Genomic DNA, 71932 nt, shown 5'->3' on the forward strand with positions numbered 1-71932 from the left:
ATATTTGTAAAGCGCACTACATACCCGTGAGGGTCTCAAGGGGCTGGGGGGGATGAAGGGTGGGGGGGCTGCTACTGATCGAAGAGCCAGGTCTTGAGGAGTCTTCGTAAGGCCAGTATGTCTTGGGTCTGCCCTAGGTTGGTGGGAAGGGTGTTCCAGGTCTTGGCAGGGAGGTGGGAGAAGGATCTGTCGCCGGTGGTTGTTCTTTGGATGCGGGGGACTGTGGCGAGGGCGAGGCCGGCGGAGCGGATCTGGCGGGTGGGGGTGTAGAAGCTGAGTCGCCTATTGAGGTATGTTGGGCCGGTGTTGTGGAGAGCTTTGTGTGCGTGGGTGAGGAGCTTGAAGGTTATCCTCTTGTTGATGGGGAGCCAGTGCAGGTCTCTCAGGTGGGGTGTGATGTGGCTGCGGCGGGGGATGTCAAGGATTAGACGTGCCGAGGCGTTCTGGATGCGTTGCAGCCGTCTCAGGATCTTGGCCGACGTTCCTGCGTAGAGGGCGTTTCCGTAGTCCAGCCTGCTGCTGATGAGGGCCTGGGTGACTGTTCGTCTATTTTCGGTGGGGATCCACTTGAAGATCCTGCGTAGCATTCAGAGGGTGTTGAAGCAGGATGCGTAGACGGCGTTATGTTATGTTATGTTAATAACTTTTATTCGGCGCACAGCTGCCCCAGCGAAGGGGCGTCCTGGCGCCTGATCAAGTACCACAACACAACAGGTCAAGAATGCAAGGAAAGAAGATCAATTAGCAGAGGCAAACAGGTGGGTTTTAATAGCACGTCTAAAAAGAGTCAGGCTATTAAGGGCGCGAATATGGACAGGAAGAGAATTCCATAGTCCTGCCGCCAAAACACGAAAGGAGCGTCCTCCCATCCTACTCAGTCTGAACCTAGGCTTAATCGCCAGATGGTGGGATTCAGACCTGAGAGACCGTGTAGGGGCATAGGGAGAGATCAGGCCCGTAAGGGCAGGAGGAGAAGAGGACTTCAAGATCTTGAATGTCAAGCAAAGGGCCTTAAATTTAATCCTCTGTCTGACCGGAAGCCAATGAAGGGAGGTCAGAACAGAAGAAACAGAACACCATCTCGGAAGGCCAACAATGGCCCGTGCAGCCGCATTCTGCACCCTCTGCAGCCTAGTAGCCTCAGCTTGATTAACTCCAAGCAGCAGAGCACTCCCGTAATCCAGCCGGGAAAGGATAGAGGCCTGAACCACCAGTTGCCGAGTAGGAGGATTGAAGAATTTGAGGACAGGTCTCAGTCCTCGCAGAATACCAAAACAGGTAGCTGCAGTCTTCTTTGTATGGCTGGTAAAAGAAAGGTTGGAGTCCAGCCAAACCCCCAAGTTCTTAACTTCGGCAGCTGGAATGGGGGACACCCCCAATTCGGGAGGCCACCACTGATCTCCCCAAAGTTCCGCCTGCTTCCCTAAAACCAGGACCTCGGTTTTCTTAGCATTTAGCTGTAAGCAATTGCTGCGCATCCAATTTGCCACAGCTATAAGTCCTGCACGGAATCTGGGCGCAGTCACCTCAGGGTCCCCACTAAGTGTCACCGCCAGCTGCGTATCGTCGGCATACGATGTCATAGTAAGGCCACATTGCCTGACGACAGCAGCCAGCGGTTTCACATAAAGGTTGAACAATGTGGGGCTCAAAGCAGAGCCATGAGGGACTCCCAGTTCCAGGGAGTGGAAAGAGGACTGGCCAGGTGGAATAGCCACTTTAAAAAACCGGTCCGAGAGGAAAGAGCGGAACCATTGAAGAGCCTTCCCCTCAATACCCCCTTCCTCCAGACGCCTCATCAAAATGTCATGAGACACCGTGTCAAACGCGGCGCTCAGGTCTAACAATAAGAGCGCCGCTGTCTGCCCCGCATCCAGCACTGAGCGCAAATGCTCGATCATAAAGAGCAAAGCGGTTTCAGTGCTGTGCTGTGCGCGAAAACCATTTTGACTCTCGTCAAGAATATGATTGCGAGAGAGGTGAGCAGACAAGATGGAATTCACGTGTGCCTCAGTGACCTTGGCAGTCCAAGGCAGGAGGGAGATGGGCCGGTAATTCTCCGGAAGCAAGGGGTCCAGGTTGGACTTCTTCAAAATGGGGCTGACCACTGCCTGCTTCCAGGAGGAGGGAACCACACCCTCACTGAGGGAGAGATTGATCAGGTCCAGTATAGGCTCACGGCAAAAAGGCGGGAGAAGTGTAATAAACTCCGGCTGGGTCTAGGGGAGAGCCAGATTTAATTTTGCGGCTCAGAGTATCAAATACCTCAGCAGACATGGCAGGCAGAGAGGACAGAGTTTCGAGAACCGAAACCTTCACATCACTAGGAGCAACCCCGGGCACAGATGGTATAAATCCTCGATAGATTGCCTGCACCTTCTCCACGAAAAAGGATGCCAAGCTTTCACAGTGAGAGTCTGTGCAGATTTCTAGCGAGGTGGCCCGTTTCCCCATCAGGTCTTTAAGTACCTTGAAAATTAATTTGGACGGGTTAGGGCTGTTGGAGAACTCAGATGCATAATAAGCAGCCCGGGTTTGACAGATAGCTCTGTGGTAGATCTTGAGCTGGGCAAAGTACAGCGATTTTAACGTGGAATCAAAGGATTTCCTCCAGGCCCTCTCAGCTTGCCGGCAAGTTCTCTTAAGCTCGGCAAGGGTCTCATTATACCAGGGGCTGCGGGTCTTAGTGTGACATTTAGACCAACGCAGAGGTACAAGAGAATCGAGGGCAGTAAGGACCCAGTTACAAAACTGTTCATAACCCTGTTCCACATTCTGCAGTTTGCCAAGGGGCTGTACCTCCAGAATCTTGACAAACTCCTCCAGCTTGAGTTTACGCCAGTTTCTTTTAAGGATCTGTTTATCTGCAGGTTTAAGTAGTGGGTTATCTAAGGGACACGACACTTTAACCAGCAGATGGTCAGTCCATCCTACCACCATCGGGTCAGATGTACTAGCTCGAACTAAGGTGGTAAAGAAAGGGTCGAGTATATGACCACCTATATGGGTGGGGGAGGTAACAAGTTGGTTAAGTTGCATCGCTTCAAGGTCCGCTAGCAAAGAGCTGATGGGTAGAGATGATATCTGATCAAAATGTATATTAAGATCACCTACTATATTGAAGTTAGCACATCTAGGAGCCAACGAACTGACCACATCAGCAAGGGCGGCCTTGAAGGTAGTGTCGTTCCCAGGTGGACGATAGATAAGCAGGCCACTAAGAGTAAATTGATGACTAACAGTCACCTTAAAAGAGGCGCTCTCACTCATTGGAAGGTCAAGAGCTTTCCACTCAGACGGAAAGCAAGATTTAATCGCCATGGCTATACCACCTCCCCTGGACGAGCGATTCAAAGTGAACACCGTATAGGTAGAAGGGAAAGCCAAATTTATGATGGCAGTATTGGCGTCCTGCAGCCAAGTTTCGGTAAGAAATATGATATCAGGGGAGTCTGTGTCTATCATGTCCCGGAGGGACTGATGGTGCTTGACCAAGGATCTAACATTCAAGCTCCATATACTGAGTACTCGCTCGGTGCAGTCCGTACGAGTACCTCGAGCAGTCTTTTCAACTGGGCGAACCCCAATGGGGGGGGCCAAGGAGAAACAGCCACACGCACAGTCATAAGGTCCCGAAAGAGGATGCAATGGGACATAGTTGCATGCTAAAAGACTGTCTCTTATAGATAAGAGAGCGGCGCGATTGTACCTGAGGGGCGCTGTATTACACATGATGGCATGTAAGCTGGAAGCCAGAGTCCGTAGCCCGCACCCGCTACCTCGACGCGGACGAGCGCAGACGGGCAGGACTCTGGCACGACTCCGGCTAAGCGACGGCGTCCCCCTGCGCGTTCCCGCTGCGCGGAAGAGGACGACTTTAACTAGGCGTCTCCCTGAGCAACTCGAGCGTTGGGACGCTCCAAGATGGCGCCCACGCAAGATTACACTTACCCCAAACTAAGATGGCGCCCACGGTAGCCAAATGGCGGTGCGTATTCCTGAATTAAATGTGAGTAAGGGGACAGAAGCCCAGCCCAAGCGGTAGGTAAAATCAGGGGATAAAGAAAGTAACAAAACCAAATTACGATAAAGGCAGGTTAAAATAGCACACTCCGCTGGCAGCGCGACCTGCGCTGGTGCAGCATTGATCAGAACGCGAGAAACAGCGAGTCCGCCTTAAATAGGCGTCTCCCTGAGCAACTCGAGCGTCGGGACGCCCCAAGATGGCGCCCACGCAAGATTACACTTACCCCAAACTAAGATGGCGCCCACGGTATCCAGCCCCGGGACCCGGACCCGCCAAATGGCGGTGCGTATTCGTTGATCTGCTTAGTCATGGAGAGGGTGGAGTCAAAGATGATCCCTAGGTTGCGTGTGTGGTCGGTGGGTGTCGGGGTCGTTCCTAGTGTTCTTGGCCACCAGGAGTCGTCCTAAGCTGAAGGGGTAGAGCCTAGGATGAGGACCTCCGTCTTGTCTGTGTTCAGTTTCAGTCGGCTGATCTTCATCCAATCGGCGACGGCCTTCATTCCTTCGTGGAGGTTGGTTTTGGCAGTGGGAGAGGATAAGCTGGGTGTCGTCGGCGTAGGAGATGATGTTGAGGTTGTGCTGTCGGGCAACGTGGGCGAGGGGTGCCATGTAGATGTTAAACAGCGTTGGGATGAGGGATGAGCACTGGGGTACGACGTAGATGACCTCGGTGGCATCGGAGCAGAAGGGGGGGAGGCAGACGCTCTGGGTTCTGCCGAAGAGGAAGGAGGTGGTCCAGTTCAGGGCCTTCTCTTGTATCCCGGCGTCGTGTAGACTGGTTCGTAGGGTGCGGTGGCAGACCGCGTCGAAGGCAGCTGATAGGTTCAGGAAGATGAGGGACGCTGTTTCTCCGTTGTCTAGCAGGGTCCTGATGTCATCGGTGGCAGCGATGAGGGCGGTTTCGGTGCTATGGTTGCTGTGTAACCCGGACTGGGACGGGTCTAGGATGCTGTTCTCGTCGAGGTAGCGGGTCAGTTGCTTGTTGAGTTTTTTCGATGACCTTCGCCGGGAACGGGAGCAGGGAGATGGGCCGGAAGTTCTTGAGGTCCTTGGGGTCCGCCTTGGGCTTCTTGAGTAAGGCGTTGATCTCAGCGTGTTTCCAGCTTTCCGGGAAGGTTGCTGTCTTGAAGGAGATATTGATTACTTTCCGGAGATGGGGTGCGATGGATGTGCTGGCTTTGTTGAAGATGTGGTGTCGGCATGGGTCTAACGGTGATCTGAAGTGGATGGTGTTCATGAACTTGCTGGTGTCCTCGTCGTTGATGCAGGTCCAGGAGAGCAGGCGGTTGGTGCGGGTGGTGGTCGTGGTGGCGGATGTCTCAGTGGTAGTTGGGGCGATCGTAAAGTTGAAGCTGTAGTGGATGTCTGCTATCTTGCGGTGGAAGAAGGTGGCCAGTGAGTCGCACAGGTCCTGCGAAGGTGGGATGTCGTTGGTGTTGGAACTGGGGTTGGAGAGTTCCTTCACAATGTTGAAGAGCTCTTTGCTGTTGTGTGCGTTGTTGTCTAGGCGGACTTTGAAGAAGGCCCTCTTGGCGGCTCTGAGGAGGTGATGGTGTCTGCGGGTGGCGTTCATGTGGGCGACGTAGCTGTCCGGTGTTCGTTCGCGGAGCCAGTACTTCTCCAGTTTTCGGCATGTTCGTTTGGAGGCCTGGAGGTCTTCGGTGAACCAGGTGGCTTTCTTGCTGGTGTGGCTGTTAGAGGGTGTCTTGAGCGGGGCGAGGGTGTTGGCGCAGTCGTCAATCCACTGTCTTAGGTTGTGGGCGGCGATGTCGGATCGGTGGGGTCGGCGGGTGGTTTCTGGGCAAGGGTGGTGGTTTGCTGGTCTTCGGTGACTTTGCCCCAGTTGCGGCGAGGCATCTGTTGGGTAAGCATGGGCGGAAAATCCGTTACGCTCGCGGATTTTTCGGATTTTCGGTAAATCCGCAATCCGCGAACTCTCGCGGATGTGGCGAAAATACGCAAATCCGCGCGAAGCAGATTTTTTGCTTGTGTTCGCACTGCTCGCGGTCCGCGGCGCGGGCAGCAACAATCTCGCACGACGCCGTGCCTCGCGAATAGGGCGAAATTACCGAAAAACGAGTTTTGCAAAAGCAAAACCAACGAGCAGGTGCAAAAGTTCGAGCTCATCATTTGTAACCATTTACCTGTAGTGCTTCCTGAAGGGGCCCTCCAGAATCCGGTTGCCTACTTGCAACTATTGTGTGACCCTGCTCTGACAGTCACAGAATAGTTACAAGTATGCCATTGCATCCTGTTATTGCAACAAAAAGGAAAGGGAGCAGACAAGCAGGTGCCAGCCTTCATTAATGTCAGTTGGGGCAGGGCAGGTGTTGTTGTTTGCAAAACTTAAAGCACTTAGCAGGTGTGCTTGGCTTTGCCACAATAATGTACACTCACTGGTCAATCAGAGGGTGCTGTGATGACACCGAGGGTGGCATGGGTGTGCCAGCCAGAGGGTGGCATGGGTGAACCAGAGTGCCAGTGTTGACAGAGGATGGCAGTGCTTTGCTTTGCCCCAATAATGTACACTGGTCAATCAGAGGGTGCTGTGATGACACCGAGGATGGCATGGGTGTGCCAGCCAGAGGGTGGCATGGGTGAACCAGAGTGCCAGTGTTGACAGAGGATGGCAGTGCTTTGCTTTGCCCCAATAATGTACACTGGTGAACCAGAGGGTGCTGTGATGACACAGAGGGTGACATGGGTGAGCCAGAGGATGGCATGGGTGACCAAAGAGAGTGCCAGTGGTGACAGAGGGTGGCAGTGATGAAGAAAGCCTTGCAAACAGGCTGGGCACGTAGAAACAACAAGTTCGCAAAACTGGCGACCCGACAAGTAAGTTAGCAATTTGCGAAATTGCACAAAACCCTCGCGAACTAGCAGAAACCCGTGCGAACACACACCCCCCAAAAAAATACGCAAATCCGCGAGGATTCGCGGATTTTGCAGATTTTCGCAATCCGCAAATCCGCAAATTCGCGGATTGCGAATCCGCAAAATCCGCCCATGCTTACTGTTGGGTGCGGTGGTGCGTGGTGGGCTTCCTGAAGGTGAAATGGATGCAGTGATGTTCGGTCCAGTGGGGTTCGGTGGTATGGTTGAAGGAGATGTGAGTGCTTGCGGACAAGATGGGGTCAAGCGTGTGGCCGGCGGCGTGGGTGGGTGTTGTCACAAGCTGTCTGAGTCCGAGGTTGGCAAGGTTGTCGATCAGGGTGGTGCAGTTGGTGTCGTCGTTGTTCTTGAGATGGAAGTTCAGGTCCCCGAGGAGGATGTAGTCCATGGAGGCGAGAGGGTGTGTGCTGATGAAGTCAGCGATAGAGTCGCTGAACTGTGGTCAGGGTCCGGGGGGTCTGTAGATGAGGGTTCATCTGAGGGTGGTGTTGGGGTCGGTGTGCATTTGGAAGTGCAGGTGTTCGGCGGTGCTGAGGGAGTCGACGGTGTTGGTCGAGAATCTGAGAGTGTTCCTGTGGACAATAGTGATTCCTCCTCCTACTCCGTTGGTGCGGTCCCTGCGGGTGATCTTGTAGCCTTCTGGGATGGCTACGGCGATGTCGGGTGTTGAGGAGGGGTTCAGCCAGGTCTCCGTCCGGAAGGCGATGTCTGGGGTTATTGAGTCGAGGAGGTCCCAGAGTTCAACGGCGTGTTTGCGAGCGGAAAGGGTGTTGAGGAGGATGCAACTGAGGTAGTTGCGCTCTTCCCTGGGTGGAGGTTTGGCTGGGCGGATGCTGGTGAAGCTGCAGTTTCAGCGGGTGAAGTGTCTTTGGGTGCGCTTTGGGAAGGCCTGGTAGCAGGCGTGTTCTCCTCCGGAGTTGAGTGCGTGGAGAGTGCTGGCATCGTAGCGGAGTCGGACGTCGTGGCGTATGCGGGGGCCAGGGGGTCTGGCACTGGGCGCTGTCCAGGTGTGGACGGGCGCAGACGGGCTTGCGGTGCATGATCGTTCAGGGACTTGTGTGCTATGCAGAGAGCCTTGAAGTTTATTCTCTGCTGTACTGGGAGCCAGTGAAGAGAACGGAGGGCTGATCTTGCTGAGCAACGGTTTGGGGTGTCGGTGAGCAACCTTGCTGCACAATTCTGTATGACCTGTAGCTTTGAAATAGCCTCCTTAGGGGCACCTAGATAGAGGGCATTGCCATAATCCAATCTGGACAGAATCAAGGCTGGGTAACTAGTCTTTTTGCAAGTGGGGGTGGGAGAGGGAGGAGTTTGCGAATAATTCTTAGAAGGCCATAGCATGAGGCGGCCGTCTTTCTCGCCTGGGTTTTGAAGGTGAGGTTCTGGTCCAACCTAATTCCCAGGCTTTTTATCTCTGTTTTGGGTGTCAGCAATGATCCCATGGAAGATGGCCATAACGTTTTTGGAAAGGGGTTCAATGCGTCGCCCAGTATCAACAGTTCTGTCTTCTTCCCATTGAGTTTCAGGTGGGAGAGGCTCATCCACTTTACTACTTCCTCCAGGCAAGGGAGGAGACCCTTAGCTTGTTGGCTAGGGTGGCTCAGTGATACGACCAGTTGAGTGTCGTCAGCGTAGGTCACCATGTGGATCCCAAATGGTGACACTATTTCTTCCAGTGGGGCCATATAGGCATTAAAAAGTGTGGGGCTCAGTGAAGAGCACTGTGGGACGCCGCACCCTAGTGGCATGGGTCGTGAGATGTAATTGTCCTCGAAGACCTGGAAAGATCTCCCTTCTAGGAAGGACTGCAGCCATGCTAGAGCTTTTCCAGTCACTCCTGCCCTCCTGAGGCGGTGAATCAGGACATGGTGGTTAACCGTGTCAAATGCCGCACTCAGGTCGAGGAGGATAATTGCGGCTGTTCCTCCTACGTCCAGAATTTTTCTTGTTTCCTCCACCACTGATAGTGGGGCGGAAGCCTGTTTGAGAGGGGTGGAGGGCACAATTAGTTTCAAGAAAGGCAGATAGAGCGCGGTTAGCGTGTTTCTCCGCTATCTTACTAATACCCGGCAGGAGTGAAATGGGTCGGTAGTTGCCTAGATCAGTAGGATCCAGGTTAGTTTTTTGTGAAACTTGAAACAGGCTTCGATATTGGCATACGTCCTTCACAGTTACAGGCAGTTTGTGTGAAAGGAGCTGCACCAAATGAGACCTTTGTCAGATGTTGACCAACAAGACAGGTAGACATTGTAAAGGATAGGTAATTGTATGACCCTAGGTAATTGTATGAGGCTTGTGCCTGGCTGAGGACACTAGTCGCATCTCCAGATAGAGGAGTAGTTGAGGGGCAGGCTGCAGATCTGTCTCTAAGGGTTTTGGGTGGTGATTTCACAAATTACATTTAGAATCCTGCTCTGTAATAACCTTTCTTTGTGCTGCTTGCATCATACTTTCCATTTGGAGGCTACAAAGCCCTCCACTTCTGGAATTATGGGCATGCTTCTCTCTTTCATATGCAATAGATTGCCTGGAAGCCTACCATTTTGGGGAACCTCTGGAACTGGAGAAGTTCCCTAAAACCATGGAACATAGAATCCTGCAGCTTGGTGTCCGTTTTTGTGGGGCATGACAGGCTGCATGGATTGGTGGGGTTTTACTGATTTATGGCAGAGGGCAACCTGTTGACATCTACTGCACTACCTTCACAGAGCAGTAGACTTCAGCGGGTCATCCACAGTACTGGAAAAGAAAATGTTTCTGGTAAAAACACCAGAAACATTTTCTTGTCCAAAATCAAAGGCACTGAGGGAAATCCTTCCTTCGAGTGCCAAGATTGTTTTGCTGTATTGTCTTTTTTTTATTTTTAGTCCTCATTTTCCACTATGATTTCAAGAGTTAACGCCAATGGAGAGCGACACGCTGCCTCAGGAAACCTGGTAGGGACCGCTAGATGACCTACGTGACTCCCAACAGCAAAGTCAATTTCTCCAAGCCCAAAACTCAGAAAAAACCATAACAGTGCAAAAATGACTGCCATCGTAGCCCGGCCTCAAGAAATCGGACCCGAATACTCTTGGTACACCAGACGGGGCAGGGAAGTTAAAAACCATAGCAGTATATTTCCTTGTTGGTCCCATTTTAACAAGTTCCAAAAAGCTCTTTTCTCCCAGTTTCCAGACCTAACCAAGTCCAATTTTGAGACCTGCAACAGAGAGGCACGCCAGTCCAAGAGTGAAAGTGGTATAGGATCCTTCCATTTTTTACAAATCTCTCTTCTAGCGAGTAAAATGGAATAAAAGAGAAGATTTTTAGCTGGGCTTCGGGTCTGGCCCGTGACCCCCAAAATAACAAGAGGGAGGGTGATTGAAACTTTAAAACCCAGAGGCTGTAAGCAGGGCCCCAATATCGTCCCAAAATGAGGACAAAAGAGGACACTCATAAAACATATGGACATCAGAGGCAGCTGTCAAACCACATCTGGCGCATGCAACTGGGGAGTCTTTTGAAAATTTAGATAGTCTTAGAGGAGAATAGTAGGCTCTGTGAAGGGTGAAAATGTGGTTCCTCCGGAGCCAAGCGGGCTTAACAATATCCCACAGCACCTTACATGAAGCAACCCACAGATTTTCTGGGTTATGGCCCACCAAGGATGAACCCCATATCTTCTCTGGCAGGAGGAAATCACCATCCCCTTCATTGAGCATTAAATTATACCATAAAGAAATCTCCTTTCTAACCGGTGGTTTATCAAGAAGTAAGGATTCAAGCTGACTACCCCCTCCTAGAGGGAGGCTGCTCCTAAGTGAGGTGTGTGAATGAGCCCAACTAACAATCTGGAGATATTTAAACATAGAAAGATTTGACCCAGCTTTATCCTTTAGAGATTCCCATGGTAACAAAATGCCTTCCATAAACAAGTCCCCCCAAACTTCCAATCCTGCAACTCTCAAGGGTGCAGCCAGACCATCCGCCAGCTACGCCGGGGCTCCAGGGGAATCCCATAATGGTGACCTGCTGGAAAAAGACCCCAATTTTAAGAAGCCCCTGAGTATAGCCCATGTTTTCGCCAGCCCCTGAAATACCTTCAGCTTTACTTTCTTAAAAAATTTGGGGTCACCAAATTTAAACAGGAAACCTGTCTGTGCTAAATTCGCCCCCCTCAGCGATGCTGAAACCATACAACCGATACACTGTTCTGTAGGCATCTTTAATAACATTCGGGCATGAGATAGTTGAAATGCCCATGCATATAGTTGTAGGTCTGGAGCTGCTAGGCCGCCCTTTTCCCTGCGCCGCCTAAGTTTTTTCCAGGCAATTCTTGGCATATGTTTATCCCAAATAAAAAAACTAATATCACTTTGTAATTTTGATAAAAGTGATGGTTCAAAATAAAGAGGGATGGAATTAAACAAGAAAGAAACCTTAGGTAGAATAGTCATTTTAATCAGATTTATTCTTCCCAAAATAGACAAAGGAAGCTGTGCCCATGAACTCATTAGTCTACGACAATCCTTTGCTACATTAGAAAAGTTAGTGGAAGCAATTTTATTTATATCTTTAACAATATTAAGTCAGAGATACCGAAGATTTAGGCTAGGCTGGACCCCTGTCCCAAGATCGTTATCATTCCAAACCATCATCTCCGTTTTAGAGGCATTAACCTCATACCCAGATACCTTCCCGAAGTCCAAAGCTGACTTAATGACAGCAGGGAGGGCTGTACATAATTCTGAGGAGTAAATTAAGATATCGTCAGCGTACAGGGCCACCCTCTTCGCCCAACCCCTATATGTGAAAGACTTGATGTTGCTATCTTCCCTCAATCGTTGGGCGAAAGGTTCAATATATAAGTCGAATAGGAGAAGGGATAGAGGGCAGCCCTGATGAGTTCCCATAGTGATGGTAAATGGATCTGACAGTTCTCCATTCACCAGCAGGCAAGCCGTAGGATTATGGTATAATAAGCTAACTGCTCGACGGAAACCATCCTCGATATTAAACTCAGCCAAGACCCTCGACAGGTATGACCAATTCACCCTGTCGAAGGCCTTGGTAGCGTCGAGCGTCAAAACTGCCAATGGGAGAACGTCTGTTGTTGCCATATTAATAGCCCCTATCAGATCATAAGACAGTTCATACAGCTGCCGACCCTTGATAAACCCTTTTTGATCTTGATGTATGATGTCAGTTGCTACTCCCCCTAGTCTTTTTGCCAAGATAGTCGCAAAGATTTTATAATCAACATTTAAGATCGATATTAGTCTATATGACCCACAGCACGAGGCTGGTTTCCCTGGCTTTAATAACAAAATTATAGATGCACTATCCCAAGAAGTAGGGGGTAGTAAGCCTTCCTGAAAGATCTGATTGAATAATGTGGTGAGAAAGGGGACAATTGCCGGTTCCAAGGCTCTGTAGATTTCGGCTGGGAGACAGTCAGGTCCAGCTGCCTTCCCCTTCTTGCTACTTAAGATAGCCGCTCTGACCTCCTCTTCCGAGATGATATTATCAAGAGAAGTATGTTGTTCGAGGTCAATGAGGGGAGGGTAATCGCACTCAGCCAATCCTCAATACTTTTGCTGTATTGTCAATCATAGTGTGTGAGCTGATGTCACAGCAAAACAAAACTTAAAGCAGACTTCGCTAATGGAATCTGAGGGATCCATACCTTTGCTACCTCACAGCGGAGCTACTCTTTTTTTTTTAAAACAATGTGTGGCTGGGCTATTAGCCACGAAAAGAAAGGCCCCTAACACTACAAGGAAACATTAAGAGTTTGTAAATTGTCCCATTTTTATGATGTGGGTAGCTGTAGTATTTAGGCTAGGTCTCAGTCAGCACCAAGGAAAACCTGCCAGGACCAGACATTTCTGAAAACAAGGCACCTACAGTAGTCTGGAGTAGAGTGGCTCACAAGGATCCCGAAAGCTTTTCTTACCTAGAAGGCCCTACAGACACCAAACTTTGGCTAAATCACTGAATATTCCCATATTTCTTTGCCGAAAAATTCCAAAATCTCATAAGATCCATAACTTTCCTATCACTCATTGTTCCCAAACTTCTTCCGATAAAAACAGTACCACAAATGTTTGAAATGTATTATGCAATTTGTATATTAATTCCATAGGACCCCATAGCAGTAATTTATTTGCTGTAAGCACAAGTTAGATAAAGATAAAGCAGAATTTCAAAGGAGTCAATACATGTCAAAAAGCAGATTTATACTACATAGATCTGGGATTACAATATATGTAAAACACTTAACATTTTAGTCGATGTCGTGCAGGAGAATGATAATACAAATGCTTTCGTATTTCTCTACACCAGGCACATTAACGTACCAACTATCTGACTCCTGCAAACAAAAAATGATCTCTAGGGTGGATATATTATCTCACCATGCTATCTTTCACGACAGGTCAGTTCCCCTTAGAGAGGCAGTACCCTGGAGCAATGTCAGTCAAATGTAAGTTGTACCTGACTTGTAATGACTCTGCTCCAACCCAATAGGCTAAGGAAAGCACTATGCCATATTGAAATCTAGAGATTTCCTGATTGGACAATGCTTCTGAATGGCTGGAAGGACCAAACTGGCCGTAGCGGGCACCGGGTATTTCCAGGGGGGCCGGAAGGGTGGGGGACAGTTTTTGACCTGTGGGGGCCGGTTTTGTTACTAGAGGCCGGTTTTGCAATATCGGCCTGCTCTAACAAAAGTGGCAGCGGTGCTTGACACTAGCACCCGCATCCCTCCCTCCACTCCCCAGTTTTCAGTAGCACAAACATGTCCGTCCGGTCCGTCCCCACAGGACGGTCGGAGCAGATTTTGCTTGGCTGGTTTGTGTAGGCAGTGACAACCACTTATGTATCTGGAATTGGAAAGCTAATGAAAGTTGTTGTCTTAAGAACAACATGACTCAATGTCCTGCACAGTAGTGCAATCTTTTGATACATCAAATTTGATTGATTTTCTTACCTAGATAAACAACCCCAGACACAATTAGATGTTACATAAGACTGCTCAGCAGACTCTGCCATGACAAGCAAAAAATTCAACCCACAGAAACCCCACCATTTGCCCCACATCTTGTGTTTGTGAGAGCATCCCCTTTTCGCATGTATGGGGTCCTCCATCATAGCACATTGTGGCACAGGACACTAGGTCCTTACTTGGGGTGGTCAAAAGTCCCACGAATACATGCACTACAGTCCGTCTCCCAGAGCCATAAAAGGCCCAGTGGAGCCCACCCCATGACTGAAATTTAACAAAACAGAAAGGGGGGCCATACGCTCCCACTCCCTGAGCCATTAATGGCCCCGGGGGCCCTATCTTCCAAAGCAAATTCACCTGTTATGTCCCAGGGAGCCCACCTCCAGGACATAGCAGTGTCCCTACACCGGTGCGGGCAGGAAAACCTGTATTTCCTCTTGCTTGGTGGGAGCATTTTTTTATTTTCTGCCAAGCGGGAGAAAACACCAAGTTTACTCCCAGCAGGAGGGAGCTTTGAAAATGCTCCTGCCCACTGTTAGTAGACTTTTGATCAGTTTCCCTCCCCACACTGACCGCACACGGAAACAAAGCAAAATATTACTCCAGCCTGGAGGGAGCAGCATTAGGAGCGGGAGCAATGCCGGTTCCCAGTGCATACGGGTAGCTGATGAAGCCACGGGGGCCTTGGGGCTCCTCACACAGCCCCTATCAACTATATGTAGGGTGCCCTGGTTCGGTACCAGAGCACCCACCTTTAACAGTGCAGGGCCCTGGGGTTCCCAGGACCGATAACAGCTGAGGGAGGGGAGCAGTGTGGCCCCCTCCCCTTTAGTTTAAGAAATGGCCCAGGGGAATCGGGTCCCCAGGGCTTAAAAAGGCTTGGGGAGGGGGCTGCGTGGGCCCCCTCCCCTTTAATAAAAAAACAAATGACCCTGGGGGATGGGCTCCCCAGGGCCTAACAACTGCTTGGGGAGGGGTGCCCCTGAATGAATCAATGAACGGATTCGATATTGCCCACAGTTCTTCAGACTAGAGTGTCCTGGCGCTGAGGGTGGATAAGTGGCAGATCACTGAAGCATAAACTAATTCTTGAAAAGCCAGGTTTTGAGATGTTGCCTGAAAGTTGGCAGGTCTGCGGTGGCTTTCAGCGTTGCAGGTCAACTGTTCCATGCTTGTGCACTCTGGAACCCAAAGGATCTGCCCCCCATATGAGCTAAGTATATTTTGGGGTTGCGGGCAAGATCAGCAGTAAAGAATCTTAAGGTCATTGTTGGAATGTAGCGGTTAACATGCTTCTTGAGGTAGTTAGCGCCTATGCTGTGGAGTGCTTTAAAAAATATCACCATGGCTTTGAACTTGATCCTTTCCTTTATTCGCAGCCAGTGCAAGGACTTAAGAATGGGAGTCATATGAGATCTGAGCTTCGGTCTAAGGAACGCCCTAGCCGCTGCGTTTTGCACCACTTGCAGGCGCTGAATAAGGTAGTCAGGCCTAGGTGCAAGCTGTTAGCGTAGTCCAATTTTGACGTCACCAAGGCTTGACCCACAATCTTCCTACTGTCCAGTGACAGCAATAGAAGGAATTTGTTTAGCATTCGAAGTATGCCAAAACAGCAGCCAATCAGTGTTTGAACCTGTGGACCCATGGAGAGGGCGTTGTCAATGACAATGCCCATGTACTCCAGTTACATACTGCCGGGTTGGCCAGAAAAGACAATCTCTGATTTATCCGGAGTGCATTTCAACTGATTTATTTTGAGCCAGTTGAACACCTTTGTGGAACAAGATCTAATGCTATCTTCATTAAAATTGACTCTTTTTTCACACGTTAAAATCAGTTGTGTCATCAGTGTAGGAGATAATCTCAACGCCATCTTCCTCTACCAAAGGTGCTAGAGGTGACATATTTATATTAAAGAGGGAGGGGCTAAGAATAGAAGCCTGTGGTACTCCTACATTCGTATTTGGCATGGGAGATGTAAAAAGGGGTATCCAAACGTCTCCAGCACATTGGTCCAAAGACGCCGTCAGTGGTAGGCAGCTGTACCAGCATTAGGTATTGATTCACGTACAAAAAGGTTAAAATTTGTGAAATTTATTTATTTTAAAAAACCCTTTACTGACTACGAACAAGAGGAACTTTTACCTCGAGCTACAGTCTAAACCCACAAGAACTTTCTTAATTATCCCTATATAGAAGAAGAAAATAGATGTGCCTGATACTTTGGAGATACAGGCACTTATCACATGGAAGTAAATACTGCAATTTTGAGTATATGAGATAAAAATATGTATCTAGCTTGGACACCTAAATAACAGGTGACATAAATCTTTTCAACTTTTACAGTACCCTGTCACATTAGAATTTCCTCGGGACAAATAGACTGAAGACACCCCTACCTCAAGAACAATGTATTTTTATTGGCCCTGATGAAGGTGGCATATATGTTTATGTCTGCACCGAAACGTACGTTGGCCACTTACAGATAACGGAAAATTCAGCTGAGAAAGATTCCTATAAAGAAGGACCACAAATGTTTTAAAAGAAATTCTGGTTCTGACATCTGTGCATAACATCTAAATAATATCCACTGTTTTGGGGCTCCAGTTGATTTTCAGATCTTTTTATGATATTTTGTGTATGGTATGCAAGAAATAGCATGTATGAAGAGTATGATTGGTGAGATTGATTTGGATGAATGTATATAGCAGGTCTTTTTTAGCTTTACTTTCGCATATTAGAATGTTTAGGTGGGGTCATTAGTTAGTATGTTGTATTGTGTTTTGACTGTAAAACTATTCTTTTTTTTCTCTAAAAATATTGAATGATCATATTTATGTATTTCTATATGTGTAAAAAATTTCTTAGAAAAATACTTCCAAAAAATGGCTTTTTGAAATGAAATATAAACTAAAAGAAATAAATGATAAACAAAGCCTATATTTTGTCTGTTGCATATACTCATATAGCTTTGCTGTGTCCTTGCAAGAAAATGTTTTGAGTTATGCCTACCTGTTGAAATTAGATAGGTCAGTCCAGAGGTTTCTATTTGACATGTTTTCCAGGTTTCTCCCCCTCCTCTAGACCTAAAAGAAATATTTATATTGGGGGTACCCTTAGCTACTATAAAGGTATCCAAATGTCCTGCAATCTACCTTTCAAAAAAGAAGTCATCCAGGCCAAAGGGGTCCTACCCATACCCACGTTCCGCATTCTGTCAAGAAGTCTCTCATGTAGGATCGTATTGAATGCCACCGACAGGTCGAGTAGTATGAGAACTGCCCTACCTCCTCTCCCCCTTTAACATATATTTAAGGCCATGGGGAATGGGGGATGGGGTCCACACGACCTAAAGATGATTGAGGAGGAGGGCAGTGTTGCCCCCTCCCCTTTAATTAAATGAGTGGCCCGATGGATGGGGTCCCCTGGGCTTCACAAGGCTCAGGAAGTGGGCCATGCAGCTCCCTCCCTTTTGAAAATACCCTGGAGGTTGGGGTCCCCAGAGACCAATGGGGTTCTGGGAGGGGGCCAGGTGCTCCCACTCCACTTTAAAATATACATGGCCCTGGAGGCGGGATCCCCAGGGCCATGATAGGTTCAGGGAGGGGGCCACACAGCCCTCCTTCCCTTTAAAAATAAAAGGTCTGGGGGCAGCTGGGCCAGGCCTGTGTGGCCATATCCCAGTGCATGGCCAAAGGTTGTGTTCAATGTGGAGTTGGCTGCCTTTTGGGGGGAGAGGATTGGCTTCAAGCCCTGTGGCCAATCCCCCACCATGCACGACTGAAGGCCCCACACAATTGTGAATTTGGCTGTGTTTACGGGGGCTGGCCATAGGCCAGGCCTTGTGGCCATTCTCCTACTGCGCATGGCCTAAAACAATGTGCAACATGGGTTTGGCTGCATGTGGGAGGTTAGCCACAGGGTCTGGGCACAGGCAAGACCTTGCAGCCAACCCCCTGCCATGCACAGCCAAAGGCCGTTCATGCGGGGGTCAATTCAAGTATGGTAATTAAATATTACTTTACAATAACAAAACCTAGAAATTCATTGAAAAAAACAACAGTTAAACTTACGTTATAGTTAGGTGTGATAAAAAGATCTATTTTTGTTTAAAGAAAAAAACTTTACAAACTCTCTCAAAAAAACTAAAGTTAAAGTAGCATAGTTAGATGCATTTGTCAGTGACAACATTAACGTTTTGAACAAAAAAACACTGAAATTCACTCGTTATAGTTAGTTTAGCTATTACTTGTACCCCCGCAATGCACTGCTTATGACCTCACATATGACATCATTCATGACATGTTCTATGACTTCATTTATAACATGACTTCAACTCGTCCTTATCCCTGAGGATGGAAACTTTTTCAGTGGATTCTATCGGCTTCACCCTGCAACTCACCTATTTTAAACTTTTTTTATTTTCTGCAAAATGTTTCTGCACAGCACATCTAGGTTTACACTGTAGTCTTCTGTGGCTATACCACATTTCTCAAGTGAAGACAGCCTTAGCTGAATGTCAGATATTTTACACTGAATGAAAATATATTACAATAAACATATAGAGGGGCTGTGTAGTGGCCAACTGCTTAATTTGTAAAAATATAAGTTCCAGGGCTCCTGTCAGGAGGCCACTGTAGCTTGCACCACCCATTGCCCCTTCCAGCACTGTCAATGACAGTACCAATACAACTATTATCCTCACACTCTTACATGTGACAATTCAGACTATTCCTAGCCATCAAAAGCTACATGAATGGCTTGAGTAGCAAGTAATAGTCATTTCTTTATCCATTAATCAATGCCGCCAATCATTCACATATTCATCGATCCATGCACTCACTTATCTATTCATTTATCCACAATGTCACTCACTTTTTTTACATTTACTCACTCAACAATACTCACAACTAAACAATAAATAAGCAGAATCAATTTAATAAGTAATGCCAAACATATTCTCTTTGCCACTTCTTGTCCTATATGGATTTTGAGAATTCTGATGCATGTGAAAAGTAAAAATTCAATTCGTAATAATTAAGTCAGTGCCGTTATGGTTTTGTACCATATCTCTCATCACAAAAGTAATGAAAGGTTTCTGCCCTGTCTCATAAAAACTGTACTCAGTCCGGGCACATGTTAATTTGTATTTACAGAGCCACAAATTCAATATTATTTCAAAGCAATGCCGCGAGTAGAAGCCATTTCACTTACTTTACTACTCGATAATGCATTGCTTCAAATCACTGTACAAATGTCCTACAGTTTGGGAAATTGCTTTACTCGCTTCTGTTTTAAATGAACTACAGTGCAAATCGATAATATTAATGGTATTTGTGTATTTGATGTGTATCTGACATGATTTCAAGCCTTCGCGCCTCCTTTATTCTTTTAGCTGCCTCGCCAGGATCTCTTTGTGTTAGGAATGTGTAGGTAACGTGAAACTTTAGTCTTAAGTGTTTGATTATTTTGCCCTACAATGAATACTTGGCTTTTTTTATATATAGCTTTTGGAGATTTTATTGTTTCAAGTCTTTTTTAGTTTTACAGAAATCTGATACATTTTGACCGTCACCCAAGGATATGTTTGTGGTCAGTCTAGACCTTGGCGTTTTGGTTCTGAAATTCTCATCTAACACTCCCAGACAATGTGTACTTGCTGTTGTATTGCTTATACCTTCTTGCGGCACCTGAATTATGTCCCTACTGTAATGTTGTGGGAGGGTCAACCCACGCAGCTAGGTCAGGGGCATCTACCTCCGACCATGCGGCCAGATGGTTTGGCCCAGTACAAAGAGTGGAAATAATAGAAGAAGGCAGGCACAAAACAAGTCGCTGGTGTCAGACTGGTTATTGTGTCCAGCACCTCTTGCAGAAGTGCCAGTGACATCAAACCTGCTAGATGACAGACTTCTCTTCATTTTGCTTGTGGCATCACCTTTGATTCCAAAAACAGGGGGGCGGGAGTTAGTGGGGTGCAGCAGGCATTTGTGACTGGTGTTTGCACCCCTGTAGCCTTTCTCTAGTAAAGGAGGGGCTGCAGAAAGTGTTGTAGGGCTGTCTATAGTACCCATTACACCAGCGCACATTTCATATCTTTCCCTATCAAGGTGACCTTCTCATATTCATGAGAGTGAGGTTCCATGAAATGAGAGAACACCTTTGCTTTATACCCAATATTATGGATGTCGGCACACTGAGTCATCTTTCACTGCTACTTTCTCTCTAGCACAGAGCACAGGGCTTTTTTCACAATGGACCTGGAAAAACCTTTGGCTATCCTTCTTTCCCAATACCCTCTCTTTCCACCCACCATTCACCCACTTTTCCAAGTTCTGTTATTTCCATCCTTAACATCCCACAATTGTCCCATTATAGTCCCTCCTTACCTGCTTTTCTCCCACGTCCTGGTATGGTGAGGTCCTACTTTTGCACTAGCTGAAAACAAAGGCTGTGGGATACCAATATATGCACTATAGCACATGCCTCTGGCGTTCACCTCATCCCAAGGAGTGTATGCTTTGGTCTGCTTCAATCTTCTGGTAAATAATAGCCCTTCATATTTCATGAACAACAAAATATTTGGTTTGCAACTTTTCTGGGGTGATTCTCTGACTTTGAGTGTAATCTGGGTAAAGAGTGGTTGGCATAAAGAACTATTAGTCAAAACGCGTATGAACAGGGCAAAACTTTGCGAGAGAGGACATGGACACGCGACACGGAAAAAAACACTAGGGAAAATGTGTGGTGGCACTAGATATTGAAACAAGCATTTGCAATGCAATAGGTCTCGCATTTTACGCGAGTTTAAGCTACTGGCATTGTAAATAACAATACATGTTATTTATATTTCAAAAACCAAAACATAAATAAAAGGCATTGTCATTTACAATGCCAATAGCTCAAACTCGCATAAATGCGAGACCTGTTGCATTGCAAATGCTTGTTTAAAACTGCCGGTGGTCGGCAACAGCAAGACCCGGCCCACTGATAGCCATGGGTACCCAGATTATCCAATCACCAAGTGAAACGTGCATTTAACCACCAGCTTGTGAAGCGTACTACGTGTCACTGAAGAGGGCTCCATTGATAACACACATTCAAGTTCCAAGCATGAAATAAACCGAAGCATACCAAGCATTCAAAATGCAATAGGTCCCGCATAAGGAAAGTTTGAGCTACTGGTATAGTAAATAACAATTTTTTTATTTGTGTTGGTTTTGAAAATAGCGAAATTAATAGCTTTGTCATTTACAATGCCAATAGTTATAACTTTCGCAAATGTGACACCTATAGCATTTGTAATGCAATATGTGTTGTATTTACGTGACTTACATATATTGCTATTACAAATAACAATGGCTTTTAATTTTTTTAAATAATTAATACTTAAATAAAAGTTATTGTAATTTATAATGGCAATAGCTTAAACTTTTGTAAATAACTTTTGTGAAGATTATGTTCAGTGTATTTTATTGTGACGAAAATCCAAGAACAGAAGTGAAATATTAACATCTTTTTGTGACATTTGTAATAAAGCTTGAAACATTGAGAGAAAATATTTGAACCAGTGATGTTGTGGTGCTGGTGAGTGATGCTGTGGTTGAGCTGAGTGATGCTGTGGTTGTGCTGAGTGATGCTGTGGTTGCGTTGAGTGATGCTGTGGTTTCGCTGAGTGATGCTGTGGTTGCGCTGAGTGATCCTCGCTGGGTGACGCTGTGGTGGCGCTGAGTGATGCTGTGGTAGTGCTGAGGGATGCATTCTTGGCCCTGAATGATGCTGGGGTGCTGCTGAGTGATGCTGTGGTGGTGCTGAGTGATGCTGTGGTGGTGCTGAGTGATGCATTCTTGGCCCTAAGTGATGATGTGGCGTTGCTGAGTGATACTGTGGGGGTTCTAAGTGATACTGTGGTGGTGCTGAGTGATGCTGTGGTAGTGGTGAGTGTTGCGGTGGTGGTGCTGAGTGATGCTGTGGTGTGCTGAGTGATGCTGTGGTGGTGCTGAGTGATGCTGTGGTGGCCCTGAGTGATGCTGTGGTGGCCCTGAGCGATATTGTTGTGTGCTTAGTAATGCTGTGGTGGTGCTGAGTGATGCTGTGGTGGTGCTGAGTGGTGCTGTGGTGGTGCTGAGTGATGCTATGGTGGCGCTGAGTGATGCTGCGATGGCGCTGAGTGATGCTGTGGTGGCGCTGAGTGATGCTGTGGTGGTGCTGAGTGATGCTGTGGTGGTGCTGTGGTGGTTCTGAATGATGCTGTGGTGGTGCTGAGTCATGCTGTGGTGGTGCTGTGTTATCCTGTGGTGGTGTTGAGTGATGCATTCTTGGTCCTGAGTGATGATGTGGTGGTGCTGAGTGATACTGTGGTGGTGCTGAGTGATGCTGTGGTGCTGCTGAGTGATGCTATGGTAGTGCTGAGTGATGCTGTAGTAGTGCTGAGTGATCCTGTGGTGGTGCTGAGTGATGCTGTGGTGGCGCTGAGTGATGCATTATTGGCCCTGAGTGATGATGTGGTGTTGCTGAGTGATGCTGTGGTGGTGCTGAGTGATGCATTCTTGGTCCTGAGTGATGATGTGGTGGTGCTGAGTGATACTGTGGTGGTGCTGAGTGATGCTGTGGTTGCGTTGAGTGATGCTGTGGTTTCGCTGAGTGATGCTGTGGTTGCGCTGAGTGATCCTCGCTGGGTGACGCTGTGGTGGCGCTGAGTGATGCTGTGGTAGTGCTGAGGGATGCATTCTTGGCCCTGAATGATGCTGGGGTGCTGCTGAGTGATGCTGTGGTGGTGCTGAGTGATGCTGTGGTGGTGCAGAGTGATGCATTCTTGGCCCTAAGTGATGATGTGGCGTTGCTGAGTGATACTGTGGGGGTTCTAAGTGATACTGTGGTGGTGCTGAGTGATGCTGTGGTAGTGGTGAGTGTTGCGGTGGTGGTGCTGAGTGATGCTGTGGTGTGCTGAGTGATGCTGTGGTGGTGCTGAGTGATGCTGTGGTGGCCCTGAGTGATGCTGTGGTGGCCCTGAGCGATATTGTTGTGTGCTTAGTAATGCTGTGGTGGTGCTGAGTGATGCTGTGGTGGTGCTGAGTGGTGCTGTGGTGGTGCTGAGTGATGCTATGGTGGCGCTGAGTGATGCTGTGATGGCGCTGAGTGATGCTGTGGTGGCGCTGAGTGATGCTGTGGTGGTGCTGAGTGATGCTGTGGTGGTGCTGTGGTGGTTCTGAATGATGCTGTGGTGGTGCTGAGTCATGCTGTGGTGGTGCTGTGTTATCCTGTGGTGGTGTTGAGTGATGCATTCTTGGTCCTGAGTGATGATGTGGTGGTGCTGAGTGATACTGTGGTGGTGCTGAGTGATGCTGTGGTGCTGCTGAGTGATGCTATGGTAGTGCTGAGTGATGCAGTAGTAGTGCTGAGTGATCCTGTGGTGGTGCTGAGTGATGCTGTGGTGGCGCTGAGTGATGCATTATTGGCCCTGAGTGATGATGTGGTGTTGTTGAGTGATGCTGTGGTGGTGCTGAGTGATGCATTCTTGGTCCTGAGTGATGATGTGGTGGTGCTGAGTGATACTGTGGTGGTGCTGAGTGATGCTGTGGTGCTGCTGAGTGATGCTATGGTAGTGCTGAGTGATGCTGTAGTAGTGCTGAGTGATCCTGTGGTCGTGCTGAGCGATGCTGTGGTAGCGCTGAATGATGCATTATTGGCCCTGAGTGATGATGTGGTGTTGCTGAGTGATGCTGTGGTGGTGCTGAGCGATGCATTCTTGGCCCTGAGTGATGATGTGGTGTTGCTGAGTGATGTTGTGGTGTTGCTGAGTGATGCTGTGGTGGTGCAGAGTGATACTGTGGTGGTGCTGAGTGATGCTGTGGTGGTGCAGAGTGATGCTATGGTAGTGCTGAGTGATGCTGTGGTAGTGCTGAGTGATCCTGTGGTGGTGTAGAGTGATGCTGTGGTGGCGCTGAGTGATGCATTATTGACACTGAGTGATGATGTGGTGTTGCTGAGTGATGCTGTGGTAGTGCTGAGTGATGCATTATTGGCCCTGAGTCATGATGTGGTGTTGCTGAGTGATGCTGTGGTGTTGCTGAGTGATGCTGTGGTGGTGCACAGTGATACTGTGGTGGTGCAGAGTGATGCTTTGGTGGTGCAGAGTGATGCTGTGGTGGTGCAGAGTGATGCTGTGGTGATGCTGAGTGATGCTGTGGTGGTGCTGAGTGATCCTATGGTGGTGCTGAGTTATCTTGTGTTGAGTGATGCATTCTTGGCCCTGAGTGATGATGTTGTTTTGCTGAGTGATACTGTGTTGGTGCTGAGTGATGCTGTGGTGGTGCTGAGTGATGCTGTGGTGGTGCTGAGTGATGCTATGGTGGTGCTGAGTGATGCTGTGGTGGTTCTGAGTGATGCTGTGGTGGTGCTGAGTGATGCTGTGGTAGTGCTGAGTGATGCTGTGGTGGTGCAGAGTGATGCTGTGGTGGTGCAGAGTGATGCTGAGTGATCCTGTGGTGGAGCTGAGTTATCCTGTGGTGGCATTGAGTGATGCATTCTTGGCCCTGAGTGATGATGGGGTGTTGCTGAGTGATGCTGTGGTGGTGCTGAGTGATGCATTCTTGGCCTTGAGTGATGCTGCGGTGTTGCTGAGTGATGCTGTGATGTTGCTGAGTGATGCTGAGGTGGTGCTGTGGTGGTTCTGAGTAATGCTGTGGTGGTGCTGTGGTGGTGCTGAGTGATGCTCTGGTCGTGCTGTGTAATCCTGTGGTGGTGCTGAGGTATCCTGTGGTGGTGCTGAGTGATGATGTGGTCTTGCTGAGTGATACTGTGGTAGTGCTGAATGATGCTGTGGTGGTGCTGAGTGATGCTGTGGTGGTGCTGAGTGATGCTATGGTAGTGCTGAGTGATGCTGTGGTAGTGCTGAGTGATCCTGTGGTGGTGCTGAGTGATGCTGTGGTAGCGCTGAGTGATGCATTATTGGCCCTGAGTGATGATGTGGTGTTGCTGAGTGATGCTGTGCTGGTGCTGAGTGATGCATTCTTGGCCCTGAGTGATGATGTGGTGTTGCTGAGTGATGCTGTGATGCTGCTGAGTAATCCGGTGTTGTGCAGAGTGATACTGTGGTGGTGCAGAGTGATGCTGTGGTGGTGCAGAGTGATGCTGTGGTGGTGCAGAGTGATGTTGTGGTGGTGAAGAGGCATGCTGTGGTGGTGCAGAGTGATGCTGTGGTGGTGCAGAGTGATGCTGTGGTGGTGCTGAGTGATGCTGTGGTGGTGCTGAGTGATGCTATGGTAGTGCTGAGTGATGCAGTGGTAGTGCTGAGGGATCCTGTGGTGGTGCTGTGTGATGCTGAGGTGGCGCTGAGTGATGCAATATTGGCCCTGAGTGATGATGTGGTGTTGCTGAGTGATGCTGTGGTGGTGCTGAGTGATGCATTCTTGGCCCTGAGTGATGATGTGGTGTTACTGAGTGATGCTGTGGTGTTGCTGAGTGATGCTGTGGTGGTGCAGAGTGATACTGTGGTGGTGCAGAGTGATGCTGTGATGGTGCATAGTGATGCTATGGTAGTGCTGAGTGATGCTGTGGTAGTGCTGAGTGATCCTATGGTGGCGCTGAGTGATGCTGTTGTGGCGCTGAGTGATGCATTATTGGCCCTGAGTGATGATGTGGTGTTGCTGAGTGATGCTGTGGTGGTGCTGAGTGATGCATTCTTGGCCCTGAGTGATGATGTGGTGGTGCTGAGTGATGCTGTGGTGTTGCTGAGTGATGCTGTGGTGGTGCAGAGTGATACTGTGGTGGTGCAGAGTGATGCTGTGGTGGTGCAGAGTGATTCTGTGGCGGTGCAGAGTGATGCTGTGGAGATGCTGAGTGATGCTGTGGTGGTGCTGAGTGATCCTATGGTGGTGCTGAGTTATCTTGTGTTGAGTGATGCATCCTTCGCCCTGAGTGATGATGTGGTGTTGCTGAGTGATACTGTGTTGGTGCTGAGTGATGCTGTGGGGGTGCTGAGTGATGCTGTGGTGGTGCTGAGTGATGCTGTGGTGGTTCTGAGTGATGCTGTGGCGGTGCTGAGTGATGCTGTGGTAGTGCTGAGTGATGCTGTGGTAGTGCTGAGTGATGCTGTGGTGGTGCAGAGTGATGCTGTGGTGGTGCAGAGTGATGTTGTGGTGACGCAGAGTGATGCTGTGGTGGTGCAGAGTGATGCTGTGGTGGTGCAGGGTGATGCTGTGGTGATGCTGAGTGATCCTGTGGTGGTGCTGAGTTATCCTGTGGTGGCGTTGAGTGATGCATTCTTGGCCCTCAGTGATGATGTGGTGTTGCTGAGTGATGCTGTGGTGGTGCTGACTGATGCTGTGGTGGTGCTGATTGATGCTGTGGCGGAGCTGAGTGATGCTGTGGTAGTGCCGAGTGATCCTATGGTGGTGCTGAGTTATCTTGTGTTGAGTGATGCATTCTTGGCCCTGAGTGATGATGTGGTGTTGTTGAGTGATACTGTGTTGGTACTGAGTGATGCTGTGGTGGTGCTGATTGATGCTGTGGCGGAGCTGAGTGATGCTGTGGTAGTGCTGAATTATGCTGGGGTAGTGCTGAGTGATGCTGTGGTGGTGCAGAGTGATGCTGTGGTGGTGCAGAGTGATGTTGTGGTGACGCAGAGTGATGCTGTGGTGGTGCAGAGTGATGCTGTGGTGGTTCTGAGTGATGCTGTGGTGGTGCTGAGTGATGCTGTGGTAGTGCTGAGTGATGCTGTGGTGGTGCAGAGTGATGCTGTGGTGGTGCAGAGTGATGCTGAGTGATCCTGTGGTGGAGCTGAGTTATCCTGTGGTGGCATTGAGTGATGCATTCTTGGCCCTGAGTGATGATGGGGTGTTGCTGAGTGATGCTGTGGTGGTGCTGAGTGATGCATTCTTGGCCTTGAGTGATGCTGCGGTGTTGCTGAGTGATGCTGTGATGTTGCTGAGTGATGCTGAGGTGGTGCTGTGGTGGTTCTGAGTAATGCTGTGGTGGTGCTGTGGTGGTGCTGAGTGATGCTCTGGTCGTGCTGTGTAATCCTGTGGTGGTGCTGAGGTATCCTGTGGTGGTGTTGAGTGATGCATTCTTGGTCCTGAGTGATGATGTGGTCTTGCTGAGTGATACTGTGGTAGTGCTGAATGATGCTGTGGTGGTGCTGAGTGATGCTGTGGTGGTGCTGAGTGATGCTATGGTAGTGCTGAGTGATGCTGTGGTAGTGCTGAGTGATCCTGTGGTGGTGCTGAGTGATGCTGTGGTAGCGCTGAATGATGCATTATTGGCCCTGAGTGATGATGTGGTGTTGCTGAGTGATGCTGTGGTGGTGCTGAGTGATGCATTCTTGGCCCTGAGTGATGATGTGGTGTTGCTGAGTGATGCTGTGATGCTGCTGAGTAATCCGGTGTTGTGCAGAGTGATACTGTGGTGGTGCAGAGTGATGCTGTGGTGGTGCAGAGTGATGCTGTGGTGGTGCAGAGTGATGTTGTAGTGGTGAAGAGGCATGCTGTGGTGGTGCAGAGTGATGCTATGGTAGTGCTGAGTGATGCTGTGGTAGTGCTGAGGGATCCTGTGGTGGTGCTGTGTGATGCTGAGGTGGCGCTGAGTGATGCAATGTTGGCCCTGAGTGATGATGTGGTGTTGCTGAGTGATGCTGTGGTGGTGCTGAGTGATGCATTCTTGGCCCTGAGTGATGATGTGGTGTTACTGAGTGATGCTGTGGTGTTGCTGAGTGATGCTGTGGTGGTGCAGAGTGATACTGTGGTGGTGCAGAGTGATGCTGTGATGGTGCATAGTGATGCTATGGTAGTGCTGAGTGATGCTGTGGTAGTGCTGAGTGATCCTATGGTGGCGCTGAGTGATGCTGTTGTGGCGCTGAGTGATGCATTATTGGCCCTGAGTGATGATGTGGTGTTGCTGAGTGATGCTGTGGTGGTGCTGAGTGATGCATTCTTGGCCCTGAGTGATGATGTGGTGGTGCTGAGTGATGCTGTGGTGTTGCTGAGTGATGCTGTGGTGGTGCAGAGTGATACTGTGGTGGTGCAGAGTGATGCTGTGGTGGTGCTGAGTGATGCTGTGGTAGTGCTGAGTGATCCTGTGGTGGTGTAGAGTGATGCTGTGGTGGCGCTGAGTGATGCATTATTGACACTGAGTGATGATGTGGTGTTGCTGAGTGATGCTGTGGTAGTGCTGAGTGATGCATTATTGGCCCTGAGTCATGATGTGGTGTTGCTGAGTGATGCTGTGGTGTTGCTGAGTGATGCTGTGGTGGTGCACAGTGATACTGTGGTGGTGCAGAGTGATGCTTTGGTGGTGCAGAGTGATGCTGTGGTGGTGCAGAGTGATGCTGTGGTGATGCTGAGTGATGCTGTGGTGGTGCTGAGTGATCCTATGGTGGTGCTGAGTTATCTTGTGTTGAGTGATGCATTCTTGGCCCTGAGTGATGATGTTGTTTTGCTGAGTGATACTGTGTTGGTGCTGAGTGATGCTGTGGTGGTGCTGAGTGATGCTGTGGTGGTGCTGAGTGATGCTATGGTGGTGCTGAGTGATGCTGTGGTGGTTCTGAGTGATGCTGTGGTGGTGCTGAGTGATGCTGTGGTAGTGCTGAGTGATGCTGTGGTGGTGCAGAGTGATGCTGTGGTGGTGCAGAGTGATGCTGAGTGATCCTGTGGTGGAGCTGAGTTATCCTGTGGTGGCATTGAGTGATGCATTCTTGGCCCTGAGTGATGATGGGGTGTTGCTGAGTGATGCTGTGGTGGTGCTGAGTGATGCATTCTTGGCCTTGAGTGATGCTGCGGTGTTGCTGAGTGATGCTGTGATGTTGCTGAGTGATGCTGAGGTGGTGCTGTGGTGGTTCTGAGTAATGCTGTGGTGGTGCTGTGGTGGTGCTGAGTGATGCTCTGGTCGTGCTGTGTAATCCTGTGGTGGTGCTGAGGTATCCTGTGGTGGTGTTGAGTGATGCATTCTTGGTCCTGAGTGATGATGTGGTCTTGCTGAGTGATACTGTGGTAGTGCTGAATGATGCTGTGGTGGTGCTGAGTGATGCTGTGGTGGTGCTGAGTGATGCTATGGTAGTGCTGAGTGATGCTGTGGTAGTGCTGAGTGATCCTGTGGTGGTGCTGAGTGATGCTGTGGTAGCGCTGAGTGATGCATTATTGGCCCTGAGTGATGATGTGGTGTTGCTGAGTGATGCTGTGGTGGTGCTGAGTGATGCATTCTTGGCCCTGAGTGATGATGTGGTGTTGCTGAGTGATGCTGTGATGCTGCTGAGTAATCCGGTGTTGTGCAGAGTGATACTGTGGTGGTGCAGAGTGATGCTGTGGTGGTGCAGAGTGATGCTGTGGTGGTGCAGAGTGATGTTGTGGTGGTGAAGAGGCATGCTGTGGTGGTGCAGAGTGATGCTGTGGTGGTGCAGAGTGATGCTGTGGTGGTGCTGAGTGATGCTGTGGTGGTGCTGAGTGATGCTATGGTAGTGCTGAGTGATGCAGTGGTAGTGCTGAGGGATCCTGTGGTGGTGCTGTGTGATGCTGAGGTGGCGCTGAGTGATGCAATATTGGCCCTGAGTGATGATGTGGTGTTGCTGAGTGATGCTGTGGTGGTGCTGAGTGATGCATTCTTGGCCCTGAGTGATGATGTGGTGTTACTGAGTGATGCTGTGGTGTTGCTGAGTGATGCTGTGGTGGTGCAGAGTGATACTGTGGTGGTGCAGAGTGATGCTGTGATGGTGCATAGTGATGCTATGGTAGTGCTGAGTGATGCTGTGGTGGTGCTGAGTGATGCATTCTTGGCCTTGAGTGATGCTGCGGTGTTGCTGAGTGATGCTGTGATGTTGCTGAGTGATGCTGAGGTGGTGCTGTGGTGGTTCTGAGTAATGCTGTGGTGGTGCTGTGGTGGTGCTGAGTGATGCTCTGGTCGTGCTGTGTAATCCTGTGGTGGTGCTGAGGTATCCTGTGGTGGTGTTGAGTGATGCATTCTTGGTCCTGAGTGATGATGTGGTCTTGCTGAGTGATACTGTGGTAGTGCTGAATGATGCTGTGGTGGTGCTGAGTGATGCTGTGGTGGTGCTGAGTGATGCTATGGTAGTGCTGAGTGATGCTGTGGTAGTGCTGAGTGATCCTGTGGTGGTGCTGAGTGATGCTGTGGTAGCGCTGAATGATGCATTATTGGCCCTGAGTGATGATGTGGTGTTGCTGAGTGATGCTGTGGTGGTGCTGAGTGATGCATTCTTGGCCCTGAGTGATGATGTGGTGTTGCTGAGTGATGCTGTGATGCTGCTGAGTAATCCGGTGTTGTGCAGAGTGATACTGTGGTGGTGCAGAGTGATGCTGTGGTGGTGCAGAGTGATGCTGTGGTGGTGCAGAGTGATGTTGTGGTGGTGAAGAGGCATGCTGGGTGGTGCAGAGTGATGCTATGGTAGTGCTGAGTGATGCTGTGGTAGTGCTGAGGGATCCTGTGGTGGTGCTGTGTGATGCTGAGGTGGCGCTGAGTGATGCAATATTGGCCCTGAGTGATGATGTGGTGTTGCTGAGTGATGCTGTGGTGGTGCTGAGTGATGCATTCTTGGCCCTGAGTGATGATGTGGTGTTACTGAGTGATGCTGTGGTGTTGCTGAGTGATGCTGTGGTGGTGCAGAGTGATACTGTGGTGGTGCAGAGTGATGCTGTGATGGTGCATAGTGATGCTATGGTAGTGCTGAGTGATGCTGTGGTAGTGCTGAGTGATCCTATGGTGGCGCTGAGTGATGCTGTTGTGGCGCTGAGTGATGCATTATTGGCCCTGAGTGATGATGTGGTGTTGCTGAGTGATGCTGTGGTGGTGCTGAGTGATGCATTCTTGGCCCTGAGTGATGATGTGGTGGTGCTGAGTGATGCTGTGGTGTTGCTGAGTGATGCTGTGGTGGTGCAGAGTGATACTGTGGTGGTGCAGAGTGATGCTGTGGTGGTGCTGAGTGATGCTGTGGTAGTGCTGAGTGATCCTGTGGTGGTGTAGAGTGATGCTGTGGTGGCGCTGAGTGATGCATTATTGACACTGAGTGATGATGTGGTGTTGCTGAGTGATGCTGTGGTAGTGCTGAGTGATGCATTATTGGCCCTGAGTCATGATGTGGTGTTGCTGAGTGATGCTGTGGTGTTGCTGAGTGATGCTGTGGTGGTGCACAGTGATACTGTGGTGGTGCAGAGTGATGCTTTGGTGGTGCAGAGTGATGCTGTGGTGGTGCAGAGTGATGCTGTGGTGATGCTGAGTGATGCTGTGGTGGTGCTGAGTGATCCTATGGTGGTGCTGAGTTATCTTGTGTTGAGTGATGCATTCTTGGCCCTGAGTGATGATGTTGTTTTGCTGAGTGATACTGTGTTGGTGCTGAGTGATGCTGTGGTGGTGCTGAGTGATGCTGTGGTGGTGCTGAGTGATGCTATGGTGGTGCTGAGTGATGCTGTGGTGGTTCTGAGTGATGCTGTGGTGGTGCTGAGTGATGCTGTGGTAGTGCTGAGTGATGCTGTGGTGGTGCAGAGTGATGCTGTGGTGGTGCAGAGTGATGCTGAGTGATCCTGTGGTGGAGCTGAGTTATCCTGTGGTGGCATTGAGTGATGCATTCTTGGCCCTGAGTGATGATGGGGTGTTGCTGAGTGATGCTGTGGTGGTGCTGAGTGATGCATTCTTGGCCTTGAGTGATGCTGCGGTGTTGCTGAGTGATGCTGTGATGTTGCTGAGTGATGCTGAGGTGGTGCTGTGGTGGTTCTGAGTAATGCTGTGGTGGTGCTGTGGTGGTGCTGAGTGATGCTCTGGTCATGCTGTGTAATCCTGTGGTGGTGCTGAGGTATCCTGTGGTGGTGTTGAGTGATGCATTCTTGGTCCTGAGTGATGATGTGGTCTTGCTGAGTGATACTGTGGTAGTGCTGAATGATGCTGTGGTGGTGCTGAGTGATGCTGTGGTGGTGCTGAGTGATGCTATGGTAGTGCTGAGTGATGCTGTGGTAGTGCTGAGTGATCCTGTGGTGGTGCTGAGTGATGCTGTGGTAGCGCTGAGTGATGCATTATTGGCCCTGAGTGATGATGTGGTGTTGCTGAGTGATGCTGTGGTGGTGCTGAGTGATGCATTCTTGGCCCTGAGTGATGATGTGGTGTTGCTGAGTGATGCTGTGATGCTGCTGAGTAATCCGGTGTTGTGCAGAGTGATACTGTGGTGGTGCAGAGTGATGCTGTGGTGGTGCAGAGTGATGCTGTGGTGGTGCAGAGTGATGTTGTGGTGGTGAAGAGGCATGCTGTGGTGGTGCAGAGTGATGCTGTGGTGGTGCAGAGTGATGCTGTGGTGGTGCTGAGTGATGCTGTGGTGGTGCTGAGTGATGCTATGGTAGTGCTGAGTGATGCAGTGGTAGTGCTGAGGGATCCTGTGGTGGTGCTGTGTGATGATGAGGTGGCGCTGAGTGATGCAATATTGGCCCTGAGTGATGATGTGGTGTTGCTGAGTGATGCTGTGGTGGTGCTGAGTGATGCATTCTTGGCCCTGAGTGATGATGTGGTGTTACTGAGTGATGCTGTGGTGTTGCTGAGTGATGCTGTGGTGGTGCAGAGTGATACTGTGGTGGTGCAGAGTGATGCTGTGATGGTGCATAGTGATGCTATGGTAGTGCTGAGTGATGCTGTGGTAGTGCTGAGTGATCCTATGGTGGCGCTGAGTGATGCTGTTGTGGCGCTGAGTGATGCATTATTGGCCCTGAGTGATGATGTGGTGTTGCTGAGTGATGCTGTGGTGGTGCTGAGTGATGCATTCTTGGCCCTGAGTGATGATGTGGTGGTGCTGAGTGATGCTGTGGTGTTGCTGAGTGATGCTGTGGTGGTGCAGAGTGATACTGTGGTGGTGCAGAGTGATGCTGTGGTGGTGCAGAGTGATTCTGTGGCGGTGCAGAGTGATGCTGTGGAGATGCTGAGTGATGCTGTGGTGGTGCTGAGTGATCCTATGGTGGTGCTGAGTTATCTTGTGTTGAGTGATGCATCCTTCGCCCTGAGTGATGATGTGGTGTTGCTGAGTGATACTGTGTTGGTGCTGAGTGATGCTGTGGGGGTGCTGAGTGATGCTGTGGTGGTGCTGAGTGATGCTGTGGTGGTTCTGAGTGATGCTGTGGCGGTGCTGAGTGATGCTGTGGTAGTGCTGAGTGATGCTGTGGTAGTGCTGAGTGATGCTGTGGTGGTGCAGAGTGATGCTGTGGTGGTGCAGAGTGATGTTGTGGTGACGCAGAGTGATGCTGTGGTGGTGCAGAGTGATGCTGTGGTGGTGCAGGGTGATGCTGTGGTGATGCTGAGTGATCCTGTGGTGGTGCTGAGTTATCCTGTAGTGGCGTTGAGTGATGCATTCTTGGCCCTCAGTGATGATGTGGTGTTGCTGAGTGATGCTGTGGTGGTGCTGACTGATGCTGTGGTGGTGCTGATTGATGCTGTGGCGGAGCTGAGTGATGCTGTGGTAGTGCCGAGTGATCCTATGGTGGTGCTGAGTTATCTTGTGTTGAGTGATGCATTCTTGGCCCTGAGTGATGATGTGGTGTTGTTGAGTGATACTGTGTTGGTACTGAGTGATGCTGTGGTGGTGCTGATTGATGCTGTGGCGGAGCTGAGTGATGCTGTGGTAGTGCTGAATTATGCTGGGGTAGTGCTGAGTGATGCTGTGGTGGTTCTGAGTGATGCTGTGGTGGTGCTGAGTGATGCTGTGGTAGTGCTGAGTGATGCTGTGGTGGTGCAGAGTGATGCTGTGGTGGTGCAGAGTGATGCTGAGTGATCCTGTGGTGGAGCTGAGTTATCCTGTGGTGGCATTGAGTGATGCATTCTTGGCCCTGAGTGATGATGGGGTGTTGCTGAGTGATGCTGTGGTGGTGCTGAGTGATGCATTCTTGGCCTTGAGTGATGCTGCGGTGTTGCTGAGTGATGCTGTGATGTTGCTGAGTGATGCTGAGGTGGTGCTGTGGTGGTTCTGAGTAATGCTGTGGTGGTGCTGTGGTGGTGCTGAGTGATGCTCTGGTCGTGCTGTGTAATCCTGTGGTGGTGCTGAGGTATCCTGTGGTGGTGTTGAGTGATGCATTCTTGGTCCTGAGTGATGATGTGGTCTTGCTGAGTGATACTGTGGTAGTGCTGAATGATGCTGTGGTGGTGCTGAGTGATGCTGTGGTGGTGCTGAGTGATGCTATGGTAGTGCTGAGTGATGCTGTGGTAGTGCTGAGTGATCCTGTGGTGGTGCTGAGTGATGCTGTGGTAGCGCTGAATGATGCATTATTGGCCCTGAGTGATGATGTGGTGTTGCTGAGTGATGCTGTGGTGGTGCTGAGTGATGCATTCTTGGCCCTGAGTGATGATGTGGTGTTGCTGAGTGATGCTGTGATGCTGCTGAGTAATCCGGTGTTGTGCAGAGTGATACTGTGGTGGTGCAGAGTGATGCTGTGGTGGTGCAGAGTGATGCTGTGGTGGTGCAGAGTGATGTTGTGGTGGTGAAGAGGCATGCTGTGGTGGTGCAGAGTGATGCTATGGTAGTGCTGAGTGATGCTGTGGTAGTGCTGAGGGATCCTGTGGTGGTGCTGTGTGATGCTGAGGTGGCGCTGAGTGATGCAATATTGGCCCTGAGTGATGATGTGGTGTTGCTGAGTGATGCTGTGGTGGTGCTGAGTGATGCATTCTTGGCCCTGAGTGATGATGTGGTGTTACTGAGTGATGCTGTGGTGTTGCTGAGTGATGCTGTGGTGGTGCAGAGTGATACTGTGGTGGTGCAGAGTGATGCTGTGATGGTGCATAGTGATGCTATGGTAGTGCTGAGTGATGCTGTGGTAGTGCTGAGTGATCCTATGGTGGCGCTGAGTGATGCTGTTGTGGCGCTGAGTGATGCATTATTGGCCCTGAGTGATGATGTGGTGTTGCTGAGTGATGCTGTGGTGGTGCTGAGTGATGCATTCTTGGCCCTGAGTGATGATGTGGTGGTGCTGAGTGATGCTGTGGTGTTGCTGAGTGATGCTGTGGTGGTGCAGAGTGATACTGTGGTGGTGCAGAGTGATGCTGTGGTGGTGCAGAGTGATTCTGTGGCGGTGCAGAGTGATGCTGTGGAGATGCTGAGTGATGCTGTGGTGGTGCTGAGTGATCCTATGGTGGTGCTGAGTTATCTTGTGTTGAGTGATGCATCCTTCGCCCTGAGTGATGATGTGGTGTTGCTGAGTGATACTGTGTTGGTGCTGAGTGATGCTGTGGGGGTGCTGAGTGATGCTGTGGTGGTGATGAGTGATGCTGTGGTGGTTCTGAGTGATGCTGTGGTGGTGCTGAGTGATGCTGTGGTAGTGCTGAGTGATGCTGTGGTAGTGCTGAGTGATGCTGTGGTGGTGCAGAGTGATGCTGTGGTGGTGCAGAGTGATGTTGTGGTGACGCAGAGTGATGCTGTGGTGGTGCAGAGTGATGCTGTGGTGGTGCAGGGTGATGCTGTGGTGATGCTGAGTGATCCTGTGGTGGTGCTGAGTTATCCTGTGGTGGCGTTGAGTGATGCATTCTTGGCCCTCAGTGATGATGTGGTGTTGCTGAGTGATGCTGTGGTGGTGCTGAGTGATGCTGTGGTGGTGCTGATTGATGCTGTGGCGGAGCTGAGTGATGCTGTGGTAGTGCCGAGTGATCCTATGGTGGTGCTGAGTTATCTTGTGTTGAGTGATGCATTCTTGGCCCTGAGTGATGATGTGGTGTTGCTGAGTGATACTGTGTTGGTACTGAGTGATGCTGTGGTGGTGCTGATTGATGCTGTGGCGGAGCTGAGTGATGCTGTGGTAGTGCTGAATGATGCTGGGGTAGTGCTGAGTGATGCTGTGGTGGTGCAGAGTGATGCTGTGGTGGTGCAGAGTGATGCTGTGGTGATGCAGAGTGATGCTGTGGTGGTGCAGAGTGATGCTGTGGTGGTGAAGAGTGATGCTGTGGTCGTGCTGAGTGATGCTGTGGTGGTGCTGAGTGATTCTAGGGTAGTGCTGAGTGATGCTGTGGTAGTGCTGAGTGATCCTGTGGTCGTACTGAGCGATGCTGTGGTAGCGCTGAGTGATGCATTATTGGCCCTGAGTGATGATGTGGTGTTGCTGAGTGATGCTGTGGTGGTGCTGAGCGATGCATTCTTGGCCCTGAGTGATGATGTGGTGTTGCTGAGTGATGTTGTGGTGTTGCTGAGTGATGCTGTGGTGGTGCAGAGTGATACTGTGGTGGTGCAGAGTGATGCTGTGGTGGTGCAGAGTGATGCTATGGTAGTGCTGAGTGATGCTGTGGTAGTGCTGAGTGATCCTGTGGTGGTGCTGAGTGATGCTGTGGTGGCGCTGAGTGATGCATTATTGACCCTGAGTGATGATGTGGTGTTGCTGAGTGATGCTGTGGTGTTGCTGAGTGATACTGTGGTGGTGCAGAGTGATACTGTGGTGGTGCAGAGTGATGCTGTGGTGGTGCATAGTGATGCTATGGTAGTGCTGAGTGATGCTGTGGTAGTGCTGAGTGATCCTATGGTGGCGCTGAGTGATGCTGTTGTGGCGCTGAGTGATGCATTATTGGCCCTGAGTGATGATGTGGTGTTGCTGAGTGATGCTGTGGTGGTGCTGAGTGATGCATTCTTGGCCCTGAGTGATGATGTGGTGGTGCTGAGTGATGCTGTGGTCTTGCTGAGTGATGCTGTGGTGGTGCAGAGTGATACGGTGGTGGTGCAGAGTGATGCTGTGGTGGTGCTGAGTGATCCTATGGTGGTGCTGAGTTATCTTGTGTTGAGTGATGCATCCTTCGCCCTGAGTGATGATGTGGTGTTGCTGAGTGATACTGTGTTGGTGCTGAGTGATGCTGTGGGGGTGCTGAGTGATGCTGTGGTGGTGCTGTGTGATGCTGTGGTGGTTCTGAGTGATGCTGTGGTGGTGCTGAGTGATGCTGTGGTAGTGCTGAGTGATGCTGTGGTAGTGCTGAGTGATGCTGTGGTGGTGCAGAGTGATGCTGTGGTGGTGCAGAGTGATGTTGTGGTGACGCAGAGTGATGCTGTGGTGGTGCAGAGTGATGCTGTGGTGATGCTGAGTGATCCTGTGGTGGTGCTGAGTTATCCTGTGGTGGCGTTGAGTGATGCATTCTTGGCCCTCAGTGATGATGTGGTGTTGCTGAGTGATGCTGTGGTGTTGCTGAGTGATGCATTCTTGGCCTTGAGTGATGATGTGGTGTTGCTGAGTGATGCTCTGGTGTTGCTGAGTGATGCTGTGGTAATGCTGAGTGATGCTGTGGTGGTGCAGAATGATCCTATGGTGGTGCTGAGTTATCTTGTGTTGAGTGATGCATTCTTGGCCCTGAGTGATGATGTGGTGTTGCTGAGTGATACTGTGTTGGTACTGAGTGATGCTGTGGGGGTGTTGAGTGATGCTGTGGTGGTGCTGAGTGATCCTGTGGTAGTGCTGAGTGATGCTGTGGTGGTGCAGAGTGATGCTGTGGTGGTGCGGAGGGATGTTGTGGTGGCGCAGAGTGATGCTGTGGTGGTGCGGAGTGATGATGTGGTGGTGCAGAGTGATGCTGTGGTGGTGAAGAGTGATGCTGTGGTCGTGCTGAGTGATGCTGTGGTGCTGCTGAGTGATTCTAGGGTAGTGCTGAGTGATGCTGTGGTAGTGCTGAGTGATCCTGTGGTCGTACTGAGCGATGCTGTGGTAGCGCTGAGTGATGCATTATTGGCCCTGAGTGATGATGTGGTGTTGCTGAGTGATGCTGGCCCTGAGTGATGATGTGGTGTTGCTGAGTGATGTTGTGGTGTTGCTGAGTGATGCTGTGGTGGTGCAGAGTGATGTTGTGGTGACGCAGAGTGATGCTGTGGTGGTGCAGAGTGATGCTGTGGTGGTGCAGGGTGATGCTGTGGTGATGCTGAGTGATCCTGTGGTGGTGCTGAGTTATCCTGTGGTGGCGTTGAGTGATGCATTCTTGGCCCTCAGTGATGATGTGGTGTTGCTGAGTGATGCTGTGGTGGTGCTGACTGATGCTGTGGTGGTGCTGATTGATGCTGTGGCGGAGCTGAGTGATGCTGTGGTAGTGCCGAGTGATCCTATGGTGGTGCTGAGTTATCTTGTGTTGAGTGATGCATTCTTGGCCCTGAGTGATGATGTGGTGTTGTTGAGTGATACTGTGTTGGTACTGAGTGATGCTGTGGTGGTGCTGATTGATGCTGTGGCGGAGCTGAGTGATGCTGTGGTAGTGCTGAATTATGCTGGGGTAGTGCTGAGTGATGCTGTGGTGGTTCTGAGTGATGCTGTGGTGGTGCTGAGTGATGCTGTGGTAGTGCTGAGTGATGCTGTGGTGGTGCAGAGTGATGCTGTGGTGGTGCAGAGTGATGCTGAGTGATCCTGTGGTGGAGCTGAGTTATCCTGTGGTGGCATTGAGTGATGCATTCTTGGCCCTGAGTGATGATGGGGTGTTGCTGAGTGATGCTGTGGTGGTGCTGAGTGATGCATTCTTGGCCTTGAGTGATGCTGCGGTGTTGCTGAGTGATGCTGTGATGTTGCTGAGTGATGCTGAGGTGGTGCTGTGGTGGTTCTGAGTAATGCTGTGGTGGTGCTGTGGTGGTGCTGAGTGATGCTCTGGTCGTGCTGTGTAATCCTGTGGTGGTGCTGAGGTATCCTGTGGTGGTGTTGAGTGATGCATTCTTGGTCCTGAGTGATGATGTGGTCTTGCTGAGTGATACTGTGGTAGTGCTGAATGATGCTGTGGTGGTGCTGAGTGATGCTGTGGTGGTGCTGAGTGATGCTATGGTAGTGCTGAGTGATGCTGTGGTAGTGCTGAGTGATCCTGTGGTGGTGCTGAGTGATGCTGTGGTAGCGCTGAATGATGCATTATTGGCCCTGAGTGATGATGTGGTGTTGCTGAGTGATGCTGTGGTGGTGCTGAGTGATGCATTCTTGGCCCTGAGTGATGATGTGGTGTTGCTGAGTGATGCTGTGATGCTGCTGAGTAATCCGGTGTTGTGCAGAGTGATACTGTGGTGGTGCAGAGTGATGCTGTGGTGGTGCAGAGTGATGCTGTGGTGGTGCAGAGTGATGTTGTGGTGGTGAAGAGGCATGCTGTGGTGGTGCAGAGTGATGCTATGGTAGTGCTGAGTGATGCTGTGGTAGTGCTGAGGGATCCTGTGGTGGTGCTGTGTGATGCTGAGGTGGCGCTGAGTGATGCAATATTGGCCCTGAGTGATGATGTGGTGTTGCTGAGTGATGCTGTGGTGGTGCTGAGTGATGCATTCTTGGCCCTGAGTGATGATGTGGTGTTACTGAGTGATGCTGTGGTGTTGCTGAGTGATGCTGTGGTGGTGCAGAGTGATACTGTGGTGGTGCAGAGTGATGCTGTGATGGTGCATAGTGATGCTATGGTAGTGCTGAGTGATGCTGTGGTAGTGCTGAGTGATCCTATGGTGGCGCTGAGTGATGCTGTTGTGGCGCTGAGTGATGCATTATTGGCCCTGAGTGATGATGTGGTGTTGCTGAGTGATGCTGTGGTGGTGCTGAGTGATGCATTCTTGGCCCTGAGTGATGATGTGGTGGTGCTGAGTGATGCTGTGGTGTTGCTGAGTGATGCTGTGGTGGTGCAGAGTGATACTGTGGTGGTGCAGAGTGATGCTGTGGTGGTGCAGAGTGATTCTGTGGCGGTGCAGAGTGATGCTGTGGAGATGCTGAGTGATGCTGTGGTGGTGCTGAGTGATCCTATGGTGGTGCTGAGTTATCTTGTGTTGAGTGATGCATCCTTCGCCCTGAGTGATGATGTGGTGTTGCTGAGTGATACTGTGTTGGTGCTGAGTGATGCTGTGGGGGTGCTGAGTGATGCTGTGGTGGTGCTGAGTGATGCTGTGGTAGTGCTGAGTGATGCTGTGGTAGTGCTGAGTGATGCTGTGGTGGTGCAGAGTGATGCTGTGGTGGTGCAGAGTGATGTTGTGGTGACGCAGAGTGATGCTGTGGTGGTGCAGAGTGATGCTGTGGTGGTGCAGGGTGATGCTGTGGTGATGCTGAGTGATCCTGTGGTGGTGCTGAGTTATCCTGTGGTGGCGTTGAGTGATGCATTCTTGGCCCTCAGTGATGATGTGGTGTTGCTGAGTGATGCTGTGGTGGTGCTGAGTGATGCTGTGGTGGTGCTGATTGATGCTGTGGCGGAGCTGAGTGATGCTGTGGTAGTGCCGAGTGATCCTATGGTGGTGCTGAGTTATCTTGTGTTGAGTGATGCATTCTTGGCCCTGAGTGATGATGTGGTGTTGCTGAGTGATACTGTGTTGGTACTGAGTGATGCTGTGGTGGTGCTGATTGATGCTGTGGCGGAGCTGAGTGATGCTGTGGTAGTGCTGAATGATGCTGGGGTAGTGCTGAGTGATGCTGTGGTGGTGCAGAGTGATGCTGTGGTGGTGCAGAGTGATGCTGTGGTGGTGCAGAGTGATGCTGTGGTGGTGCAGAGTGATGCTGTGGTGGTGAAGAGTGATGCTGTGGTCGTGCTGAGTGATGCTGTGGTGGTGCTGAGTGATTCTAGGGTAGTGCTGAGTGATGCTGTGGTAGTGCTGAGTGATCCTGTGGTCGTACTGAGCGATGCTGTGGTAGCACTGAGTGATGCATTATTGGCCCTGAGTGATGATGTGGTGTTGCTGAGTGATGCTGTGGTGGTGCTGAGCGATGCATTCTTGGCCCTGAGTGATGATGTGGTGTTGCTGAGTGATGTTGTGGTGTTGCTGAGTGATGCTGTGGTGGTGCAGAGTGATACTGTGGTGGTGCAGAGTGATGCTGTGGTGGTGCAGAGTGATGCTATGGTAGTGCTGAGTGATGCTGTGGTAGTGCTGAGTGATCCTGTGGTGGTGCTGAGTGATGCTGTGGTGGCGCTGAGTGATGCATTATTGACCCTGAGTGATGATGTGGTGTTGCTGAGTGATGCTGTGGTGTTGCTGAGTGATGCTGTGGTGGTGCAGAGTGATACTGTGGTGGTGCACAGTGATGCTGTGGTGGTGCATAGTGATGCTATGGTAGTGCTGAGTGATGCTGTGGTAGTGCTGAGTGATCCTATGGTGGCGCTGAGTGATGCTGTTGTGGCGCTGAGTGATGCATTATTGGCCCTGAGTGATGATGTGGTGTTGCTGAGTGATGCTGTGGTGGTGCTGAGTGATGCATTCTTGGCCCTGAGTGATGATGTGGTGGTGCTGAGTGATGCTGTGGTCTTGCTGAGTGATGCTGTGGTGGTGCAGAGTGATACTGTGGTGGTGCAGAGTGATGCTGTGGTGGTGCTGAGTGATCCTATGGTGGTGCTGAGTTATCTTGTGTTGAATGATGCATCCTTCGCCCTGAGTGATGATGTGGTGTTGCTGAGTGATACTGTGTTGGTGCTGAGTGATGCTGTGGGGGTGCTGAGTGATGCTGTGGTGGTGCTGTGTGATGCTGTGGTGGTTCTGAGTGATGCTGTGGTGGTGCTGAGTGATGCTGTGGTAGTGCTGAGTGATGCTGTGGTAGTGCTGAGTGATGCTGTGGTGGTGCAGAGTGATGCTGTGGTGGTGCAGAGTGATGTTGTGGTGACGCAGAGTGATGCTGTGGTGGTGCAGAGTGATGCTGTGGTGGTGCAGAGTGATGCTGTGGTGATGCTGAGTGATCCTGTGGTGGTGCTGAGTTATCCTGTGGTGGCGTTGAGTGATGCATTCTTGGCCCTCAGTGATGATGTGGTGTTGCTGAGTGATGCTGTGGTGTTGCTGAGTGATGCATTCTTGGCCTTGAGTGATGATGTGGTGTTGCTGAGTGATGCTCTGGTGTTGCTGAGTGATGCTGTGGTAATGCTGAGTGATGCTGTGGTGGTGCAGAATGATCCTATGGTGGTGCTGAGTTATCTTGTGTTGAGTGATGCATTCTTGGCCCTGAGTGATGATGTGGTGTTGCTGAGTGATACTGTGTTGGTACTGAGTGATGCTGTGGGGGTGTTGAGTGATGCTGTGGTGGTGCTGAGTGATCCTGTGGTAGTGCTGAGTGATGCTGTGGTGGTGCAGAGTGATGCTGTGGTGGTGCGGAGGGATGTTGTGGTGGCGCAGAGTGATGCTGTGGTGGTGCAGAGTGATGATGTGGTGGTGCAGAGTGATGCTGTGGTGATGCTGAGTGATCCTGTGGTGGTGCTGAGTTATCCTGTGGTGGCATTGAGTGATGCATTCTTGGCCCTGAGTGATGATGTGGTGTTGCTGAGTGATGCTGTGGTGGTGCTGAGTGATGCATTCTTGGCCTTGAGTGATGATGTGGTGTTGCTGAGTGATGCTGTGGTGTTGCAGAGTGATGCTGTGGTGGTGCAGAGTGATGCTGTGGTGGTGCAGAGTAATGCTGTGGTGGTGCTGAGTGATGCTGTGGTGGTGCAGAGTGATGCTGTGGTGATGCGGAGTGATCCTGTGGTGGTGCTGAGTTATCCTGTGGTGGCTTTGAGTGATGCATTCTTGGCCCTGAGTGATGATGTGCTGTTGCTGAGTGATGCTGTGGTGGTGCTGAGTGATGCATTCTTGGCCTTGAATGATGATGTGGTGTTGCTGAGTGATGCTGTGGTGTTGCAGAGTGATGCTGTGGTGGTGCAGAGTGATGCTGTGGTGGTGCAGAGTGATGCTGTGGTGGTGCAGAGTAATGATGTGGTGGTGCTGAGTGATGCTGTGGTGGTGCTAAGTGATCCTGTGGTTGTGCTGAGTTATCCTGTGGTGGTGTTGAGTGTTGCATTATTGGCCCTGAGTGATGATGTGGTGTTGCTGAGTGATGCTGTGGTGGCCCTGAGCGATATTGTTGTGTGCTGAGTGATGCTGTGGTGCTGCTGAGTGACGCTGTGGTGGCGCTGAGTGGCGCTGTGGTGGTGCAGAGTAATGCTGTGGTGGTGCTGAGTGATGCTGTGGTGATGCAGAGTGATGCTGTGGTGATGCTGAGTGATCCTGTGGTGGTGCTGAGTTATCCTGTGGTGGCGTTGAGTGATGCATTCTTGGCCCTGAGTGATGATGTGGTGTTGCAGAGTAATGCTGTGGTGGTGCAGAGTGATGCTGTGGTGGTGCAGAGTGATGCTGTGGTGGTGCAGAGTAATGCTGTGGTGGTGCTGAGTGATGCTGTGGTGGTGCAGAGTGATGCTGTGGTGATGCTGAGTGATCCTGTGGTGGTGCTGAGTTATCCTGTGGTGGCGTTGAGTGATGCATTCTTGGCCCTGAGTGATGATGTGCTGTTGCTGAGTGATGCTGTGGTGGTGCTGAGTGATGCATTCTTGGCCTTGAGTGATGATGTGGTGTTGCTGAGTGATGCTGTGGTGGTGCAGAGTGATGCTGTGGTGGTGCAGAGTGATGCTGTGGTGGTGCAGAGTAATGCTGTGGTGGTGCTGAGTGATGCTGTGGTGGTGCTGAGTGATGCTCTGGTCGTGCGGTGACCTGAAGAGCGCATGAAAAACAATCACTTCAGAAACAGATGTCAACAGCTAACTCTATTTCTGCGAGTAGTTTGGCAAAGTTGGGCATAGTTGGGCATTTTGTACTGGAACGGACATTCACAAAGCAATACTGTTCCTCAGCACATAATGAAACAACTGCTGTTCCCAAATACCATACTGCTCTCTTATTCTCACAAAAGAATTCACTTGCTGAATGTATCATTTACCTTTTATTGCTCTGAAAATATCACAATCACTTGGACTTCAATTGCTCGTCCACTACAACAGCTGTGGTGCGTGTCCTCATTACATCGAAAAAAACCAAAGTATCTGATATAACAATGTTAGATCCACAAAGCTTGGTGGTTTCAAATGCCTCATTTACAATGCTGGTCAATAAACATTAATGACGTTATTACCTGTTTAGTAAGTTGTTTTAATGTCATGCCTCTTGAAGTACAAGCTCTGGCATTGCGCAGAGGGGGGCGGGGGAGAGCATTCCTTTGAAGTCTCAAGCTCTCGGCATTGCTGTGGCGGGTCTGATGCGAGGAAGCGAGGCACAGACAAATGGTGGTTTGTGACGTGGCTGGTGTGGCGGGGGCGGGGGAGCAGGAGGCATTCCTTTGAAGTCTGATGCTGAGGCTCGGGGAGTAAATGGCAAGTGTGTGCATGGAGCACATGCACTGTGCGTAAATCGCCTGCCAAAGCCCTCTTGGTAAGCTTTCCTGCTGCACTTCTATATCTCTCGCCATAGCGATTGCTTAACAGCAATAGCTATGCTAGACCTAAAAACAACAGTTGATGGATAGAAGGCAGAACAATGTCATACATTCACCCCAGTACAGAGATCTGGGCCTAAATCCATCGTTTTTTTGCTCACCACACCAACCCAGTTCAGACATGGCCATATGCAAATCAGCCTTGACCCTGTGCCTCATGGGAACAGTCCAGCCTGAACTGCCAAGCCATGTCTTCCCTGGACCGGAATCAAGCATCCTAGGACCGGTTCTGGCTATCAGCCGTCATCAGCCAGGATCACTTGACTCCAGTGGTGTGGAGAGCACGGGACTCACGTCTGAGCATACCCGTCCCACTCAGGGTGACTAATGCCAAAACAATAGTTGGTGGATAGAATGCAGAACAATGTCATACATTCCCCCTAGTACAGAGATCTGGGCCTAGATCAATCGTTTTTTTGCTCACCACACCAACCCAGTTCAGACATGGCCATATGCAAATCAGCCTTGACCCTGTGCCTCATGGAAACAGTCCAGCCCGAACTGCCAAGCCATGTCTTCCCTGGACCGGAATCAAGCATCCTATGAGCGGTTTCTGGCTATCAGCCATCATCAGCCAGGATAGCTTGACTCCAGTGGTGTGGAGAGCACGGGACTCACGTCTGAGCACACCCGTCCCACTCAGGGTGACAAATGCAAAAACAACAGTTGATGGATAGAATGCAGAACAATGTCATACATTCACCCCAGTACAGAGATATGGGCCTAAATCCATCGTTTTTTTGCTCACCACACCAACCCAGTTCAGACATGGACATTGTTCTGCATTCTATCCATCAACTGTGGTTTTTGCATTTGCACTTGCATCGCTTGGCCTATGATAGAGCTTGTCAAGACAGCTGTTTTGGGCTTTTTTTTAATTTATTTTTTATTTTTATTGAAAGAAACAGACATACAAATAAACAATCAAACTTCACAAGGCAGGGACATAATATTACATTGTCATGGGTCCGTGTGGGCGGGCTCAAAGGTTAGACAAATAAAGTACAGTCGAATAAAACGGGGGTAGGGGCGGACAAGGAAACAAGCAACCTCAATACAGTAGATGACGAGTGAATGCCAATTAGGGGGACAAAGACACGTCAATGGTCACATCATGTGGGGGAGTACATATATTACCACGGTATGCATTCCACTGGGACCCCATTTCTTGGGCCGTCCCCGGGAAAGGTACACAGTCCTCTCCCGGAACATGCACCAGTCCATGTTGTCTTTCCACGTAGACAGGGTAGGTGGTCTACGCGAACCCCAGAGCTGGGCAATGTCCCTCTTCGCGACCATATTTCCAAGGGTCGCCCATGTAATCTGAGCTGAGCTGTAGTCATTAGGCTCCCAGACATTCAACAAACAATGCCTGGCCTCGGGCAGCAGGGACACGCCCGTGACACTTTTCATGACATCGTGCACTCGAGACCAGAACCTGACCACCTCCGGGCATTCCCACAATATGTGGAGAAAAGAACCAGGCATCCCACAGCCACGCTTACATAACCCATCCAAAGAAAAACCCATTCGAACCAGGCAAGGCCCAGTGACATACACTTGGTGAAATATCTTTAGTTGGACGAACCTCAATCGAGCAAGAATGGCGACCTCCTTGGGAGAGGACAATGCAGATTGCCAGTCCTCATCGCCCAATTCAAGTCCGTCTGCGCTCCACGCAGCCCGGAGGCGGATCAGCAAGTCAGCTCTGTTATTAATGAGTTTCTTGTAAATGAGGGAGATCGTGCTGTCGGGCACGTGACCATCCAAAATGCGGTCCTACAGAGGGGAAGACTCAGGAAGATCGGCACCAGCTGCAAACACAGACAACAGAGCATGGCGGATCTGGGCATACCTAAAGAATTCAGTATCACCAAGCTCATACTCCACTCGCAGCACATCAAAGGACTTAACAGTACCCTTCGGCCACAAGTCGCCCACTCTGCTAATACCAATCATATCCCATTTATCAAAGCCTTTCGTTCTCCACAGATGGCCCAAGCATTCCAAATCATACAAAGGGGTGGCCTGAGTAAACCTGCCCCGCCAGCCCAAAGCCGCATTTGCATCACGCCACACTCTCACAGCAATCTTGGTGGGACCGGTCAGTGCTCCGCGGAGACTACCAGAGTACAACACTCTGCTAAAGGTCCCCGTTGGCAAAATGAATCTATCCATGGAGAATGCCGGGGCAGGGCCCGGTGCGTAGGTCGCATGATTAATTGCACTCAACTGAGATGCCCAATAGTAACGCCTGATGTCCGGGAGGGCTATACCGCCATCGTACCATGGAAGAGTGAGTTTAGAAAGGGCGATACGGGCACGCCCATCCCAGACCAGTTGTCTCTGTAGGCTCTCCACTTCACGAAAATAGCCCGAAGCAATCGGGTCAAAAGAATTCTGAAGTGCATACAAAAATCAGGGCAGAGACATCATTTTGAAAAAGCGCTGCTCTACCGAAGGGCGACAGCGGCAACCTACGCCAGTGAGCCACATCAAGCTTGAGCCGCTGAAGGGGGGGCAATAAATTAAGCTCATAACGCCTGGAGGGGTCCAAGGAAACATAAATCCCCAAGTACTTGAAACCAGTCTCCGTCACTTGAATCGGAAATCTACGCGGCAGTGGAGGGAGATCTCCAGCCAAAATGTAGACGCAGGATTTAGCCCAATTAATAACAGGACCGGAGTTCTTACCGAAGGAAGTAAGAACAACAAAAAGCACATTAAGGGACTTTTTAGGGGAGGTGAGATATAGGAGGATGTCGTCCGCAGATAGCGAGACTCGATCCTCAAAATCAGGGGACCATTGGATGCCCCGCATAGAAGGTTCCCAGCGGAGCCATTCGCCAACGGTTCAAGAGCGAGAGCAAAAAGCAAAGGGGACAGCGGACACCCCTGTCGGGTGCCCCGTCCAAGCGCAAAAACGCAAGACACTCGTCCGTTAACAACTACCTGGGCCAGGGGACTCTCATAAAGAAGTTGCTCCCAGGCAATGAATCCCGGCCCAAACCCGAATTTCGAGAGGGCCGCCCAAAGGTAGGGCCACTCGATAGTATCGAAGGCCATGGTAGCGTCAAGAGAAGCCAAGATGGCAGGTTCAGTAAGCGTCTCAGCTCTCGCGAGAACCCCGTGGAGTCTACGCAGATTCAAAGCTGTGTTGCGGTGCGGGATAAAACCGGATTGATCTGGATGGATCAGGTCCCCGATCACAGCTACTAAGCGATTAGCTAGTACTTTAGCCAAAATTTTGGGCTTGGCGTTGAGCAAAGAGATTGGTCTATACGAAGTACAACGATCCCGAGGCTTACCCTCCTTGGGAATGACAACAATGGTAGCGAGTCGTTGGTCAAGGGGGAGGAAGCCAGATTCCAGGGCCTCGAGAAACATGTCTCGTAAATAGGGCGCCATTTTGTCGGGTCGCAGCTTGTACAATTCAATGGGCAAACCATTGGGGCCCAGCGCCTTGCCCGAATGGAGGGAACGGATAGCCACCGCAATTTCATCGACTGTAAGCGGAGCATCCATGAGGTCCCTGTCAGAGTCAGAGAGGGAAGGCAAAGCAATATCCCGCAACAGTAAACGGGAGTCTTCCTCATCCCTGTCACAAACAGAGGTGTACACTGTCTCGAAGTGGTCCGCAAAACACTGAACGATCCCAACAGGGTCAGTGACACACTCACCATCAAGCTTCTCAATCACGGGGACCACACGATTCACTCTCTCCTTCTTATCCAACCACGCTAGAAATTTACCCGTCTTATCACCCACATCATACAGTCGTTTCTGCTGCTCCCTGTACATCACTTTCGCAGCATCCGTAACAAGAGCCTTGTAGTCAGCTTGTTTCAAAGCAAGGGAGTGCAACTTAGTACTGGACACGCCCAGCCGGAGATCGTCCTCCAGAACGGATATCTCAGATTCCAAGCGCGCAACCTCCACATTTGCAGCCTTTTTAGAAGTGACAATCAGGGATAAGGACTGACCACATACAACAGTTTTAAATGCTTCCCACAACAAGACAGCAGAAGAAACAGACCCCACATTGTCATCAAAATAATGCTCGATGGCTTTAACAAGGACAGAGCGGGTCCTAGGGTTCTGAAAGTACCACGGGTTAATAGGAGCTACTCTACCCTCATTGCCCGCCCCTACCACATACCGGAGCCACAGGGGCGAGCGATCGGAAATACCCCTAGGGAGCTGACGAATTTCTCTGATGGAGGAGGACTGGACCGCCGGCATTAAGAAATAGTCCAATCTAGCAAGACTACCGTGTGCCCCAGAGTGAAAGGTGTACTGCAACTGTGAAGGGTGTAGTAGCCTCCAGGCATCGACAAGCCCGAAGGTCTCTAACAAATCGCTCAACCACCTTTGCGCCCTGGGTAGATCTCTGGGAGGATGACGATCCGAGGTGCCGGAGACATCCAAATTCACATCTCCACCCAAGATCAGAAGCCCCTCAGGAAGATCCAATAGGATTCTACACAGATCAGCATAGGTTGAAGCCTGCAGACCCGGGGGGACATAGACCGAAAGTATGGACACGGTCTTCCCCTCCCACCTACCAGTGAGCACCGCATAGCGCCCCCTGTCGTCAAGGCGCACCTCGTCAACTGCGAAAGGGAGAGAGGACCGAATAAGAATACCAGCCCCCCTAGACCCAGAAGTAAACCCCGCGTGGGCCACCAACCGGTAACCGCGCCTATTCATTGCCTGACAAGCGTTGCCTATTAAATGCGTCTCCTGTAGGAGGACAATATCGGGGGAATGACGCCTAAGGAACCGCAAAACAATACTACGCTTAATCCTGTCCCCTAATCCATTGACATTCCAGGATAACAGTCTCAACTTGCCGCCCCCCATCCCCGAAAGGTAGAAAGAGCAGGACCCACATAGAACACCACGACCAGTACAAAAAAGAAAAACAATATGATGCCTCGTGAATCAACAAAAACACCCCCCCACCCCCCAACTTGACCATGTAACTCCCCCCACCCTGCACCCCTGCGGAAGACTAATAAGCCACCCCAACTTGCAGTGTGCCTGTCGCCCCATTACTAAACTAGCTACGCAAGGAACCCAGGAGGAGGAAGAGTCCCCATTCACCCCCGCCACCCCCAGGCTGATCTAGGCCTAACAAAGACCCAAGTCCAGACTCAGCTGATACAGCAAGAAAGTGCAGACGCCGGGATCCACAGGTGAAGTCCTCATTCAGCCACACCTCCGTCGGCTCCTCCAGGGTGCCCAGTATGTTCATTTCTCATAGGCAGGGAGTCGAGCCAGTCACTGACATTGTCAGGGCGATCAAAAAAGAAAACACGTTCCCGATATTCAATCCGAAGCCTGGTTGGGAACAACAAGGAGTACTTAAGACCCAAGTCTCGCAATCGCTTCTTAACTCCCTGAAATCCAAGTCTTTGCTTCTGGACAAAGGACGAAAAGTCAGGATAAAAGGAAACGGAGGCATTTTCAAAGTTAACTGGGCCCTTGTCCCGTGAGGCCTGTAGAACAGCGTCCCGGTCTCTAAAATGAAACAACCTGGCAATAATGGGCCTCGGCCTAGCCTTCCCGCCCGTAACACGATGAGCGCGCTCAACCGCGAAGAACTTACTGAGTCCAGCGGGAGACAGATGGTTAGCAATCAAATCCTCAACCAAGAGGTCGACCCCCATAGCCTCGGAATTCTCCGGGACACCAATAAGGCGCACGTTGTTGCGACGGGCCCTATTTTCGTAGTCCTCGAGACGACGAGCCAGTAGGTCATACGAGGAACGCAGATTGACGATCTCAGTCTGGGCCTCTGTGACATCCGCAGTAAGACTAGAAGTCTTCAAGCCCAAGGACTCAACCCTTTCATTAGTCTTCGACAGATCCGCTCTAATCAGCGTAATGTCGACGGCCACAGTGTCAATCTTAGAGGCCAAGGCCTCGTACTGCTGTCCCATAGAGGCCTGCATGTTGGCTATGGCTCCCATTACGTCCTGCAAGGATGGGTCCGAGGACGCCGGAAAGAGGGTCTTAGAGGTATCCGAGGCATGGCCAGCAGCGCCGAGCGACCCCTTGACCTGCGAGTAGTGGTCCATGATATTAGTCTGGTTTTGGCCACCACGGAGAGGTGCCTTAGTCTTGCGTTTCTCAAGAGGCTGCCCGGTGGCCATTTTGGAAAAGGGACCCCGAAGGGGCCCTCGCGACCTGGTGAAAATGGCCGGGCGCAAAGTGTCCAGACAGTCAACAAGACCAAATCCGGGTGTCGTAAGCACGAAAGGGCCGAGTCGTGGGCAAGTGATACTGTGGTAGTGCTGAATGATGCTGTGGTGGTGCTGAGTGATGCTGTGGTGGTGCTGAGTGATGCTATGGTAGTGCTGAGTGATGCTTTGGTAGTGCTGAGTGATCCTGTGGTGGTGCTGAGTGATGCTGTGGTGGCGCTGAGTGATGCATTATTGGCCCTGAGTGATGATGTGGTGTTGCTGAGTGATGCTGTGGTGGTGCTGAGTGATGCATTCTTGGCCCTGAGTGATGATGCGGTGTTGCTGAGTGATGTTGTGATGCTGCTGAGTAATCCGGTGTTGTGCAGAGTGATACTGTGGTGGAGCAGAGTGATGCTGTGGTGGTGCAGAGTGATGTTGTGGTGGCGAAGAGGCATGCTGTGGTGGTGCAGAGTGATGCTGTGGTGGTGCAGAGTGATGCTGTGGTGGTGCTGAGTGATGCTGTGGTGGTGCTGAGTGATGCTATGGTAGTGCTGAGTGATGCTGAGGTGGCGCTGAGTGATGCATTATTGGCCCTGAGTGATGATGTGGTGTTGCTGAGTGATGCTGTGGTGGTGCTGAGTGATGCATTCTTGGCCCTGAGTGATGATGTGGTGTTACTGAGTGATGCTGTGGTGTTGCTGAGTGATGCTGTGGTGGTGCAGAGTGATACTGTGGTGGTGCAGAGTGATGCTGTGGTGGTGCATAGTGATGCTATGGTAGTGCTGAGTGATGCTGTGGTAGTGCTGAGTGATCCTATGGTGGCGCTGAGTGATGCTGTTGTGGCGCTGAGTGATGCATTATTGGCCCTGAGTGATGATGTGGTGTTGCTGAGTGATGCTGTGGCGGTGCTGAGTGATGCATTCTTGGCCCTGAGTGATGATGTGGTGGTGCTGAGTGATGCTGTGGTGTTGCTGAGTGATGCTGTGGTGGTGCAGGGTGATACTGTGGTGGTGCAGAGTGATGCTGTGGTGGTGCAGAGTGATTCTGTGGCGGTGCAGAGTGATGCTGTGGAGATGCTGAGTGATGCTGTGGTGGTGCTGAGTGATCCTATGGTGGTGCTGAGTTATCTTGTGTTGAGTGATGCATCCTTCACCCTGAGTGATGATGTGGTGTTGCTGAGTGATACTGTGTTGGTGCTGAGTGATGCTGTGGGGGTGCTGAGTGATGCTGTGGTGGTGCTGAGTGATGCTGTGGTGGCGCTGAGTGATGCTGTGGTGGTTCTGAGTGATGCTGTGGTGGTGCTGAGTGATGCTGTGGTAGTGCTGAGTGATGCTGTGGTAGTGCTGAGTGATGCTGTGGTGGTGAAGAGTGATGCTGTGGTGGTGCAGAGTGATGTTGTGGTGACGCAGAGTGATGCTGTGGTGGTGCAGAGTGATGCTGTGGTGGTGCAGAGTGATGCTGTGGTGATGCTGAGTGATCCTGTGGTGGTGCTGAGTTATCCTGTGGTGGCGTTGAGTGATGCATTCTTGGCCCTCAGTGATGATGTGGTGTTGCTGAGTGATGCTGTGGTGTTGCTGAGTGATGCATTCTTGGCCTTGAGTGATGATGTGGTGTTGCTGAGTGATGCTCTGGTGTTGCTGAGTGATGCTGTGGTAATGCTGAGTGATGCTGTGGTGGTGCAGAATGATCCTATGGTGGTGCTGAGTTATCTTGTGTTGAGTGATGCATTCTTGGCCCTGAGTGATGATGTGGTGTTGCTGAGTGATACTGTGTTGGTACTGAGTGATGCTGTGGTGGTGTTGAGTGATGCTGTGGTGGTGCTGAGTGATGCTGTGATCGTGCTGAGTGATCCTGTGGTAGTGCTGAGTGATGCTGTGGTGGTGCAGAGTGATGCTGTGGTGGTGCGGAGGGATGTTGTGGTGGCGCAGAGTGATGCTGTGGTGGTGCAGACTGATGATGTGGTGGTGCAGAGTGATGCTGTGGTGATGCTGAGTGATCCTGTGGTGGTGCTGAGTTATCCTGTGGTGGCGTTGAGTGATGCATTCTTGGCCCTGAGTGATGATGTGGTGTTGCTGAATGATGCTGTGGTGGTGCTGAGTGATGCATTCTTGGCCTTGAGTGATGATGTGGTGTTGCTGAGTGATGCTGTGGTGTTGCAGAGTGATGCTGTGGTGGTGCAGAGTGATGCTGTGGTGGTGCAGAGTGATGCTGTGGTGGTGCAGAGTAATGCTGTGGTGGTGCTGAGTGATGCTGTGGTGGTGCAGAGTGATGCTGTGGTGCTGCTGAGTGATCCTGTGGTGGTGCTGAGTTATCCTGTGGTGGCGTTGAGTGATGCATTCTTGGCCCTGAGTGATGATGTGCTGTTGCTGAGTGATGCTGTGGTGGTGCTGAGTGATGCATTCTTGGCCTTGAATGATGATGTGGTGTTGCTGAGTGATGCTGTGGTGTTGCAGAGTGATGCTGTGGTGGTGCAGAGTGATGCTGTGGTGGTGCAGAGTGATGCTGTGGTGGTGCAGAGTAATGCTGTGGTGGTGCTGAGTGATGCTGTGGTGGTGCTAAGTGATCCTGTGGTTGTGCTGAGTTATCCTGTGGTGGTGTTGAGTGTTGCATTATTGGCCCTGAGTGATGATGTGGTGTTGCTGAGTGATGCTGTGGTGGCCCTGAGCGATATTGTTGTGTGCTGAGTGATGCTGTGGTGGTGCTGAGTGACGCTGTGGTGGCGCTGAGTGGCGCTGTGGTGGTGCAGAGTAATGCTGTGGTGGTGCTGAGTGATGCTGTGGTGATGCAGAGTGATGCTGTGGTGATGCTGAGTGATCCTGTGGTGGTGCTGAGTTATCCTGTGGTGGCGTTGAGTGATGCATTCTTGGCCCTGAGTGATGATGTGGTGTTGCAGAGTGATGCTGTGGTGGTGCAGAGTGATGCTGTGGTGGTGCAGAGTGATGCTGTGGTGGTGCAGAGTAATGCTGTGGTGGTGCTGAGTGATGCTGTGATGGTGCAGAGTGATGCTGTGGTGATGCTGAGTGATCCTGTGGTGGTGCTGAGTTATCCTGTGGTGGCGTTGAGTGATGCATTCTTGGCCCTGAGTGATGATGTGCTGTTGCTGAGTGATGCTGTGGTGGTGCTGAGTGGTGCATTCTTGGCCTTGAGTGATGATGTGGTGTTGCTGAGTGATGCTGTGGTGTTGCAGAGTGATAGCTGTGGTGGTGCAGAGTGATGCTGTGGTGGTGCAGAGTGATGCTGTGGTGGTGCAGAGTAATGCTGTGGTGGTGCTGAGTGATGCTGTGGTGGTGCTAAGTGATCCTGTGGTTGTGCTGAGTTATCCTGTGGTGGTGTTGAGTGATGCATTATTGGCCCTGAGTGATGATGTGGTGTTGCTGAGTGATGCTGTGGTGGCCCTGAGCGATATTGTTGTGTGCTGAGTGATGCTGTGGTGGTGCTGAGTGACGCTGTGGTGGCGCTGAGTGACGCTGTGGTGGTGCTGAGTGATGCATTCTTGGCCTGAGTGATGATGTGGTGTTGCTGAGTGATGCTGTGGTGGTGCTGAGTGATGCATTCTTGGCCCTGAGTGATGCTGTGCATATATGTATGTGTGCATTTAAGCTCATGTAACTCTGTGTGTGTGTGCCTCTCCATGTAAGACAACGTGTGTTAATGCGGCATGCCAAAAAGAAAGACTACTAACGAAGTATTAAAGGCCTGCACATAACTTGTAGTGCAACCTTAGCAGTTATGTTCGAGCAACTCTCTTTGTGTGTGCCTGTTTATTTAATAGAACAAATGTTAATGCGGCAGACTAGAAAGAATGAAACGAGACCTAAAACAAGTCTTCGTGGCTCGATGCTGTTTGGGAGGTGGGAGGGGAAGTAGGAGAGGGGGGGAGTGATAGGGATGAAAGCACTAGCGGCTGCATGCTGGCACATGGTGACCTGAAGAGCGCATGAAAAAAAATCACTTCAGAAACAGATGTCAACAGCTAACTCTATTTCTGCGAGTAGTTTGGCAAAGTTGGGCATAGTTGGGCATTTTGTACTGGAACGGACATTCACAGAGCAATACTGTTCCTCAGCACATAATGAAACAACTGCTGTTCCCAAATACCATACTGCTCTCTTATTCTCACAAAAGAATTCCCTTGCTGAATGTATCATTTACCTTTTATTGCTCTGAAAATATCACAATCACTTGGACTTCAATTGCTCGACCACTACAACAGCTGTGGTGCGTGTCCTCATTACATCAAAGAAAAACAAAGTATCTGATATAACAATGTTAGATCCACAAAGCTTGGTGGTTTCAAATGCCTCATTTACAATGCTGGTCAATAAACATTAATGACGTTATTACCTGTTTAGTAAGTTGTTTTAATGTCATGCCTCTTGAAGTACAAGCTCTGGCATTGCGCAGAGGGGGGCGGGGGAGAGCATTCCTTTGAAGTCTCAAGCTCTCGGCATTGCTGTGGCGGGTCTGATGCGAGGAAGCGAGGCACAGACAAATGGTGGTTTGTGACGTGGCTGGTGTGGCGGGGCGGGGGAGCAGGAGGCATTCCTTTGAAGTCTGATGCTGAGGCTCGGGGAGTAAATGGCAAGTGCGTGCATGGAGCACATGCACTGTGCGTAAATCGCCTGCCAAAGCCCTCTTGGTAAGCTTTCCTAGTGCACCTCTATATCTCTCGCCATAGCGATTGCTTAACAGCAATAGCTAGGCGAGACCTAAAAACAACAGTTGATGGATAGAAGGCAGAACAATGTCATACATTCACCCCAGTACAGAGATCTGGGCCTAAATCCATCGTTTTTTTGCTCACCACACCAACCCAGTTCAGACATGGCCATATGCAAATCAGCCTTGACCCTGTGCCTCATGGGAACAGTCCAGCCTGAACTGCCAAGCCATGTCTTCCCTGGACCGGAATCAAGCATCCTAGGACCGGTTTCTGGCTATCAGCCGTCATCAGCCAGGATAGCTTGACTCCAGTGGTGTGGAGAGCACGGGACTCACATCTGAGCATACCCGTCCCACTCAGGGTGACAAAAGCAAAAACAACAGTTGATGGATTGAATGCAGAAGAATGTCATACATTCACCCCAGTACAGAGATCTGGGCCTAAATCCATCGCTTTTTGCTCACCACACCAACCCAGTTCAGACATGGCCATATGCAAATCAGCCTTGACCCTGTGCCTCATGGGAACAGTCCAGCCCGAACTGCCAAGCCATGTCTTCCCTGGACTGGAATCAAGCATCCTAGGACCGGTTTCTGGCTATCAGCCGTCATCAGCCAGGATCACTTGACTCCAGTGGTGTGGAGAGCACGGGACTCACGTCAGAGCATACCCGTCCCACTCAGGGTGACTAATGCCAAAACAATAGTTGGTGGATAGAATGCAGAACAATGTCATACATTCCCCCTAGTACAGAGATCTGGGCCTAGATCAATCGTTTTTTTGCTCACCACACCAACCCAGTTCAGACATGGCCATATGCAAATCAGCCTTGACCCTGTGCCTCATGGGAATAGTCCAGCCCGAACTGCCAAGCCATGTCTTCCCTGGACCGGAATCAAGCATCCTAGGAGCGGTTTCTGGCTATCAGCCATCATCAGCCAGGATAGCTTGACTCCAGTGGTGTGGAGAGCACGGGACTCACGTCTGAGCACACCCGTCCCACTCAGGGTGACAAATGCAAAAACAACAGTTGATGGATAGAATGCAGAACAATGTAATACATTCACCCCAGTACAGAGATATGGGCCTAAATCCATCGTTTTTTTGCTCACCACACCAACCCAGTTCAGACATGGACATTGTTCTGCATTCTATCCATCAACTGTGGTTTTTGCATTTGCACTTGCATCGCTTGGCCTATGATAGAGCTTGTCAAGACAGCTGTTTTGGGGCTTTTTTTAAATTTATTTTTTATTTTTATTGAAAGAAACAGACATACAAATAAACAATCAAACTTCACAAGGCAGGGACATAATATTACATTGTCATGGGTCCGTGTGGGCGGAGCTCAAAGGTTAGACAAATAAAGTACAGTCGAATAAAACGGGGGTAGGGGCGGACAAGGAAACAAGCAACCTCAATACAGTAGATGACGAGTGAATGCCAATTAGGGGGACAAAGACACGTCAATGGTCACATCATGTGGGGGAGTACATATATTACCACGGTAAGCATTCCACTGGGACCAAATTCTACCCCATTTCTTGGGCCGTCCCCGGGAAAGGTACACAGTCCTCTCCCGGAACATGCACCAGTCCATGTTGTCTTTCCACGTGGACAGGGTAGGTGGTCTACGCGAACCCCAGAGCTGGGCAATGTCCCTCTTCGCGACCATATTTCCAAGGGTCGCCCATGTAATCTGAGCTGAGCTGTAGTCATTAGGCTCCCAGACATTCAACAAACAATGCCTGGCCTCGGGCAGCAGGGACACGCCCGTGACACTTTTCATGACATCGTGCACTCGAGACCAGAACCTGACCACCTCCGGGCATTCCCACAATATGTGGAGAAAAGAACCAGGCATCCCACAGCCACGCTTACATAACCCATCCAAAGAAAAACCCATTAGAACCAGGCAAGGCCCAGTGACATACACTCGGTGAAATATCTTTAGTTGGACGAACCTCAATCGAGCAGGAATGGCGACCTCCTTGGGAGAGGACAATGCAGATTGCCAGTCCTCATCGTCCAATTCAAGTCCGTCTGCGCTCCACGCAGCCCGGAGGCGGATCAGCAAGTCAGCTCTGCTATTAATGAGTTTCTTGTAAATGAGGGAGATCGTGCTGTCGGGCACATGACCATCCAAAATGCGGTCCTACAGAGGGTAAGACTCAGGAATATCGGCACCCGCTGCAAACACAGACAACAGAGCATTGCGGATCTGGGCATACCTAAAGAATTCAGTATCACCAAGCTCATACTCCACTCGCAGCACATCAAAGGACTTAACAGTACCCTTCGACCACAAGTCGCCCACTCTGCTAATACCAATCATATCCCATTTATCAAAGCCTTTCGTTCTCCACAGATGGCCCAAGCATTCCAAATCATACAAAGGGGTGGCCTGAGTAAACCTGCCCCGCCAGCCCAAAGCCGCATTTGCATCACGCCACACTCTCACAGCAATCTTGGTGTGACCGGTCAGTGCTCCGCGGAGACCACCAGAGTGCAACGCTCTGCTAAAGGTCCCCGCTGGCAAAATGAATCTATCCATGGAGAATGCCGGGGCAGGGCCCGGTGCGTAGGTCGCATGATTAATTGCACTCAACTGAGATGCCCAATAGTAACGCCTGATGTCCGGGAGGGCTATACCGCCATCGTACCATGGAAGAGTGAGTTTAGAAAGGGCGATACGGGCACGCCCATCCCAGACCAGTTGTCTCTGTAGGCTCTCCACTTCACGAAAATAGCCCGAAGCAATCGGGTCAAAAGAATTCTGAAGTGCATACAAAAATCAGGGCAGAGACATCATTTTGAAAAGCGCTGCTCTACCGAAGGGCGACAGCGGCAACCTACGCCAGTGAGCCACATCAAGCTTGAGCCGCTGAAGGGGGGGCAATAAATTAAGCTCATAACGCCTGGAGGGGTCCAAGGAAACATAAATCCCCAAGTACTTGAAACCAGTCTCCGTCACTTGAATCGGAAATCTACGCGGCAGTGGAGGGAGATCTCCAGCCAAAATGTAGACGCAGGATTTAGCCCAATTAATAACAGGACCGGAGTTCTTACCGAAGGAAGTAAGAACATCAAAAAGCACATTAAGGGACTTTTTAGGGGAGGTGAGATATAGGAGGATGTCGTCCGCAGATAGCGAGACTCGATCCTCAAAATCAGGGGACCATTGGATGCCCGGCGTAGAAGGTTCCCAGCTGAGCCATTCGCCAATGGTTCAAGAGCGAGAGCAAAAAGCAAAGGGTACAGCGGACACCCCTGTCGGGTGCCCCGTCCAAGCGCAAAAACGCAAGACACTCGTCCGTTAACAACTACCTGGGCCAGGGGACTCTCATAAAGAAGTTGCACCCAGGCTATGAAGCCCGGCCCAAACCCGAATTTCGAGAGGGCCGCCCAAAGGTAGGGCCACTCGATAGTATCGAAGGCCATGGTAGCGTCAAGAGAAGCCAAGATGGCAGGTTCAGTAAGCGTCTCAGCTCTCGCGAGAACCCCGTGGAGTCTACGCAGATTCAAAGCTGTGTTGCGGTGCGGGATAAAACCGGATTGATCTGGATGGATCAGGTCCCCGATCACAGCTACTAAGCGATTAGCTAGTACTTTAGCCAAAATTTTGGGCTTGGCGTTGAGCAAAGAGATTGGTCTATACGAAGTACAACGATCCCGAGGCTTACCCTCCTTGGGAATGAGAACAATGGTAGCGAGTCGTTGGTCAAGGGGGAGGAAGCCAGATTCCAGGGCCTCGAGAAACATGTCTCGTAAATAGGGCGCCATTTTGTCGGGTCGCAGCTTGTACAATTCAATGGGCAAACCATTGGGGCCCAGCGCCTTGCCTGAACGGAGGGAACGGATAGCCACCGCAATTTCATCGACTGTAAGCGGAGCATCCATGAGGTCCCTGTCAGAGTCAGAGAGGGAAGGCAAAGCAATATCCCGCAACAGTAAACGGGAGTCTTCCTCATCCCTGTCACAAACAGAGGTGTACACTGTCTCGAAGTGGTATCCAAAACACTGAACGATCCCAACAGGGTCAGTGACACACTCACCATCAAGCTTCTCAATCACGGGGACCACACGATTCACTCTCTCCTTCTTATCCAACCACGCTAGAAATTTACCCGCCTTATCACCCACATCATACAGTCGTTTCTGCTGCTCCCTGTACATCACTTTCGCAGCATCAGTAACAAGAGCCTTGTAGTCAGCTTCTTTCAAAGCAAGGGAGTGCAACTTAGTACTGGACACGCCCAGCCGGAGATCGTCCTCCAGAACAGATATCTCAGATTCCAAGCGCGCAACCTCCACATTTGCAGCCTTTTTAGAAGCGACAATCAGGGATAAGGACTGACCACATACAACAGTTTTAAATGCTTCCCACAACAAGACAGCAGAAGAAACAGACCCCACATTGTCATCAAAATAATGCTCGATGGCTTTAACAAGGACAGAGCGGGTCCTAGGGTTCTGAAAGTACCACGGGTTAATAGGAGCTACTCTACCCTCATTGCCCGCCCCTACCACATACCGGAGCCACAGGGGCGAGTGATCGGAAATACCCCTAGGGAGCTGACGAATTTCTCTGATGGAGGAGGACTGGACCGCCGGCATTAAGAAATAGTCCAATCTAGCAAGACTACCGTGTGCCCCAGAGTGAAAGGTGTACTGCAACTGTGTTGGCTGTAGTAGCCTCCAGGCGTCGACAAGCCCGAAGGTCTCTAACAAATCGCTCAACCACCTTTGCGCCCTGGGTAGATCTCTGGGAGGATGACGATCCGAGGTGCCGGAGACATCCGAATTCAGATCTCCACCCAAGATCAGAAGCCCCTCAGGAAGATCCAATAGCATTCTACACAGATCAGCATAGGTTGAAGCCTGCAGACCCGGGGGGACATAGACCGAAAGTATGGACACGGTCTTCCCCTCCCACCTACCAGTGAGCACCGCATAGCGCCCCCTGTCGTCAAGGCGCACCTCGTCAACTGCGAAAGGGAGAGAGGACCGAATAAGAATACCAGCCCCCCTAGACCCAGAAGTAAACCCCGCATGGGCCACCAACCAGTAACCGCGCCTATTCATTGCCTGACAAGCGTTGCCTATTAAATGCGTCTCCTGTAGGAGGACAATATCGGGGGAATGACGCCTAAGGAACCGCAAAACAATACTACGCTTAATCCTGTCCCCTAATCCATTGACATTCCAGGATAACAGTCTCAACTTGCCGCCCCCATCCCCGAAAGGTAGAAAGAGCAGGACCCACATAGAACACCACGACCAGTACAAAAAAGAAAAACAATATGATGCCTCGTGAATCAACAAAAACACCCCCCCACCCCCCAACTTGACCATGTAACTCCCCCCACCCTGCACCCCTGCGGAAGACTAATAAGCCACCCCAACTTGCAGTGTGCCTGTCGCCCCATTACTAAACTAGCTACGCAAGGAACCCAGGAGGAGGAAGAGTCCCCATTCACCTCCGCCACCCCCAGGCTGATCTAGGCCTAACAAAGACCCAAGTCCAGACTCAGCTGATACAGCAAGAAAGTGCAGACGCCGGGATCCACAGGTGAAGTTGTGGAAAAGTAAATTTTGCCATGTTCTGTGTCCCTACGTGTCCCCCATCTTATGTTGTATGTGCATGATTAATATGCATATGTATTCCCCATGATCGATTAAAGACGCAATTACAGTTGTGTCCATCTCCAGTATGCCAGTTCCCAGTTCTCGTGAAAGCTACGAGTATTAGACCTATGTAAAGCTACGTTGCCACGTTTCACAGTGTGCACGTTATTTCATTGTAAAATCCCCTTTTCTAGGCCTCAAAAGGGCCCGGTCTCAGATTCAGCTCCTGTCTCCTGAACCCTCGCTGAAGAGCGATACAGCCCCCACCTGTATCCCTGACCCTTCACTTACTTCCTGCCTCACAATGCCCGGCTCGGCCTGGCTCTGTCTGCCAGTCTGCCAAGAGTATGTTATGATTCCAGTTATCAGTCCAGCCCTCCTTCTCTGCATTCCTAAGCTACTGAATCGCATCAATAGTTTCCGTCACAGTCTAGCTTTTATGTCTCCATGTAAGAGAAATACTGTATTAATGGTCATTTAATATTCCTCAACACGCACTACATGTAGAATAATGCATGCACCAGTCTTAGAGTCTGTTAGCCTTTACCCTGATAACTTTTGGATTCTATCAACATGTTCTCTAAACATCAGATACTAGATAGTGTTTAGGTACATGTCGCTCTGACTCTCCAGACTTCAGTCTCTGCTTCTAGCGCAGAAGTCACAGCCCCCAGCTTCTCCCTAGTAACACGTCATTGTCAGTTTGCGCGCACCACTAGGTTAGAGGTCCCGGCTCCTTAGGTAGCCCCCTCCATGTTTCCGCCCCATTTATGACATATTCTGTTACGTTTACATCACATGTCTATGTATACGCCCTGTTCACGCCTCTTGTTACACCTACTTTCTTCCTTATCTTTCGCGACTGCTACAGGCCCTGCCCACTGCTACGCCTATTGTATTGAACATCATGTATTTTGTTTAAGTATATATATGCTTGTGCACTGTTATTAAGGCGAGCTAGCTGCCATCCTTTTCCTGTGCAGGTTGTCCTGTTCCTGTCCTTTATGCTGTATTAAACCTGCAGACTCCGACTACCTCGAATCTTGACTCTTATTTATTGAGCTATCTGTTATTGTATATCTAGTCAAAAATAGAGGTACTATTTATTTATTTACCACATAATGGCGCCCGAATAGGGACTTGCCCTTTACCCACGCGCCGGTGAAGCCACGCAAGCCCCCTGACCCTCTGCAGCCGTGACGGAACCATACCGTGCACGTGCAGATATTTCTGCTTCAAGTATCCCTCAGGCCCACGGAGGAGACGGAGGTTGCGGTCCAGCATCCAGACGAGGCGGTGGAGGAACGCGGCGAGTCCCGACCAGAGCCCAAGCCGAGAGTCCAAGGTTCGAGGTATCCGGAGGCCCACCCGTAACAGAAGTCCGAAGTTCGTCCGTCCGGCGTCGTAGCAGTCCAGTCCAGTCCGAGGCCTTCCGTTCTTGCTGCCCGGTGAGTACCGTTGCTGGGGTAGTATCTAGACAGGGTCAATTGCATTGTCTCTGGTCCGTGGGTTTGGGTACACAGATCCAACACGAAGTGTCCACTTAGGTGGATGCGGGTCCTGACGTGTCTCTTTATGAGACCGGTAAGTACTGTTTTAGCAGTGCATCTAGTTTCTGTTCTAGTCTGTTCTGTTCTCGAGAAATTCATGTATTCTGTTCTCAGTATTCCAGGTAGTATTTTGTCAGAACTGTTATTTTAAATGTCATTCATGTATTTCAATGTCGTGGTATGAAAGTGGTGTATCTTCAGTAATTATCGTGTTCATTGTGTATTGTATTGTGTCTAGACTACAGTTCAGTCATGCCGCTGTTTTCCAAATTACGTCAGGTAAAAACTAGAAAAGGTCTGTTAGAAGAAGCAGTTCCTGTCCCGCCTAGGGACAGTCCAGGTCATTTTATGTATCAAAAGCATGGCATAAGTGCCATATTATATCTAGATTTATGGGTGGAGTACACCAAACAGTTAGAAGAAAAGTACAGATGGCCCGTATCGGGTACATGGGATGCCGAGTGCATCATGCGAGTAGAAGAAGTATTATGGAAAAAGAAAGCCATACAGTCACAGAAAGATGCCATCGAGTTATGGCGCAAAGAATCTCATAAAAGAACCGAAAAAGAAATCAGTCAGAATTAAGTAGAGAATCCTTAGAAAGAGCCCAAGAAAGGGAACTATTCGAAATAGGTGAACGAGTTAAAACCGAACAGTCAGACAGACAGAGGAATGCCCTCATTAAGGGTATGTATCCTCTTCTTGCCGAGGGTTTGCCAAAAGCAACCCCGGAGGCATCCAGTAATTTTCCGCCACCCTTAGTTCCGACCAAGCTACGTCACAAACCGACCGCAGCTGATATTTTTCTCTCGTCCTATTTGGACGACACAGTCCCAGAATATGCAAATCCTGTTACACCAGCTCCTGTGAATAATGTAATTCATGGTCTTCCAGCCACCGGGGCACCTGTTGCAGTACCTGTTACGGTACCCCCGGTCCAGCCCGTAGTACAAATTCCCGCCACATCAGTCACTCTGCCAGCACGAAGAGTATCAGTCGATGATTCCAGTATAGGGGCCGCGGGAGGAGGTCCTCCTGGTACCCCGCCGCCAAGTAGACGTCTAGGAGCAGTCGAGTTACATGAACGTGCGTTACAGCGTACGCCCAAATATCAGTCCATTGCAGATATCAGGCGAGTTCTTACTGAATGCTGTTATGATCCAGTCCCAGGCGAGGATAGTATGGTTCTATATTCCGTACGTATAAGACAGGTGTCCGAGTATTTGGTCACCCTACCGAATATGAAAGAAGATCTAGACAGAATGTATCGTTTCATTCGTACAGGACAAGATCCAGAAAGCATTGCTGAAGTCATGTCTCTCAGGAAATCCGAGATCCAGTTTATGCTATTAAAGTTTCTGATCAATTGTTTAATACGGGAACAAGATTCCCCGACTAAAGATCCGGTCGAAATGAAAGTTCTGACAAGGTGGAGTGACAATATAGCCGAGGGTAAGCACAAGACACTCAATAGTATAGAGAGTATGTACAAGAAAATTCGTAAAGAAATAATAAGGTTACACGAACAACGCAAAGAAGCTCTAGGAAGCGAGAAAGAAAATGACTCTTCTACTGAAGAGGTAGAGGACGAGAATACCGCCAGAATAGCGTATGTAGGTAAATCTAGATTTCCAGACCGACATTTACGCCTAGAACACAAGAAAGTCTTTCATCTTCCAGCACCGGAACAAGGTTCTCTAGAACAAGTATTTCAAGCTACCGATCAAATTCTGAAATCACAAATCGGTTATAGTGAATTAAGTACTATGCATGAACAAGAACTAGCCCGATCAGCAGTCCGATGGATTACTGATTCTACCACTTTTCCAGACGAAATAGTGGCACAAATGTTTCTGAAATTGCCCCCAGCCGAGCAGCGACTGGTGGGTATGTATATGATCCAACACCTCATTACACTGTATGAGGGTCAACATTCTGATCCAGGTCCGTTACATGATATCCTGAACGAGTTACTCCAGTATAGATGGAAAGGTTTAGGTACCGATTTAATTAGTGTCATTCTAGAACAGCGCCACAAATATAGGACGTTTCTGAACCCGCATTTTGTTCATGTCTCACCTCCAGAAAGTAAACCGTTTTACATAGACAGACAGCATCCGTTACGAGAAGTACACCCAGTTAGGACACCAGATGGTGAAATGCAACGAGTATTTGTTTACACCCCAGTTACCAAGATGGAACTCTTAGAGATGAAGAAATTAATTCCCTGTCACGACAAAGATCCAGCAGGGTTCCACCGAGAATTAAAAGACATGCTCCGTATGGGAGAATACACGTATCCAGATATTATTAAAATGTTAAAAGTCCTGTTGCCCGCAGGGGTATATGAAAAACTCAAGGAAAAAGATTGGGAGGTGGCAAAGAAAAAGATCGATTGGACAGCTCTAGAAGCTGAAGATAAGATACGAGTACCAGGTACCGGTCTTGGAGACAAATGCAAAGAATTACCAGAAATATTGATACAAGTTTTGCCTAGATTATTAGCCACTAAAAAGGAAGACTGGGATGCAATCTCAGCCTGTAAACAGAAACAAGACGAAGACACTAGTGATTTTTATTCCAGATTTGAGAAATGTTTTATAATAAACAGTGGTTTGAAGACGAGTAGCGAGTCATACCCTCATCTTTTTGTTACTAAATTAGTCGAGAATTCAAGTCCACAAGTTAAGAATAGAGTTTTGAAAGTCGAAAGTACATGGCAAGCTAGTACCCCGTCCCAGATGTTACAGATGCTCCAGTATCACCAGAATAGAATCAGGGAAGAGCAAGAACACGAGAGAAGACGTATGAAAGACACGAAAATGAAAGTACTAGTTGCACAATCTGCTCCTCAAGACAGTCAGAAGAGGGGACCGAATCAAGCCAGTCATCCTGCAGCTCCCGTTAAAGGGACATGCAATTATTGTAAACAGCCAGGTCATTTTATAAACGAGTGTGCAGTTCTGAAACACAATATAGCCACTGGTAAAACTAAAGAAAGACCACGTCCGCCTAGACAAGAACAAGTTTCACAGACTTCTCAGCCACAGAATGCACAACAGACAGTTCCAGCACCACAGCCTATTGCTGCAACACAGCATGTTACACAGCAGATGTTCCAGTATGCACAGACAGAGTATCCAGAGTATCAAGCGTATTCATGAAACAGCCTAGAGAGGGAGGTAGGCTTGCCTCTCATCGAGATTCCTGTAGATCAAGAAGGTCCCTATGTTCATAGTCAAGTATTAGGGAAAGACAGAAAGTTTCTGATTGATACAGGGGCAAGTAGGACTACTATTAGTCACGACGAGGTTCCAGGGGCTCCGCTCTCAGGCTCTAGAAATGTTTCCCTTGGATTTTCAGGAAAGCCTATTGTAAACGAGATATCAAAGCCAGTTACTCTAGAAGTAGGTCCATTGTCCCGAACTACTGATCTATTGCTTACGAAGTCATGTCCAGAAAATTTGTTAGGCATTAAGACACTGAAAGAATTAGGTGCAGTTATTTGCTGTTCCCCAGAGGGAATACGTTTGTTTTTACGTGACTTCAAGGGTCACTATGTATTACGAGATTTTGATCCGAGATTGTCTAATGTTCCGCAGCATCTATGGGCGCAAGGTCCAACTGATGTTGGTTTCATGCAAATCACACCCCATCGTGTGACTCTCAAGCAAGGTGTAGTGTTACCACGAATCAGACAGTACAGATTGCCACCTGAGGCTGTAGCAGCCTTATCCAAAATTATTGACGAGCTCATGGCTCAAGGAGTAGTTGTAGAAACTGACTCTAATGTATGTAATTCTCCTATCATTCCAGTCATGAAACGTACTGATCCAAATGCACCCCCAGTATATCGATTAGTGATTGATCTTCGAGAACTCAATAAATGTATTATCCCCCAGTATCCAGTTGTTCCAGATATCTCATCCCTATTGACAGCTATTGATTCTGAGGCAATATTTTTTACAGTAATCGACCTCAAGAATGCATTTTTCAGTGTCCCCATTCATCCAGACAGCCAGTACCTTTTCGGTTTCTGTTTAAATGGAAGGAGCTATAAATTTACACGAGCTCCTCAAGGTTTCACAGAAAGTCCTAGCATTTACAGTCAAGCACTCAAGAGACAACTGGACAATATTCACATGCCAGCTGACACTGCCCTGCTCCAGTATGTCGATGATCTACTGATCACAGCCCGTTCTGAACGTGCTTGCGAGCGAGCATCACTCACAGTTCTGTATTTCCTAGCCGAGATGGGGCACAAGGTGTCCCCTTCAAAGCTTCAATTCTGTGTCCAGCAAGTGATCTACTTAGGCCACTTACTGTCCAAGAGGGGTAGGCAGTTGACACCCGATCGCATCCAGTTAATAGCGAGTCTTCCTCAGCCCAAGACACAGAAGGAGGTACGTGCTTTTATCGGCCTTACTTCTTATTGCAGACAATGGATTCCTCAGTATGCATTTCTAGCCAAGCCACTGATACAGTTAACGACACAGGAGGCAGCCGTATCGACTGTCCTCCCTTGGACATCTGAACATACACTTAGTTTCAATGAGTTAAAGAAAGCTTTATGCCAAGCTCCTGTTCTAGCTACACCGAACTACAGTAAGCCTTTTACACTTTTTGTCACAGAACGTGATGGTACAGCATTATCTGTTCTCACACAAGATCAAGCCGGACAGTACAAGCCCTGTGCTTATTTTTCGAGCACATTAGATCCAGTAGCCCAGGCTCTGCCTGCGTGCCTCAAGTCAGTTGCAGCCACAGCTCTAGCTATCAGACAAAGTGATTCCATAGTATTAGGACACTCCTTGACAGTACAAGTTCCACACTCCGTGGAAGTTCTTCTAAACCGAACACAGACTCAGCACTTGACAATTGCACGTTTAACAGGTTATGAACTGACACTGTTCCAGCCACACATAGAAATCAGACGCTGCAACGTTCTAAATCCTGCTACACTGTTACCGTCAGTTACTTCAAATCCTGCCACACATGACTGTGTGGAAGTTGTTAACACTATGACAAAGCCAAGACAAGACCTGACAGATATTCCATTACCAGATCCCGACCTGACACTTTATGTGGATGGTTCATGTATGAGAACGAGTACAGGAGAACTAGTAGCCGCGTATGCAGTGACTACTGACACTGAAGTTATTGAAACACACCGTATTGACACCCTGTCTGCTCAAGCAGCAGAGCTAGTCGCTCTGACTCAAGCCTGCATACACGCCAAGAACCTGAAAGTTAATATTTACACAGATTCACGCTACGCATTTGGAGTTGTACACGACTTCGGAGTGCTCTGGCAGGAGAGAGGTTTCATGACTTCTCATGGAACCAAGATTCAGCATGGTCTCCTCATTCAAGCTCTGTTAGATGCAATACATTTACCGACATCTATCGCTATCATGAAATGCAAGGCACATACGAAAGTTACAGACATTATTTCTCAAGGTAATGATCTAGCAGATCGAACAGCCAAGCTTACAGCACAGACTCCAGACATACCAGTTAACAAGACACCGACATCCACTCTAGAACAGACTACTTGTATGACAGTTAAGGACCCTACTCAAGATGTCATAGATATCCAGTTACATGCTACTCCCGAAGAAATTAAGAAATGGTCCGAACAAGGAGGGGTCCAGACAGATCAGGGATGGTTGACGAAGGGAAAAGCCACATGGTTTCTCCCCGACTCAATGGTTCAAGTCATTATCAATACCGCACATAGTCCAGCACACTTAGGAGAAAAAGCCATGTTAGACAGTATCCAGAACATTTGGTTTAACAAGCATTTACGAGCTGCAGCCAAGCAGAAAGTCCGCACTTGTATGATATGTTGCCAGTTCAATCCAGGTAAAAGTGTCCCGGTGGAACAAGGTGGATTTCAGCCTCCTGACCACCCTTTTGAAGTCCTCCAGATGGATTATATTCAGATGGAGCGATGTCGAGGTTTCAAGTATGTCCTTGTAGTTGTATGCGCTTTGTCCAGGTGGACAGAAGCATATCCAGTCCCAGATTACACAGCCGCGACCACTGCCAAGCAGTTGGTTCGTGAATATTTCCCCCGTTATGGACTCCCTAGGGTCGTGTATTCTGATAACGGCCAGCCATTCTCATCCGAACTGATGAAGCACGTTTCCCTTTTGTTAGGGTACCAGCGGAAGTTCCATTGTGTGCGCCATCCAGAAGCAGCCGGTCTCGTAGAGAGACATAATCAAACCTTGAAAATCCGCATTGCCAAAATCTGTCAAGAAAAAGGTGTAGACTGGTTAGTTGCCTTGCCAGTCGCTCTATTCTATATGCGCATGGTCGCACATTCCAGATCAGGTCTGTCCCCTTATGAGGTCGTATTCGGCCGCCCCCCGAACGTGTGGGGTACACCCAGACCCCGAAGTATTACAGATGTTTCCAGTAATATGCTGACAGATTACCTAGCTTCCTTGATGTCTGCCCTACACTCTTGTCGTTCACAGGTTGCCGCTGCATTTCCCGACAATACTGAAGTCAAGCCACACGAGATCCTTCCCGGCACCTTGGTCCTCGTCCGCAATTTTGATCGTTCAAGTCCGCTGGAGCCTCGCTGGAAGGAGCCGAAGTTAGTCCTTCTAACCACCCGCACAGCCGTGAAGTTGGAAGGCAGGAAAGGCTGGGTGCATCTGTCGCATGTTAAGAGATTTCACGGACTAAGACCTAAACAGCTCAAAGACACTTCTATAGACACTTTCAAGTCTGAACATTTGCCTATTATCAAGGACTGTCCCGCATTTGACTTTGCCTCAAATCCTCCCCTGTTAGAGAAAACTCCGCAACAGGAGTATAAAGAGAAGCTCCGGTCTAGTAAAATAAGTCAGCCAGTTTAATTGTCTAAGTCCTCCCCTAGGTGAAACGGTTAGACAGGTATCTGACATGTATGAAATAGACCCCCATAGTGAGAGAGTTAGTCAAAAATCGTTTTTCTAAGTTTTGTATTGTTTTTAAGCTTAATGGTTACCTGCACGAGTTATGCATTTCATTTATGTTTTCCAATTTCTCATGTAAATAAGTTTTCTAATGCTACAGTAGAGCACACGTTTAGTGATCTGCCTCCTCACGAACTATCCTATCGTCTTGCTATGCGCAACAATACATTTATCCGTATGTTACATTATTCACACCAGACCAGCAATGCCACTAATTGTTGGGTGTGTGGTCGACTCCCCCCTTTCCAGACACCGAAGGGAGTTCTGCCACTGTTTCCTTATCCGTTCTCACATAATGGCTCATGTGGAGCCTGGTCCATGTTAACGTTATCCTCAAATGATATGTCCCTTTTGAATAGTACATGTTTTCCAGACGAGCAAGGTCTTCCCCACAGAACAGGGTTAGATCTAGAAAATTAAGTTTATAATTTGGGTAATTATTCTTCGAATTTTATGGTCCTGAATGTTCAGTCTGATCCTACTCCAGACTTACCTGCTATTTCAGTACTACCAGTCAGAGGCGAATTATGTGTCAGAAATAATGGTTCCGTACATGTAGGACACAGTGATTGTACTACTATTGTCAAGTATAGTGACAGTGGGAAATCTATTTTCAAAGCTTCACGTCATTCTTATTTTGTTTGTGGTCAGACCGCATATGTTCGTCTGCCCCTCGATTGGGAGGGAACCTGTTACATTGCCTTCCTACTGCCACCAGTTTTCCTAGCCCCATCTGATTATCATAGAAACACACATCTAGTACATATTAGACATAGAAGGGAGATCGAGTCCCCGATTGTCGATCAAACTGAAACTGCTCTAGAACAGTATACAGATTTCAATAGAGGTTTCTTTTTCTTTATAGGACCTGTCCAGAATAGTAAGTTAATACGTAGGTTAACAAGAACCCTTGAAGCAGTAGTGAATGAGACTGCCTCTGCTCTAGGTAACTTAACCGAAGAGCAATCTGCTATGAGATTTGTCGTGCTCCAAAATCGTCTCGTTCTTGACGTCATACTGGCCGATAGAGGAGGAGCATGTAGAGTCATCGGATCTAGTTGCTGCATTTTCATTCCTAATAACGCGCCGTCTGTTTATTCAGCTATAACCAGACTTCATAAAATTGCCCATCAGTTACACCAGAATCCAGGCACCTGGACATGGTCCGGTTGGTTTTGGAGTATAATTTCTGCCTGGGGATGGAAAATATTGTCATTTCTAGGTATTGCAGTAGCGATCATATTCAGTTGCTGCCTCTGTATACAATGTGGCCCTGCGATTTGCGGCATTTGTGCTACCTCTTGTATTCTAGTCCCAAGTCCCGTCCTAAATCCCGTTCCAAGAAAATTCGAGACGAGCAAATGATACTGTATGAAATGATAGATGGTATCATGAATATTGATGTTTCCTGATGGAAACGTAGTGACAAGGAGGGAATGTGGAAAAGTAAATTTTGCCATGTTCTGTGTCCCTACGTGTCCCCCATCTTATGTTGTATGTGCATGATTAATATGCATATGTATTCCCCATGATCGATTAAAGACGCAATTACAGTTGTGTCCATCTCCAGTATGCCAGTTCCCAGTTCTCGTGAAAGCTACGAGTATTAGACCTATGTAAAGCTACGTTGCCACGTTTCACAGTGTGCACGTTATTTCATTGTAAAATCCCCGTTTCTAGGCCTCAAAAGGGCCCGGTCTCAGATTCAGCTCCTGTCTCCTGAACCCTCGCTGAAGAGCGATACAGCCCCCACCTGTATCCCTGACCCTTCACTTACTTCCTGCCTCACAATGCCCGGCTCGGCCTGGCTCTGTCTGCCAGTCTGCCAAGAGTATGTTATGATTCCAGTTATCAGTCCAGCCCTCCTTCTCTGCATTCCTAAGCTACTGAATCGCATCAATAGTTTCCGTCACAGTCTAGCTTTTATGTCTCCATGTAAGAGAAATACTGTATTAATGGTCATTTAATATTCCTCAACACGCACTACATGTAGAATAATGCATGCACCAGTCTTAGAGTCTGTTAGCCTTTACCCTGATAACTTTAGGATTCTATCAACATGTTCTCTAAACATCAGATACTAGATAGTGTTTAGGTACATGTCGCTCTGACTCTCCAGACTTCAGTCTCTGCTTCTAGCGCAGAAGTCATAGCCCCCAGCTTCTCCCTAGTAACACGTCATTGTCAGTTTGCGCGCACCACTAGGTTAGAGGTCCCGGCTCCTTAGGTAGCCCCCTCCATGTTTCCGCCCCATTTATGACATATTCTGTTACGTTTACATCACATGTCTATGTATACGCCCTGTTCACGCCTCTTGTTACACCTACTTTCTTCCTTATCTTTCGCGACTGCTACAGGCCCTGCCCACTGCTACGCCTATTGTATTGAACATCATGTATTTTGTTTAAGTATATATATGCTTGTGCACTGTTATTAAGGCGAGCTAGCTGCCATCCTTTTCCTGTGCAGGTTGTCCTGTTCCTGTCCTTTATGCTGTATTAAACCTGCAGACTCCGACTACCTCGAATCTTGACTCTTATTTATTGAGCTATCTGTTATTGTATATCTAGTCAAAAATAGAGGTATTATTTATTTATTTACCACAAAGTCCTCATTCAGCCACACCTCCGTCGGCTCCTCCAGGGTGCCCAGTATGTTCATTTCTCATAGGCAGGGAGTCGAGCCAGTCACTGACATTGTCAGGGCGATCAAAAAAGAAAACACGTTCCCGATATTCAATCCGAAGCCTGGTTGGGAACAACAAGGAGTACTTAAGACCCAAGTCTCGCAATCGCTTCTTAACTCCCTGAAATCCAAGTCTTTGCTTCTGGACAAGGGGCGAAAAGTCAGGATAAAAGGAAACGGAGGCATTTTCAAAGTTAACTGGGCCCTTGT

The sequence above is a fragment of the Lissotriton helveticus genome, chromosome 6 (genome assembly GCF_964261635.1).
Source record: "Lissotriton helveticus chromosome 6, aLisHel1.1, whole genome shotgun sequence".
NCBI classification, from domain to species: domain Eukaryota; kingdom Metazoa; phylum Chordata; class Amphibia; order Caudata; family Salamandridae; genus Lissotriton; species Lissotriton helveticus.